We start from the raw sequence: 72,089 nt of genomic DNA on the forward strand, positions 1-72,089 counted from the left end.
TTATCCACTCTGACTAGGACATCCTCAGCTATTCCTCGAGAAATCTTAACGGATCTGTTCGCTGGTGGATAGTCATTCTGGTAGGTCTTAAATCATTAAGTCCTAGCTTTTTGAATAATGAATAGGGCATTAGGTTTACACTGGATCCTAAGTCTGCTAACACATTGGTAAATTTTTACATCGTGCAGGTAGCAAGGTACCGTGAATCTTCCTCTATCCCCTAACTTAGGGGGAATGCCATGTTGTAACACTAATAAACATTCTCACTTAAGGGTAAGCTAGCTATCTCTCTTAATCTCTCTTTGTTTGAAAGCAATTCTTTGAAAAATTTAGCGCAGTTTGGCATTTCTACTAAAGCATATACTAGTCGTGCCTTCAAATGCAGATTTTTAATAATATTCCAATACTTAGAAAATTGCGCTTCCTGTTTTTCCTTTCTAAGCCTACCTGGAAAAGGTATGTGGGCTCGCGGAATGATTTCCGAAGCTTTAGGAGAGATAGGTTCTGGTGGTTTGATAACTGGGTAAATTGGCACAGGTTCCGTACCAGAAAAATCTTGTATGGGTATATTAACAGTTGTTTCCTTCCCACCTCTTGTGACTACTAGGGCATCAAACTCACTACACTCTATCTCAACTTTAGTGGTTAAGCGTTTAAGCATAAGCTGAAAATTGGTTATTAATTCTTCAAAAGTCTTTATCAAAGTATCAAACTTATTTTGGCATTCTATGACTTAAAGGTTTATCATATATGCATTTTCATAAAGTTGACTAAAGTTTCCTTAGAGTGGAGAGTAGGTTGGTGTAATCTGAAGATTATATTAGACTCCTAGCTATTCTGCTATTTATATGCCCATTTAGGGTAAGGATACCTTAGATTGGTTCTAGTAGCGTCGAGACTTTTAGGAATTGATAAACTTTGAAGAGTGAGGGTGAGATATTGTAACCTGGTTTCCAGCATTTTTACCGATTGAGTGAAGATGTCATCCTTCTCAGCAGCTTCATTGCTCCAATCTTCCTGTTGTGCAGCTATTGTTTCTAAGAGATTCCATGCTTCGTCTGTTGTTCGTGACATGAAATTACCTTGCGAGGCTATGTCTAGGAGAGACTTATCATCCTTGGTCAAACCATTGTAAAGCGTGCAGATTATGTCTGCCCGACTTAACGAATGATTCAGACATCTTTTAAGCATCACCTTCACTCTATTCCATGCTAGACACAATGACTAGTTTTCTTTTTAAGAAAAGTTTGTGATGTCATTTCTTAAACAGGTTTGCAGGGTTGGTGGATAAAATTTTTTTAAAAACTTTGTGGCTAATTCCTCCCATTAATGTATTGAATTCGGTTTAAGCTCATCAAACCATGTTGAAGCGCGTGTTGACAAAGAATATTGGAAAATATGAAGTTTCAAAATGTTTTTATCATTTTCTTCCTTCTTAAAAGAGTCAACCAGCCTGATAAATTTATTTAAGTGAAAGTTTGGATCATCAGTCGAAAATCCTTGAAATTTACAGATGATACTGACCAGTTTGATCATATTTGAACCGATTTCAGGTATTCCTTCGGTTCCTAAGGTGATTGGTTCTCCTCTTTTTTCTAAGCATGACTTTTGCATAGAAGCAAGGGTGTTTTTGTTGTTCCATCTTTTTAGATTTTCTGTCTTAAAGGACTTAAAAAGTGAATTTAGAAAATATTAATTGACTAAAAGGATCGATAATTTAACTAAAACAATTATTCTTGGAATTCAGTCGCTAAACTTATCAGATATTTCAACTGATAGGATTTCTTACAAATTACTTGTACCTAAGTGGCTAGATCGACTATAGAGAGGCAGGATCCTTTTGGTTCTAATATAATTGGAGACTGGACGAAAAATCCAATAACCAAGTCCGTGTATAATTGTCTTTCTTAAACACCACCAAACAATACTTTTGTCTATTTAATATCTTTCTCAATAAATTTATTGGATCCCCCGGCAGCGGCGCCAAAAACTCGCTATTACCCTGATATGACCGAAACGGACAGTTTTATTTATAAGGTGTCGTTAGGCCGCAAGTGTCAAAATCAGCTAATCGGTGAGGGAAAATCAGCTAATCGAAAGGGAAAACAGTGGTTTATTATTTATATTTTGTAGGGCCTAAATTTACTTTTAACTTTCTAAGATAGAAGGTGTAAGTTAACCTAGGGTCGTACATTTGAATGGTTTAACTAATTGAAGATCAAGTTGATAATTGTCTTTGGATTAAATTACCTAGATAAAGGATAATAGTTGATTTTAAGCTAATAGTCCTAAGTGCGGAAAAGTAAAGGAGGTGAAAGGATATCCGGAGTATGCAGATCAGGGAAATGTTGACCAAGATATCAGTTTGGGCTAGGTAAAGGTAATTATGTTTATGTTAAAGCTATGATTAGAATGGTGTAGATCTGGCTGGATGAGCCAATTACACATACCTACTTATCTCTGGACTCTCGGAGTTCTTATTGAGTAGTGAAAAGTATGTCACTTGGTTGCATAATTGAAAGGTAACTATACCTCGGAGGTTATCCTCAGTAAAGCACTAGGTTTATTAGTTAATTGAGTTCTAATCCTAACCCTCGTTATCAGTTTGGATAACTGAATAACAATGTGTCGTGTTAATTGAACACTGATCACAAACGAAGGAGTCCGTCGGGTTAAGTTGACAAAACCTTAAATGATAACTAACAACCGTTTCATCATACTAATGAGATCATACCAATCTAAACATTATACATCGTTTCAGTTGATATACTGAAAGTAAAGCAGATAGAAACCTAATAGATACCTAAACAGTTGAGATGACTTAATCCTAGGGCAACAATCAAACAAGAACATGCAATAGGTTTGGGTCACACAGTTAAGGAACTAACTAGATCTTAAAAGCTCCTAATAGGTCTCTTCGGAACAGTCAATAGGCATACTAGGTCATTCATGTCTCAATTCCTAGGTTCAGTGTCCTAAAAGCGCATTAGATGCCTCTCGAGAACTCCGGCCATACCGAGTTCATAGAATCTTCATATACAGTATAACCAGGGGTCTTAATCCTATGAAGTAGCTAAGTTCATATAGGTGGACAAGTCCTGATCACAACCTAGGTTGGTCAATCCTTAAGATACTAGCATACAAATCTATCGGGGTCACTAATTCAACATAACAACAGTAATCGTACAAATTTAACATAACTACACTAACAACCTTCTATCATGGCAACATTTAGATTAATTAAGCTAACATGGTAATATCAGAACGCATTATTAAACATAAATGATAACTATACTTGTTAATTAATAAGATAAGCGTTTCGGATAAAAACCTGAAAAGGCTGAAGAAATCTACCCGAGATCGCAGGGACTCGCCGGGATATCCTCCGGAAAATAAAAGCTAAGCTAGCTACTACTAAAAACTAACTAAAAAGTATGAAAATCTAAATTGAAGTACAAATTGAGTGTGTGTAAAAATGAATGCAAAAAGCCCTTTAAATAGACTTGAGAATTTGCCTGCATACGGCTGGCAGGTCGTATGGGCTGGCAATCCGTTTTTCATGCCCATTTGCTGAGGCCGTATGGTAGGCCATTTTTTACACTGGCAGGCCGTATGGCAAGCCGTATGGCTTGCCCAGGTCAGCTGTATTTCCTGGATCGTAACTTGATTTCCTTGGCCGTAACTTGTCTTTCACCGTTTTCGTTCTAGATTCTTCGTTTTAGCTCCGTTTTACTTGATTCTTTTTGCATCGCCTTTGTAATTACTTAATCTACAAAATCAACTGACAAAGCTATTATTTTGCCGACAAAGTTTAAAACTTTATGGATTTAGGGCTTAATATCAGGGGTAAAAACGTGATTTTTTAGCCGATATCAGATGCCAAAACATTAAATATTTTCGTGTCTTTGGTTGTATATGCTATGTTCTTAACGACTTTGACAACCTCGGAATGTTTGATGCTCATGGCGATCAGGCCATATTTGTCGGATACTCATCGAACAAAGTGGCTTATCATGTTTATCACAAACGCACAAAGACGATAAAGGAAAACATCAATGTTCGATTGTTGAGTTATCGGGAATAACTTTGAACAACTCAATATAAAACCCAATCCAAACTTGGCTTCCACTTCTTTAGCACGTAACTCAATTTTCTCGAAGAAGGGTGTTCCTACGGTGATTACAGAGGAACTTAATATTTTGTTTGATACGATTTTCTCTTCTCAATAGAACTCAACTGTTCATACCGTACCGGAAACACAGACACAATCAATTTCTATTGAGACACAACCTAGTCTCAATGATGAAGATACAACAACAACTAACTCACCGGTTGATTCTTCGTCATCTCTCCCACCTCTAGATGTTTCTCTTGATCCGATTCAAGATGATTTACTTGATTCTACTCCAGATGCTTCTCCTGATAATCTATCAGAATCATTGGAAAATGTTTCTTCAGAACATGAGGATTATGGCTCAACTTTAACAACAGTTGATGTTTCACTTGATTATGCTGCCCATGAACCTCGTTCACACATAAGCAGATGGACTAAGTGTCATCCAACTATTCTAATTATTGGTGATGCTAATGATCCAGTTAGAACTCGAAGGGCTACTCGCAAACTATGTTTGTATGCTCCATTTCTGAGTAAATTGAACCATCTTCGGTTGCTCAAGCTTTGCTTGATCCTAACTGGATAATAGCAATGCAAGAAGAGATTGGTTATTGAAAGTATGGCAATTAGTTCCAAGACCAAGAGGTTAACATCCAATTGGGGTTAAGTGGATTTTCAAAAACATTAAAGATTCTGATGGGGTTGTGGTTCGAAACAAGGCACGACTCATGCCAAAGGATACAGACAACAAGAGGGTATTAATTATAATGAGATATTTGCTCCAGTAGCAAGGATTGAGGCTATTCGTTTTTTTCTTGCCTACGCTTCTTACACGAAGTTTACGATATTCAAATGGACATCAAGACAACTTTTCTCAATGGTAATCTTCAAGAAGAAGCTTGCAATGTGAGCTTTCAAAGTCCTATTTAGCAGAACTTAGTGGATTAGTGCGTTTATAGAACTATTTTACTTCAATTCATGTAGGATTTGAGTAGATATCGTTAGTCAAAACATGACTTTTTACGCGATATCATGATGCAATTGATCTACAAAACCAAATTGTTGTGTGAAAATGATTCACTCAAATTGAACTTCAAATTGAGTTTGGTAATTTGAATCATTCGTAGCAAAATAATAATTTTTTTTTTCCAAATTATTATAGTTCGTGATTTCATTCCTACATGAATTGCCTTAGAAATTATACCACAAAATGAGTTTCAATGTACATGATTTTGCTTGAACCCCAACGTATACGTAAATCATGTTAGTCAACATGACTAAATCAACCTTGTAAGTGGAAAATAATTTCTTAGTGACAGATTATCTCCAAAGATGATGAACCATTATTGGATGAAATGAAGCCATCATATATAGTGAGATATATATTTTTGAGTTTAAATGTAATCGTTTATGATTATAGTTTTTGAACATATGTTGTGGTGTTTGAGATATGGTTATACAAAATTATAAATAGCATAAATGAGTTTTAAACATCTAAAACATGACAAGACCAGTTATACTTGAACCGTAAACCACCATGAAAAATACATTTTTTGTAAAACTACAAAATTATACTCTAGCAAAAAAATTACCCTTTACTAACAACCATCGTCTAATCTCAACCTACCAGCCGTGAGTAGTCATTTTCACTCAATTATTTTATTTGAAAATGTAAATTCTTTTATTCTATTTTATAAATAGAAATTGTTGAACTACACAATTTTCACAAATCAATATATAACGAGAGAATATAACTTAATTATGAGCAAATGCATGCATCTTTTTCGTGGTGGAAAATAGGAGTGTGTGGTTAAGTTTTCTTTACAACCGACACTTAAAGCATAAAAAACAATATGCATTTTTCATTTCATTACCGAAACAAATATCTTAATTAGAACAACATGCACTTAAAGCCTTAATAATCAAAAACAAGCTACATATTGTTTTATTCATGGTTCTTTACTTGTTTATATGAAAAAACAGAACATATATAGTATAGATCCAAAGTAGTATAGATATTCAGACCATCACAAGTCTGGATTTAATAAATCCTACGATCTAATTGAATACCCATTAAATCCGACCTAATTAAATTGACAAACATCACACAAGAACAATTACAATTTTTTTTTTTTTAACGTCGATTTATGGCATTAGTAGATCATTTAGATCATTTACAATTTATACATCATAAATTCGCATCTTCACACAACACATATCGAGAGATTCACCAAAAACGTTAATCCAAGCCTTTCCATTTGATTGTTCTCTACTATCCCACGATGATCTAATACTTTGGATATCATAGCACTTTATGTTTGAACTTCAAACCCAAATTCATACCTTTAAAAAAGTATTTGTATCAAAGAAAACCAAGTCCCCAATACACCAAGAATAACACCCAAAACAATCATCCCCAAATCCCACATAAGTTCCTCCTTACTCAAATCATTCTTAAATGCAATATAATGAAACAAAGCAGGCAACACCAACCCCAAAATACAACAAGTACTACTTCCAACTAGTGACAAAAAATCTGTAAAATTCGGCACGAAAAGTGCCACTAAACTCACCATCATAACCAAAGCCCATCTCATCCATAAACAATACCTTCCTTCCCAATACCTTCTTTCCATAACTTCATAAACAGGATGCATCATTAATGGAAATGTAAAAAATAAATTCACACATAGTCCTAATTGCACTAAACAACTAAGTAAACCTTTACCCATATTTGCAGTAACAATATCCCTTGTATTTTCACCAAAAGCAAAATAGCCTAAAACTCCAAATAAACCATACATTGTTGCAATAAACATCATAGCCCAATACAAAATACTACCAAATTTCTTTTTGTCTTTTGCTTCTGATTCCAAAGGTAATGCCATTCCAACCCCTTCAAAAGAAAACAAAGCAACCCCAAGACCATAACAAAACATCGAAAAACTCCCAAATGCGCGCACATTCATCGTGTTTTTTAACATAACCATGACATCCTCCACCATCACAACGCTCATTGCACCAAGATCAACAATATCCGCAAAAATACTCAAAGGTGCTAACAAAGTTAACGTTGGAATTGCATTTAGTCCTAATTGGAATGGAAAACAACTCCATACGTAAAAAGTTTTCGCTTTCATTCCCATAATGTACCCACTCGCTTTCAAATAGTTTCTTGATTCGTTTCCGGTTGTATGAAACAAATTTGCTAAAGTATTACTAATGAATATAAGATATCCGACACAAAAACCAGCTTGTGATGCAATGATCATTATATCGACTGATAAACGACCAATAGGCCCACAAACTGCGAAACCAAGATCACCAAATGAATTTATTTTGGAATACGAAAGTGGAGATTCAAGTTTTTTTCTTGTTTGAATTAACAACATCATGCCACGATAAACTACACCCGCTACAACGAATATCATGAGGAAACCAGTAATCCAACCGGTTTGCATGAACGTGTACGGAAGCCCAAGAACGCCTGCACCAACAATTGCGATGAAAACGTTAGCGAATGTTTTAGGTGTTGATGATAAATGATCTGAGTGTCCGAGAAGAGGTGAGTCTTCTTTTGGTAAGGTACGATTAGCGTTTGATGATGATGATGGTTTGTCATTATTGTTCATGGTGTGATTAATTAAGTAAGTGATTTAAAATGGATTACAGAGGGAATTGATTGATGTATTTGGTAAAATTGTTTGAGTTTGTTCGAATTTGATGGAATGAGGATTAACAGTGTGACAAATGTGTGGATAGGTATTCGGATTAGTTGAGTATAATAACTTATTGATTGGTGTGATTTTTGTTTTGGTAACGAATTTTATGGAGTGAATTATTTTGATAAAATTTTAAAAGCAAATGATTTATATCACACTAGTAAATAACCCGTAAATTTACGTACGTTTGACTAAGAAGCTTGTCGGTGTTTTTTACATAAATATAGAGACATGTATTTCCGCATACATATGTAACGTAATTAATTTCGTAAAAAGAACACATATTTGAATATTAATAATATAATAATTATAATTATAATTATCATATTAAAAGTAAATAATAATAAAGTTCGCTCAAAGTTGAGTGTATATATATATATATATATATATATATATATATATATATATATATATATATATATATATATATATATATATATTTAATAATAATTATTATTATTAGTAATAATAAATGCCTTTTAAATTTTTTTAGAAAATTAAAATTACAATTTAGAAGATATTAATATTTTCCTTTATTAAAAATTCGTATTATTTTTTAATTAAATTAATATATAATTATGACATCATCATTATGAAAAGTAAAGGGTAATTAGCTTAATGATAACATCATCATTTTAAAGCTTTATATAACTATATAGATATAGATATAGATATAGATATAGATATAGATAGATTGGTTTAAAACTTTTGAGAAAATAATATAAAATGACATATGTAATTATATATTTCATGTAAACATTACACTAAATGCCACACACATACCCACCCCAAATGACCAAATGTTATGTTGGGTGAGTATTAGTGGATATGGATAATAATACAAATGATCCATATCCTCCAACATTATATTGGTTATCTATGAACATTAGAGTGCACGCCTATAATCCCTAACTCTAACGTGGGTTAAGGGTCTGTTAAATTCAACAATGTAAGGGATCATTATAGGAAGAAAAAAAAAAAACCAAGGATTCAACAATGTATTCTTGGTCGTTTGTGTTAAAAGAGTAATATGATAATGAAAAACTGATCTTGTATTCAACAAATATGTTTTTTGATACAATAGAATTGGTTTTACAAGTTGCTAAGTATGTTTATATATACACAATGGTTTCAAACAACTATTTCTACTTAGAGTATGGATCCATTACATCTTTTTGGAACCACTTTAAAGTAAAAGGAAAAAAGGTGCTGTTGTATCCGTTGAACTCTGCAGCTAATGTTGACTTGAGATCTTCCATTAAGGGAAATGATGAAGAGTCTCTTTCTTCTGATCCTAAAGTCACCTTACCATAAAAGGTAAGTTGACTAATGGTTTTCTTGACTGCATTCTAACACTCTCCCTCAAGTTGAATAGTGGGATTTTCAATGTTCAACTTGCCGAGAACTTCGCTGAAGAGTCTTCCATTGACAGATTTGGTGAGAATGTCGGCCAATTGGTCTTCTGATCTTATATATGGTAAAGAAATTATTTCTGCATCCAACTTTTCTCTGATAAAGTGTCTATCCACTTCAACATGTTTTGTTCGATCATGTTGAACTGGATTTTCTGAGATTACGATTGCTGCTTCATTATGGCAGAGGATCTGAATAGCTTCTTTTGGAGAGAATCCTATTTCTGTCAAGAGTTTTCGAATCCATAAAGCTTCCACCACTCCCTTTGCGATTCCTCTAAATTCTGATTCAGCACTCAATAAAGAAATGACCTTTTGTTTCTTACTCTTCCACGCAACTAAGTTTCCTCCAACTATTGTGAAGAAACCTGAAATTAATCGTCTATCTCCTTTTTCTCCAGCCCAACTTGCATCTGTATAAACTTGCGCTTCAAGGTGCCCATTCTTTTTGAACACAACTCTGTTGCCTGCTGTTTTCTTTAAGTATCTGTTGATCCTTATTACAGCTTCCATATGGTGAACTTGTGATTGATGCATAAACTGGATCACAACTCCAACTGCATGTGCTATATCTGGCCGAGTATGAGCAAGATAGATGAGTTTTCCCACCATCCTTTGGTATTGCCCTTTGTCAGCAAGATAAGCTTCGTCTTCCATATATAACTTTTGGTTTGGAATCATTGGAGTATCAGCTGGTTTGCAATCAATCATACCTGTTTCTGCAAGAAAATCAAGAACATACTTCTTTTGACAGATAAATATTCCCTGTTGGGATCGTAATACCTCAATCCCCAAAAAATACTTAAGTCTGCCCAAATCATTCATTTCAAATTCTTTAAATAAGTTCATTTTTTAAGTTAGAAATTTCCTCTTTATCATTTCCTGTTATTATCATATCATCAACATAAATGATTAAGCATGTAATTAAATTTTCTTTTCGTTTAAAAAAGAGAGTATGATCTGAGTTGCTTTGTTTAAAATCATATTTTTTCATAAATAGTGTAAATCTCCCAAACCAAGCATGTGGTGATTGTTTTAACCCATATAAAGATTTCTTAAGTCAACAAACTTCCCCATTTTTGAAGTTTTCGGAGAATCCTGGTGGAGCATCCATATATACTTCTTCTTTTAATTCACCATGGACAAAAGCATTCTTCACATCAAATTGGTGAAGTGGTCAATCTTCATTTGCAGCGATAGAAAAAAGAACTCTGATAGTGTCAATTTTTGCAACCGGGGGAAAAGTCTCGGAATAATCGATCCCATAGGTTTGAGTATATCCCTTGGCGACAAAACGGGCTTTGTATCTTTCAATGGTGCCATCTGATTTTCATTTAATTGTAAACACCCATCGACACCCAACTGGTTTCTTTTCTTGAGGAATAACACATTTTTCCCATGTGTCATTTTTCAAAAGTGCTTCTATCTTCTTCTATAGCCTTTCTCCATTTTTCTGATTTCATTGCTTGATCAACCGTAGTTGGAATTTCTTCAGAATATAGAGTGGAATTGAACTTTTGTGCTTCAGTTGATAGTTTTCCTTTTGCAATGTTAGCAATAGGATACCTAGATCTTTGAGCTTCTTTTTCTGGAGAGTATCGTTTTGGTGGTACACCTCTGTTGGCTCTTTGTGGTAAAACATATCTTGTGGTTTCATCGGGGTTGGAGTTATTGGCAACTGAGGGGTCAGGAGCTGAGTTGTTTTGTTCCTCTTGAGATGAGGGGTTAGGAGCTTCAGTGGGTTCGGAATCTTGTGTCGTAGTATTTGGTGGATCAGGATTTGGTGTTGAAGTTTGGATATTTTAGGGGTTTGGTGTTGGAATTTGGATATCGTCAGGATTTGGTGTTGGGATTTGGATATTGTCGGGATTTGATATCGGTATTTGGATATTGTCGGGTTTGTGTGTCCATTTTATCCAACTTAGAGTGTCATTTTCCTCTTTCTCCCCCTCACTCGTGAGTTGGGTACCATAAAAATATTCGGTTTCGAAAAAGTCACAGTTCATTGTAGTAAAAACATGACGCCTTTTTAGACTATAACATCGATACCCTTTTTGATTTATTCCATAGCCAACCATGACACATTTTTCCGCACATGGATCAAGTTTGGTGCGCTCATGTTTTGGAATGTGAACAAAGAACGAGCACCCAAATATTCGAGGTTCAATGCTAAATGAAGTCGGAAGGGTATGGAATTGGGAAAGAGTATCCTTAGGAGTTTTTGTGCCCAAAATTTTTGTAGGTAAACGGTTGATAAGATAGGTAGCGGAAGCAAGAGCTTCGGGCCAAAAACTCTTCGGAACCTTGGATTCAAGTAATAGAGCTCTTGTCATTTCTAAGAGTAGTCAATTTTTCGTTCGGCTACTCCGTTTTGTTCGGGAGTATGAGCACAAGATGTTTGGTGAATAATCCCTTTATCTTCACAAAATTGTTTCATTGAAGTATTGACAAACTCGTCCCCATTATCGTATCTTAAGATTTGTATATTTTTGTTAAACTGAGTTTGTACCATTTTATAAAAAAGGAAAAAAAATTCAAACACTTCTGATTTGTGAGTTAAAAAATAAATCCAGGTCATGCGTGAATGGTCATCAATAAACAGGACAAAATATCAGAAATTCTTCCCTCCAATGACCGGTGCAGGACCCCAAACATCCGAATGGATTAAGGCAAAAGGAACATCTTTTCTTGTATTACTAGGTTTAAAAGAACTTCAGTGGCTTTTAGCCAAAATACAAATTTCACAATTTAAAGTAACGTTTGATGGAAAAAGACTTGGAAATAAAGCATGTAGATATCCGACAGATGGTTGACCCAACCTCCTATGCCATAACCAAGCTTCCCTCGTAGGTGTTCCGTGAGCAAGCATCACGGTACCTTGTTGGGTTACTTCATTCACATAGTACAACCCACCTCGTTCGGTGCCACGCCCAATAATCACCCCAGTTTGGATATCTTGAAGGATACAAAAAGTGGGGTGTAGTAAAACGGAACAATTTAATTCTTTTGTAACGTGACTAACAGATAAAAGTTTATGTGACAGGGTTAGGATATATAAACAATTCAATAAGTTCATAGTCGGAGTGATTTCAATTTTTCCACCCCCTTCAACTTGTACAACACCACCATTGGCCGTTTGAATTTTACTAACCCGGGGTTTTGATTGAGGATAAAAATCAGATTTTTCAAAATTCATGGTGTGGGTAGCACCACAATCAAAAATCCATTCGTTATTCTTAACGTTATTTGAAATAATATTGGCTTTTCTGATAAAATATAAGTTATTAGTTAAATTTTTATTTTTAAAATTTTGGACCTCAAAGACGTTAGACTTTTGGGCCTGATCTTGTTGGGCCTGTTCAGCATTTTGGGTTTTATCAAAATAATTTAAGTTCAAGACTTTTACCCTTTTAACAAAACATTTTGAATTTGGGGCCTGACTTTTCTTTTTATGTTTTGGCCCAACACTTATTTGGTTTAGCCCAAAACCCTTTTCCTTTAGATTACACGTGACATGTTTTGTTCCTAAAAAAACCTTGGTCTATCTGTGTGTTCTTCTTCCCAAGACAAACTGGTCCCCCAAGTCCATTATCACACACGTCTTTACAGATCACGTGTTTAGGGTTCCAAAAAAGTTTTACCATCCACAAAATTTTTATTATCCCCATCCCTACCCGTGACCTGTTTCTTCCTAAGACAAAAAGGTTTATCACCTTCAATCAATTTCTCAGGTTTATTCTCTTTAATTTTATCATCTTTGATCAAATTTTCAGAGGATAAAATCTGATTATGGTTCATATGTTTTGTTAATCCAAAATTAGGGTTCGTAACCCCTTTTTTCTTTTTGTTCGTGGTTTTAAAATTGAGGCTTAATCCCTCGTTTTCGATTAGAGTTTGCAAACAATGGAACTGATTAGGGTTAATCCATTGTTTTTCTTCATAAATTCGTTTCATATTTGGTCTTGGTTTATAGCAGTTATCTGCTATCTTGGGTTTCGAGGAAGTCACCCTCACCCATTTGGTCGTTATATTAGAATTCAAAGGTTTAGAAAAACCTGTAGTTATGTTTCTAATTGTTGATGGTAGCCTCACGGATCTGGTGACCTCACGGTTGCCATCAGTGACCTTGTTGCCATCAACCGTTTCTGCTACTACCGTCACCACTTTGCAATGTTTCTGTTTTTTCCACCAATTGGGGTAACCAATTAGCTTAAAACACTCAATTATTGTGTGTCCTGGTATTTTACAGTAGACACAACTCAGTTGCTGAGATGGTTGATGGTGGTTTGTAATGACAACTCAGTTGCTGAGATGGTTGATGGTGGTTTGTAATGACCGCTTCAGTTTCTGCAATTGTCGATGGCTGATAGAGAATTTCCAGGTAGCTTCTTCCATTACACGTTGAGCTGCCGTCTAGAATTGACATGGCGGCTTGGTTTATTGAGCTACCGTCAATTTTAGACATGGTAGATTTATTTTCGGTAAATGATTGAGCCATAAAACAAGTATTTTGATTACTAGATCGATACCGTTAGCTCTGATACCATGTTAAAAGAGTAATCTGATAATGAAAAACTGATCTTGTATTCAACAAATATGTTTTTTGATACAATAGAATTGGTTTTACAAGTTGCTAAGTATGTTTATATATGCACAATGGTTTCTAACAGCTATTTCTACTTAGAGTATGGATCCATTACATCTTTTTGGAACCGCTTTAAAGTAAAAGGAAAAAAGGTGTTGTTTTATCCGTTGAACTCTGTAGCTAATGTTGACTTGAGATCTTCCATTAAGGGAAATGATGAAGAGTCTCTTTCTTCTGATCCTAAAGTCACCTTACCATAAAAGGTAAGTTGACTAATGGTTTTCTTGACTGCATTCTAATGGTTTGTTCGTCATAGAGCGTGAGATAAGCGTCAGAAACTTTAAAATTCATCCAGATCTTACGTTTAAAGAATTTTAAATAAAATTGGGCCAATTATTAGGTATTTCTTATAATATTTTACAACTTAATTTAAAATAAGAACTCCGAGGTTATGACAGATTGACGAAAGATTTTGATCGCCGATAAAGATGATATTGATGTTATAGTTCAAGAAATCCACTGTTACTTTCTTGCCGTGTTAGAACGATCTAAAAGAGATCGTCGGAGAAAGCATTGTACGCCGGTGATATCTTCAGGTGATTTATCACGTCTTCAGAGCTATTATAATTATAAATTATAATTATATTATAGAAATAATTACAAAAATAATGATTATAATTATAATATACATATAGTCCGTACTATTACGACAATCATGATTTTGCGATGATACAGAGAAATAATTAGACGAACATGATACTATCAAATTCAAACTAGCTTAAGACCTGTGAATTCGCGGGTTTCGTCAATAAAGTTTTTAAAAATAATAAATTATTTAATAGTTCATGCAAAAATGTGCCATAAATTATGTATATAATAAACAAATGAATGCAAAGAGTGTAGTGAAACAAAAGATTAGCTATAAATTAAATAAAATGCAAACATTAAATATAAGTCAAGATAAACTGGATAAAAAATAATAATTTATAACACGAAGTTGGATATATTCGTATACTATTATTTTATGATAGTAGACTATTAATTTATAGCTATGTCTGTGCCGACTTTCTCATAGATTATTCAATGCAATAAACTGCTTGAAGTAGTCATTTAGGGTCAAAGCAACTTGCTATTCTTCTTTCCATATCCTTCGCATATCAACTACTCTTTTGATGCACTTTATCCACCTACATAACAAACATCACAAAATTTAGTATTTGACTATTTCATTGCAATTGATCATATTATCGATATAAAGTCTATTTATTGGTTTACATGTTCCATTATGTCTTACTAAAATTGTAAATTTTCGTGTTAAAGTTGGCAATAGTTTACCTGATAAAGAAGCTGTTATAGTTTGTAAGTTTTCCTATATTCAAGTTTACTGGATAAAGAAGTTGGTATAGTTTTTTTGCAAATTGTATTAAATCTATAGTAGTAGTACTTTCTTTCTTCATCATATCTGCTTTCAAATTTTTTTATTTTTATTTTTTTGGCCAGTTAACATCTCCACATGGTTTCATTATTAACTAAATAAATAAATAAAAATGTTCAGAGTAATTTGTATTAAATCTAATAGTTTCAAAGAGGTTTTACAGCTATACTAAAAAATAACCTACTTGTATGGCAACCAATATGTTATAATGTACTAATATAAACATAACTCCTTGTAGAGTTGACACTTATATGGCTGCCTGTATTTGCATCATTTCCTACTTCAGTATTTAAGCTTCAACGCAACCTATATTATGAATTTCAAAAGATAAATTGAATGAAATTCAGTACTACAACTATTTAAAGGACCATTTAACTATATGTTTCTGAAATTCATTGTGTTATATTCATAACACAATGAAATAAAGAAAGCATACAATTGTAACATACTTCCTATTGTTATTGCTCAGCTATGAATCACAGAAGTCTAGATAATAGTGATTGACAATCACACTTTCTGGCTATAGAACAATCTGATAGACCCAATAGAATGGAGACTTTATAATTCCTGTGGGACATATTACAAAAAAAAAAATAGAAAAATATGTTGACTGTAAGGGAAAGAATAATATAATGATACAGAAGGAAAATGTAATAGTATAATCAAGGCTAATGCTATTGCTTTCATATAATTATATATTTATATACTCTAACTTTATAATCCTTAAGCGTAATAAGGGTTATGAAAAATAGAACCTGTTTTTTTTTTGTTGATGCTGCATTTGTTGTTGTTGTTGCATTTTATTACGATTTAATTTGTTACATATTCTATCGTATTATATGTCGACAAATTACCTTTTGAGGGCTATAAAGGAGTGATCGTAAGCATCAACACCATTTAGTGAACATTGCGCCACATTCATGTACAACTCTGTTGTCTACTTGGTTTTGTATTCTCCAGTTTACCATCTTAGGGCCTTCAATAGAAGTCTAAGTCTTGACCTATAGGTAACTACCAAATGTGAACGTAAAAATCTTTGAGGGTGCAAATCAACTCTGACTTTTTGATTTTCTTTCACCGCATTTCATCTCTTTCATCTTCTCCTTTATTTATTTGACCATCCGTTTAAACTCATGGTTTCTGAAAGCACGTAAATTAACAGTTGATAATCATTACGTCTAACACAATACTTATAATCAACAGAAAGTAAATTCTAAAAGTAACCACTGCTTATATTTCGAAAAGTTTATGTGGTCTACGTGATAAAGAGGTATGATTCAGTGCTCTCAAACATTGTTGATGTCAAACACACAATGGACTTGTTTACTTTATTCCGATTATTGAATATCGATTACTCTACTTTTTGGTGGTAGGGATAATTATCAAATTCTAACATTTATAGTTTCAATATATTGAGAAATAAAGAACATTAAGGTTGTGAGAACCTAAGAATGTATTAACAAAAGGTGATCATAAAAAGTTATTGTGTATATATATTTAGACATATAAGTGTAGGAAAACTACCGTAAAGGGGAAATTAATCGTCTTTTACCTGAACCATACACGCAACAGCTCGTGATTGCCACCTAGGAGTGCTCTGATAGTCACACACCAGGTTCATCCTAATCAGCACATTTAGTGTCCACGTCGCTTACATTGCTCATTGAAAGCTCTCCCGAGTGATCACCCTCGCTTGACGTACAGGCTACTCCTTGTAGAAGCCAGTGATGATGTTTTAGTTTTGGTTCATGAGGGTAAAAATTTCGAAGCAGTCAATCCTTGATAAGTGGCGGTGTAGCTGGTGTTTAACCATCAGACTCGATTTTTACACTGCAAGAACATAAGTAGCAATTTATCATTAAAAAGATGACAACTTCCGTGATGAAGCCTATACAATATTATCTAGAAGCAATAAAATAACAGCTTGTAAAGAACAACTCAATCTTGATTAATGTTACAAATAGTGTACCTTTTTGCTTATGTGTATAATTGTTTCTATTATGTTTCTTGAATGAATCACTTTTGAGGCATGTGGATATTCCTCAACCGAAGGAGTCCCCTGAATTCCAAGTGATATCATCTCATTCACAACCACACAAGATTTATTATTATAACTAAATTCTTTCAATCTCAACTACAAAACAATTATCAGTACCCATAATCCTCCAAACTATAGTTCTAGGTCTACAATTCAGATAAAGCAATCACAACGCTAAAAAATAAAATTATTGAGAATTTGTAGTTTCTAAAATTTGTTCAATATCAACATGGAATATGCAAACAATGTTTGCATTTTTTTTTATAAACACAAAATCAAAGATATACAAATACAAATTCCAAATAAAGCTAAAATAAAAATTACAAAACAGATCTGAACCGGATCTGAATTTAAAATTGAAACTGAAATCTTTCTCATGAACTCTAGGTTCAAAGCCATATAGGTAACTAAAACCCGTATTATATTCTCTAGACTATAGCATCTCTGACTAATATATATATATATATATTTATAAAAACAAAACTTAACTCCATATCCGTATACTATCCCAATCAAAACCCATAATGAACCATATGAAAGAATAGCAACCATAATAGATTGTTATACCAGCAACCTTAAACCCATGATCAGACTAAATTTGTAGAGTGCACTTAAGTCTTTTACGATATGCCTCACTCGAAGTAATTTTTCCTGCGGTTAACATAATAATATTGTAAAAATTCAATATAAATGTCAAGTTCTTGATTTCATGGTAAAGATTGATGGAAAACCGTGTGTACTTTTAAATTTTATAAACGCAGCGGAACATGAAAAATAAACATCTTTTATTAACTTTAAAAATAAACATCATTTATTTTATTATAAACTTTCAAGTAAAACATTCACACGATTAACGATCCCAACAAGATCCAATTACACCACTAATAATTGTCAAATAATAAATTCACAAAGAGAAGTTTAGATGTACCTTTAGCGAGCGATGCAAGAACGGTAGAAAGAACTCTCCTTGTCTTTAGCGAGCGATGTAAGAACGGTAGAAAGAACTCTCCTTGTCTAGGTTGAAACACATATTCAAAGTGTATGAATATCTCTATGGTTGATCCACACAGCACGTCGAACAACACCAATTGGATGCTAGTCCGTATATAACCCAAAGTAATAATTAATCAAACACTTTGATTAATTAATTAAACAAAGTTGAATGCTCAAATTTGACCCTATAATTCTGACGAGTTATATTTGACAATCAAAGACAACTTTTAGATCTTCAAATGTAATGAAGAAAGAATTAAAGATACAAATTCCTTTTCTCCTTTCACTTGGTACAACTGATGGCAGAAGAATAAGGGACCCTTTTTTAATACCTCAAGATATATCAAGTCCACCATGTATTTAAATATGAATTTAGATATTTTATTTTAGTGGACCAATAATTGAAGATAAGTGTTTCAAAAGACGTGAGGTTTTTCAAAGAATTATGGTTACAGAGAATAGGTGGGACAAGTAGTACATACTCAAACATAAAGATCACAATCACTTTTTAATCACGGGGTTTATTTCTTTGTAGAAAACAAAAAGATCACAATCACTTTTTTTTTATTGCTTTCCTTAAATCACGGCTAAAATTGAGAACAATTTTCTTAGCCGACATGTACTATAGGTTATAATTATATATCAACAATATATAATAATGGTGTCTAAATGCTAAAGTGTGTGACCCCATAAGCCTGTATATAATCGGTAGTTTAGATTTGTGTTATGATGTGCACACTAATTCTAACAAACTCCCACTTGTGCATGCCATAACATCTAGAAAACTATACAAACATATATTGGCATCTAGCAACACGTCAATGCCCTCAAAAATATATAAGTGTTTGTTTCAGCTAAACAAACTATCATTATTGTTAAAAAATGATTTAATGATTGAGTGTCTATTGTCCCTTTATTGCCAGATACCAAGTTGACATGAGACATGGATTTAGTCATTCTCATTTGTCAACTAATTCTATTTCTCGATCTAGAAAATTCGAATGTGATCACCAATTTTAAATTGATCATCAATCAATATTGCTTGGACAAGGCCGTGTAAATACCCATTCATTTTCATCGAGGGGCCCAGCGGTATCATACTCTCGCATAGAGGAATAAATTCCATTTTGATTATATGCGTTCGTCATGTACTTCACATCATACCCAATGATGGCCTTTATAACTACCTTGTTCATGATAGCGTTTAACCATATCAAAGTATAATATGTCATACAATCAAAACCAGCATATACATCTCGGGTCTAAGGACACAAAGACATAACCATTATGAGATTGACTATTGACGATGATCCATGTAGTGATATCTCATGATTGGTTCATTTCAATATTCATCATCAATGAATACATATGAATTTTGGCATCAACTAGTTTACTATTCACCATCAGTGAATAAAACCAAACATTCATAATAATCTTAATTCATGTTATTCCCATAACATGACTGATTATGGAGATTTAGAATAATCAACAATTATTCATGGATTAAACATGCTAATATAGAACACAGTAATATAAATGAAAATGACCATACCGAGTATCTCAATTCATTAAAATAAAACTGCTTAATGTTTCAAAAATATCCAAATACTAATTTACAAATGAAAAAGATTAGTAGCTTAACAAAGTCCAATATTACTAGCATGATCATCATGCTAGTTGTGCATCAAGGGCTTTGTGAACGGTTCAGCCACGATATCATCTGTTTGAACCTTAAGAATACTAATAACATTCTTCTCAATGACTTAATGAATGTAGTCAAACTTTTGAAGAATGTGTCAGATGGATTAATGTATATGTGATTCTTTCGCAAGGATAACACGCGGCGAACTATCACAATACATTTTCATAGAAGATTTAATGTTGGGAACTACTTCGAGTTCAACAGTAAACTTCTTAATCCATACAGCTTCCTGAGCAGCTTCTCAAGCAACAATGTATTCTGCTTTTGTTGTAGATTGTTCAACCGTGCTCTTCTTAGAGCTCTTCTAATCAACTGTCTTGTCCATCATTACAAAGACACAACCTGACTGGGATCGAGAATCGTCTCGATCAGTTTGGAAACTAGCATATGTATTATGGTTAATACTTAACTCCCTTTCCAAACCATCGTAAACCTAGAACATGTCTTTAGTACTCTACAAATACTTAAGAATATTCTTAACAACAATCCAATTTTCTTAACCTAGATTTTGTTGATAACGACTCGCCAAACTCAAAAATAACATCATTTTAGTACATAACATGGCATACATAATGGATCCTATAGCCGAAGCATATGGGATACATTTCATTCGTCTTATCGCATCATGTGTGATAAGACTTTGAGACTTGCTCAAGGATATGTCCTTTTGAACATGCAATGCTCCAAGGTTGGAGTAATGCATGCTGAATCTCTACAAGATAAGATATGTACATTAATTCAAAACAATAAGCCATTTGAATTTATTTATATAGATCATGATTCCTAGTTTATAAGTAACTTCTCCAAGATCCTTTACGCAAAAACATTTTTCAAGCCAAGACTTGACATCTTGCAAGTTGAAATGTTATTTCCAATAAGCAGTATGTCATCAATATACAAGATCAAGAAGACTACTTTGCTCCCACTAGATTTAATGTAAACACAGAGCTCATCTTGTTTTTGAGGAAAAACCAACCTCTTTGATATTCTGATCAAACTTAAGATTCTAGCTGCTGAATGCTTACTTTAATCCATAAATGGATTTTAGAAGCTTGCATACTTTTAATAGGATGCTTAGGATAAATAGATCCTTTCAGTTGAACCATATATACGTCCTCGCTTAGGTCACCATTTAGAAAAGTGATTATAATATCCATTTACCATACTTCATAATCATGAAAAGTAGCTATGGCAATAAGTATCCTAATTTATAAAGCTCGTGATCAGTAGAAAAGTTTCATCATAATCTTTTGCTACAAATTGAGCTTTAGAAGTGTTTACATTACCGTCCATGCTAGTCTTCTTTTTGAAGACTCATTTACACCCCATTGTCTTACAATTGGGTAGAAGATCAATCAAGTCACATACTTGATTATCTTTCATGGACTGCATATTTGCATTCATAGTATCTCGCCATTTTTAAGATTCGTGATCTTATATGGCCTCACGGTAGCTAGAGGGTTCATAATCCTCTAGGTGAGGTTCATCTGAATTAAAAATATAATCAAACCTATTATGACGATGAGGAGTTCTACCGGACCTATGAATTTCAGGTGCAACACGTTCTGACTCACCAACAATGCACTCAGATTTAACGTGTGGATTACTAGTGCTTATAGAAGGTATGTTACTTTATGGTTCTTGAATTTCTTCAAGATCTACTTTACTCCCACTAAATTCTTATAAGAGAAGATCTATTTTTTAAGAATTCAGTAGTCCGAGCAGAAAACACTTTGTTTTCAGCTTCGTATTAGAAGTAGTAACCCATTGTTTCCTATGGGTATCCCATAAAGTGAAATTTAATACTTCAGGGTTTTAATTTGTTTGAAGTGTCATGCTTCACATGCACTTCACAGCCCCATAATTTCAAATAAGATAACTTGGGAATCTTCCCATGCCACACTTCATATGGTGTCTTTTCTACCTTCTTGGTTGAAACCATATTGAGTATGCCTGCAGCACACTCTAATGCATAACCCCAAAAAGACGATGATAGAATAGTCAGACCCATTATAAATCAAACCATATCAAGTAAAGTTCGATTCCTCCATTCAGACTCACCTTTGAGTAATGGTGTGTGAGGTGGAGTGAATTGTAAGACAATCCCACAATTCTACAGGTGGTCCAAAAACTCTTGACTCATATACTCACTTCATCTATCAGAGTGAAGTGATTTAATGATATTTCCAAGCTGACTCTTTAATTCATTTTGAAATACTTTTGAACATTTCAAAAACTTCATGTTTATGTTTTAGCAATTAAAACATAACCATATATACTATAACCATCGGATATTGTAACGAAGTAAGACTTACCATTTCTAGACATTGTTCTAAAGGGCCACATACATCAATATATATTAGTCCTAAAAGATATGTAGCTCTTTCACCTAAGTCAGAAAAATGAGCTTTTGTCATCCTTTCACATAAACATTACTCACATACATCAAATGACTCAAAGCCATTTGATTCCAAAAGTCTATAAGAATGGAGTTTTGATATGCGTTGTTTATATGACCAAGATGACAATGTCATAGATAGGTCTTATTCAAGCATTGCTTGAATTGCTTGGATGTACAGGTATACATAGAATTATCATTTGAAATCACACTATGCATATCAATTTCAAAAATACCATCACTTGGATAGGCATTAAGATAAAAAAATATTATCCTTAGAAATTAAAATATAAAAGTGCGTAAATGCAAGTTCAAAACCCGCATCTTTTTTTTAATCATATTGCTCCTAATACTAGGAGCATAATAACATTGTTTCAATAAAACAATAAGACCACTTGGAAGATTAAGCTCATAGTGACCAATGGCTTCAATCGAAGCTTGATTCCCATTGCTCACTCGCAAATCTAGTGTGCCTTTCTTCAGTCTATTACTTCTTCTCATTCCTATCATATTGTTACAGGTGTGAAGGCTACAACCGGTTAACAAAAATCCAAGAATCACTAGAAAAAGTAAATAACTGTATATGAAATATACCTGAGTTTGCTAGTCTTACCAGCATTGCCTTTTCTCATCTCAGATTGGTAGATAGGACAACTTCCTTCTCCAATTGCCAACCTTTCCACAATGGAAACATTCGGCATCTTTTGTTGGGATTTACTTCTTAGAAGGTGAAATATTTTCCTGGCAAATGATTTACCATATCCCTTCCACAAAGTATTTGACTTATTCTTTTTCACCCTTTCATCCTACTTCTCCTACTCATCGAACAACTTCCGATAAGCATTTTGCTTAGCAGCATGAGCTGCGCAAACAGGAGGATCAGATAAGGGTTCTAATTTTGTTCAACTTCCATTCATGCTTGAGAACAATTCTCAGGTTGCAGTGCCAGTCTAGGAAGTTTGAACATTGATTTTATCCTTCTCCAACAAAGAAGGAAGTGTGTTTTGGTTTACGTTTTGATTATTTGACATCTACAATAGATATAAGATTCAATATAGTATTTTCGATATTGAGCTTTAATAAATTAACTACCCAAGTTTTTATAATATTTTTTAAAAATAATTAATTTACGAAACCCTAAGATCCACATAGAGGTTCCATAGCCACATCTGTTGATCAGCTAGCAGTTATGGAGTCTATTGGTAGGTAGCGGGTACCAATTGCATTACAAGTACAACTCTTAGATATTTATGGGACCTAGAGATATATGTAGTCCAACAAACAACTATTATCTAATGGCATGTTCGTCCCATCCTTGCATCGAACTCAGGTCTCATCGTGAATACGATTAAGTCGTCCAATTTGGAAACAGTGGAAATTCACGCTAGTCTCACTAGATCGAAACATCCACCTCGTGGCTATAATTTAGCCTAATCTCACTAGATCAGAAAAATAACGAGGAGTGTTTGCAAGATCATTGGATGGAATGACTTAAATTTGACGGGTATTTTAGAAAACGTTCGTGTCAATGAATAATGCATGCACACAAGATTCGCTGCACTATTAGTTAAAAAACATTTTAACCAATTATATATATGTCAATCGTGTTTATGTGTCTAGTTTGTTATTTTATTTTATAAATAAAAGTAACAAATACACATTGTGTATCGTTTTAAAACAGTTTTAAAAGATGTCGCCCATATATATTATTTGAGTTTCAAAAAATATTTAACTTTAAACTCGTTAGAGTTTAACTTTTTAAAATCATCAATTTTAATCTTGAAACTCGTTACCAGTTTTATTTGATGTTTTCATCAAAAACATTTAGCATATATTATAATCAACAATTAAATATAAATGCATAAAATAAAAACACAACCATGCATCACATACACATAGCCTAGCCCAAAAATCCTATGCTTGATCCCATGAGCCGACATGGGATCAAGAGGTCAAACTAAGGGTAATATCGTAGCTCCACTTTATTCAATAACCAAGTGAAAAACTTGACAAACGCCATCGTTGTTAACTTGACCTGTTCGCCATCTTCTAAGTCAAACTTCACGTTGCATCTATATCTTCAATCTTCATCTTATTACATTTATTTAAAATTGAAAAATACAACTAATCTAATACTTTTACAATTTAGAATAAACATAAATAAATACTATGAAATTGAAAAATAAATAAAATACAACTTTGGCTTCAAAATGGCCTTTCTAATAAAATAGATAATCAACATGACATAATATTGCCGTAATCAACAATCACAACAATCATACATAGGTCGGGGCATTATGGCTATGTGTGCAATGATAATTTTAATAACTACATTATTAAAACCTACATATGACTTGTCCATGGTTACAATGCATGTGTACAACCATGGAATACAGCAATCAACAATTATAATAAATATTCAAGCCATAATAATTAAATCTACAATTTAAATTAGTGATATTCTTTCAATCATATTTGTGCGTCATTAGGTTAAGTCTAAATCAACCGCGTTGACTTTAAAAACCAAAAAGGTTTCGACTTTCACCAATACACCAAAAAGCTAAATCTAAAGAATAGTTACACGACAATTAAAACGGTGTAAAAGCGGCTCGGATACCACTGATGGCAGAAGAATAAGGGACCCTTTATGTGTGCACATCATAACAAAGATGTGAGTACGGAAAACATTGTATCAAGAAAACAATTCCACCTTATCAAATGCAGCACCAATTATGTGAAAGCCAACGGGAAGTTTGGATGTTCCATTTTGAACAAATCTGCATGGCAAAACCAATGCTGGCAATCCAGCTAAGTTCACATTCACCTGCAAATTATATACAAATATATACAGTTATACTATTTAAAAGGAAAGTAACTAAAGTTAACAACTAAGGTTATAAGAAATTACGGTCACGATATGCCCAAGATACATTGCCAGCTGTCCGTTCTTTTCACCTGTACATATTTATTTAACAAAAAGATAAGTAGTCGTTACAAAATATTACTATGATATCAAGAAAGGTTGGGGAAAAAATGTGTTACCAATTTTATGTGTTGCAGATGGAGCTGCGGGTGAATGAGAATATTGTGTTCTGCTAGAATCGATGTTGTTAATCGATTTTGACTGGCTTCAAGAAGCGGTGACGACGACGGAAAATCGTTTAACTACATGGATTCAATTGATAGACTATATGAACATTTTGATTAAATCACTGTAACGATTTGTTGATGATCTCATTTCAACAAAAGAAGTGAAGTTAATTCACACTTACAACTTATGTTTTGTCCAATGGGAAGTCCCTCAGAAATAGGCATGAGAAGCACATGAACTTTCTGCATGTGAAAATGAAAGTTGTGTTTTCTTCACTATCTTAATTTGCTTAAAATTTTCTGCATCGATGCTCCCTACTGGAAACACATGAACTTATAATTCAGTATTTCTTATGCTTGTTAGTTGGCAATATCTAGCAATAACTAAAGGCATTACAAATATTCATAAGCAGTAATCAACAACTCTAATTCCTTGTGATGCAGGAGCTGGTCAAGTTGGGTTTGCGAAAATTGAATTACAAAACTATTTGGCCAAACTTATGAATCATGATAGTGTGCCTTTGGAAATTTGGCTTGATGATTACTTTGGAGAAACAATATGTGGGCCGCCTGTTGGGCTATGTTGTTGGGCTAAGGAAGGTGAGATGGGTTGCTCACAAAAAATTGGAAGCTGATCAACGAGTGAAGTGGGGGACAAGGCACTGTAATTCAAGTTAATTAAAAAAATAAGATGGCAATCTAGAATGTCAAAGAAGAATCATGAGCCACCAACAAACTTTCAGTTTTATTAGGAGTGTATCTTTAAAATTAAATTTTATATCTTATCTAATTGTTTTGTTTCTATTCTTTAAGTATTTATATACCGAACATATCAAGGGTATCATTCAGTTTTTGAGTTTTTGATAAAAAAAAAAAAAAAAAAAGACTTGAAGTCTTATTAGACCATGAAGGTTTTTTTTTTGTTCAACCGAGAAGGTTGTATCCTTTTTAAACCGAGAAGGTTTAATATCTATCTTTTCTATTTAGCCATCGATCCTTCATTCCGCATTACCTTGTCATGAAAAATAGATATTAATTCGCGTGAAACCAATTCATTAAACCCTTCCGAGAAAGCGTTTATTTGAGGGCGTATGGCAGTTGTTAATCAATGTTCAGCAATTAAATCGACATATTCATGTTTGTTTTCCTCCGTCACTTGAACGTTTCTTCCACCCGAGATCAGTTCATAGTCAGTAAATTAGACTATAAAATTCAATATTTATTAATCGAAATAAACATTTGAACCATTTGACTACAATAAGTTACGAAACTAAAAGTTATATAAGGTTTTATTACCTCTGATCGTTCACACAATATCATCTTCTCTTCATCAGCATCAATACTAAATGTTAGATCAAGATTATCACTGATATCATTCTGCATAATAATTCCAAACAGGCAATCAGATTAGAATTAAACAGTACTTAAAGTAACTACATTTTTAAAAGTTATTCAAATTCCACTTCAAGTTCTTAAAGTAACCCAGGTCGATCGCTTCAATATCATGGTAGGTTACTTTTGCACCAAGAATGTGCTTGTAAAACGATCTTGTAAAATGTACATCAAGCAACTGACCATCAAATAGTGCCTTCCCAACTTAAATTACAGTTGAATCTCAGTTAGAAAAAGGAATAAAAAAATAAATTATGGATCTTAAAACACAAAGTGAAAGTGGCAATTTCAACCCATATATTCATAAATAAGTTAATTTGGTTCATGTTTTACCTCAAATGGGTCAAATGGGTAAAATGAACCAGTTACGCAAAACAAAAGGTTGTTTTAAAAAATCATTTTGGCCCAAACCCATTTTACCTCTAAAGGGTTAAACAGGTAAAGTCAACCAGTTAAGCAAAACAAAAAGTAGTTTATAGAACTATTTTGACCCAAACCCAATTTACCTCTAATGGGTCAAACAGGTAAACTGAACCAGTTAAGCAAAACAAAAAGTGGTTTTAAAAAACCATTTTGGCCCAACCCATTTTGCCACGGTTACAAAAAGCAAAGCCACTTACCACTCTTCCAACAAACTTGAAGTACGAAAGGTGTTTCGTTTGGTAATCGGAATTCGGATTTGGCTGAAACGTTGCATCGTTACCAACAGTTGTAAAAAGCATAGCTCCTTTATCAAAAATAACACGCGTTTATAACTGATACCATTCTCTTGTAAGTCCACCCGTATCAATACCTTCTTCCCCTTGAAAATGAACAATTAATCTGCCCTTCAAATCTTGAGTCGGTCTCATTCTCAATTGATTATACGAATCTTCAAGTATATACACCCGTCTTACAGAGATCCTCAATGGAGTATGACGATGATCATGTTGAAGTTTGATTTTAGATCTAAAATGAGACCGTTTGTTGTCAAAATCAATAAAACGTGGGAGCTTAAGCATGAGCGAAAATGACTTTTCGAGTAATCCCGAGTTTTGTCGTATAAACGCGTTGAGTAGATTCTTATGCTTTTCTGAAAACTTCACAAACACTACGTATTTTTCATCGACTTTAGTCTCCGAAGTAGTCACCTCGTCAGCATTACCACCAAAATCTTGATTCCCAGGGTGCAATTTCTCACACATAACGAAGAATGATTCGATGTAAGGTAACACGTTTTGAGTGCCAGCTGGCAGTGGAGATATTGCACCCGAATGTCTTGATGAAGGTTCTACATCGGGTGACATGTCAAAATAGCTCTCGATTTTGCTTATGCACGTGCTTAATTCTGTCCATAAAGGTTCTAAGGAAACATTTATGCCACCGATAAGAGTAAGAGTAGCGGTTTGAATGTTTTCAGGGAGTGTTTGGTCTTTTCTGTATTAAGTAAGGCGACAATTAAGCTTAGGGAGGTGATACTCACACACCAGTTTTTGATCCATACACACTTTTTGCAACAAAACTTACAATTATATCCTTAGATTTATCTTGGGACTTGAACCTCTATTATTGTAAATAAGGACATAATAGTCAATTAGGTGTGTATGGATCAATATTGAGTGTGTGAGTATCATCTCCCGCAAGCTTAGTGCTTGTAAGACCCGCAAGATTGCGGCTCCATCTGAAGCGTTAGTAGTAATAAGTGCCTTTTCGATTTGACTAAATCTATGTAATTCATCCATGGCTGATATTGTGAGGTTCTTCATTGCGCCAGCTAGCTCGGTGATGAATAAATGACAGTGACTGGGTGAGATGGTCACCAATTTCTTTAATACTTTCACCACAAGAGCATATGCATTATCCGACAAACTAAAAAGAGTAGATATTAGAAAAGTATACATCTATTAGGTGCTAATTAATTTTAAAACAACTGAAAATCAATGGATTCTACAACAAACAAACATTTTCCTAGTAAAAAAAATCTTTACGGAAGTAGGTTAGACATGCTAATGTCCCAAATAATTTATATTTCTGATGCAAGAAAATACTAAATTAATTTTTCTATATCACAATAATCAGATTGACACCCAAGTACTATCTAATGAGTTTTGTGATGATATTTGTATGATAGTAAACTCAGGAAAAAAGTCTCAAGTTAACCCAAACTTGTTTTGAGGCATTATACATCCAACCCAATTTACCACCTCTATTTTGAACATTTGATTATCTCATCAGCATGGACATTATAAAGTTTAATCATAGGTTATTAATCCAAACATATAATCTTAAAAAGCAACATATGGTGAATCAGCATGGTGAATCAGTTTGTGTAACGATAAACTATCTAAACATTTAAAGTCGCCCAGATTTCAGAATTGCAGAGAATGACATAATAAGAAGCATTATGTCTTCTGGTAATGCCTGACCCAAGTTGCTTTAATCAATGGAGAAACACAACCACAAAACTCTAATCGATCTCCTATCAAATCCGATTTAAAACAATATCATGATATCAAAACAATTTAAACACACACATACCCTAATCTCCTTGATTGAAATCTTGCAGAATCAAAACCCTAATTGCAACTGTGCAGAATCGTAAAACCCTAATATTGAAACAAAAAATTTGAAAAAACTAACCCATGGACAGAATCGTAAAACTCTAAAATTAAAGAACGACATCAAGAATACTCACCCGCGATTAACAACTGATGAATTCTAGAAAATTGAAGTTTGAAGATCGTTCGCATGCGATTGTATCGATCTCTTGTGATTGTATCATGTCTCTGCTTCTTTAGATCTAATTAAGCCGCTTTTTGTTAAGGTTGATGATAATGGGGGTGAAGGGCGTAAATGGCGTGACCCCTATTCAGATGCAATAATGAATATGATAACTTCCTCCTTCTATGTAATGCTAGAAGAAGAAGAGATTATAAAAAAATAATAAAATATGATAAGATTTTACATCGTGGCGTATTTGACCTCTATATGATACATTTTACAAACATTGCATTCGTTTTTAAAAGACAAACTTTCTTTACATCGAAAGTTGACGGCATGCATACCATTTCATAACACATCCAACTATAATCGACTTAATAATAGTCTTGATAAACTCAACGACTCGAATGTAATATTTTTCGAAATATGCCATGAATGATTCTAAGTAATATCCTTAAAATGAGCTAATGCACAGCGGAAGATTTCTTTAATACCTGAGAATAAACATGCTTTCAAGTGTCAACGAAAAGGTTAGTGAGTTCATTAGTTTATCATAAACATTCATTTCCATCATTTTAATAGACCACAAGATTTAATTTTCATAGTTAACTGCAGGAACACTCATCTGCAAAAATCATAATACAGGAACACTCATCTGTATAAAAATCATTCATATGGTGAACAGCTGGTAACCAACATTAACAAATGCATATAGAATATCCCCAAATATACAGGTACACTCATCTGTATATAAAAATTGAAGTACTAAAGCATCCATAACCTGGATGGGGTTCGTTAGGCCCATAGATCTATCTTCAGGATTCGCGTCAATTAGTGGCGTTCACTAATTCTTAGGTTACCAAGCAAAATGGGTGATATTCAATAAGATAATTCAACCATAGAATGTAGTTTCAATTACTTGTGTCTATTTCGTCAAACATTTATAAAAGCGCATGTATTCTCAGTCCCAAAAATATATATTGCAAAAGCATTTAAAAAGGGAGCAAATGAAACTCACAATACTGTATTTCGTAGTAATTATGCATATGATGGCATTAAACAAGTGCAAGGTTGGCCTCGGATTCACAAACCTATATTAATTATATATATTTATATGTTGTTCAATATTTGTTCATCAATTTAGGTCAAGTCATAGTGTACCACAATCCTAATGCTCGAGACTAATATGCAAAAGTCAACAAAAGTCAACTTGATCCAAAATGACTACCAAAATCTATACATGATTATTATATAACTTAAATATAGTCGTTTTATATATTTAAATATTTTTAACAGATTTTATTAGAGTAAATAATATACTTCGTTTATTAATAAGTAAAATTTTATATTAAAATTTATATAATAAAAAATATACTTTTATATATCTTAAGTAATAAAATTTATAAAGTTCATTTAATATCATAAAAATATAATGATAGGTATTATTAATGTAATTATATTACACGTAGTAAAATATTTTTGTATCACATATTTATTTGATAAAATAATATCGATGATAACAATAGTAAGTAAAAGTTGTATTATTTTGTAATAATAATAATTATTATTCTACTAATAATAATAGCAATATTTATATTTACTAAAAATGATATTATGATAAAATGATAATTTTTATTAATAATAATACTAAAATGATAATAATAATGATATTTTATATTAACATTGATCTTACTATTAAAAATAATAATTTTTGTAAAAATAATAGTTTTAATATTAATAATACTTTTAATAATAATAATAATGATAAAAATAAATAAAAAGATATTTTATCTAAATTAGTAACTTACAATATTTTTATTTCATCATGATATATATACTCATTGTTTTCTAATCAATTTGTTTAATAGTTTTTAATCCTCTTTTATATCGCATTCATAATAATGATAATAATCGCAATCATAATAATTAGATAATATTAATATTAGTTTTAAAGATAATGATACTAATAAGTATTATGGTAATATTAATAATAATACTAATAATTATAATAATAATGATGATAATATTAATAATAATTTTTGATGATAATAATAATAATAATAATAATAATAATAATAATAATAATAATAATAATAATAATAATAATAACAATAACGATTTTTAAATTACGATACATATATTAATATTGATAACATTAATAATAATAATAATAATAATAATAATAATAATTATTATTATTATTATTATTATTATTATTATTATTATTATTATTATTATTATTATTATTATTATTATTATTATTATTATTATTATTATTAGATACTAATAATAACGGCGATAATAACGACGATAGTAATAATAATCATTTTAACAATAATACAAAAATTCAATTGACTATAACTTCTAATCTGTTCATCGAAACCATTCGAGTTCTAAATGAAAAGTTCTTAATTTTTCGCTAGCTTTCCAACGACATGCATATCATATCTCAGTAGCATATGTATCTAATTCAGGATTCAACATAAACTATTTAACGATAATATCAAATGTACAAGCATGCATAATCCTATATACTCGAGCACTAGTCTGAGATACACTAATAATATATAAAAGTTAAGTTATGAGTGGTCACGTATCAATATTGAGATTCAATATTGCAGGAAGTACGTAGACGCAACAGAGATGATAAACACTAGATTGGTCTCACGAACATACCCTCGAACATTACCCATCATCTCCATAGCTATAACCCATATTTTCCTTAGCTCTATCCCACTCACAAAACTCGTTTTGAAATAACTCGGTCATGACCTCGTCGTAATATTTTATGTATAATACTAATATTAATAATACTAATAATAATAATAATAATAATAATAATAATAATAATAATAATAATAATAATAATAAGATTTATAATAATTTTTAATAAATATTACGGAGTACATGTAATATCAGAGAGATAGATCGATAAATGGGTTTGTGAATTGAATCAAAACGCGTTCGAGCTTTATAGCCCTTGACCTGGACCCATAAGCTCCGCAGTCACGGAGCATTTGCTCTCACCAATACCGCAGTCGCGGCACACCACTGTCCAGCACACACTTGAATTCCTCGTGGGCTGCCGACAGTTTTATATATATATTTTATAATATATTTGATTAATATAATTAATTATTAATTATATTATATTTACGTACATAGTTAACCTGTAAATTTAGTTCCAATGACTCGTACGTTGACTCTCGACTTATGTTCTGGTTTCAGTTTCTCGAACGCATTTTCGTATGCTTAGAAAACTAGTACTTTTCGTTACGCGACGTGTACCTTTATTAATAACTAGGCTTAATCATTTATAACCTATATCATTTGAAGTGGAACATAATCATTTAAATTTTTTGGTCATTTGCTTTTATAAAATGAATTCTCGTTGTTTACAAAAATACATTTAATAATATTCTTTCAAATCAAAACGTTTTATGAGTAGATTAATATTATATTCTATCACTTTGTAACTTATCCATATTAGAAATATTTATTTAGTAATATATTAATTAGTCTTTCAAAAGATATTTATATTTTAAGGTATAATTTAAAACCGTTTACATGATAGAATATATTGTACCATATAACGTTTACGTTCTAAAACTTAAATAGATATAGTTCATTTGTGTACTAGCGTTTACTTTAACTTCTTAACGTACTAGTTGACATATCCAAATATTAATCGAATCAATAAGCGAGTGTTACAATCGCTTACTTAATTAATTTAAAATCATATATATCTAATATACATAAACTCGTTTTAATATACGTTGCAAGTTATTCACATATCTAGCAACTCATATTCCAACATACGTTATTTAAACAAAGACATTAATAATCTAGTTCTATTATATCGAAAAATGTTTTCGTACATTTGAAATTAAGTCAATTGATTCTTATGTAATTTAATCTTCCACTAACTTTTGTCTAATTCTTGTTAATGACACTTTTGTTCTTATTTATAAATCACTTTACTAAATATTCCGAATATCGTTAAAAGGAACAGATTTCCTAAATCAAAGTGGACCTCTCAATCAGAGACTCGCAATCATACAATGTATCTGATAAATCAATTATTTGATATCATCTTTTAATTCTATCGATAAACATATTGAAACAAATATGTTCATGTAAGGTATTATATGTTTAACACTTTGTTAATATTCTCAAGTTATAATATATACATATATGTATGTAATCATATCCATTTATATAATAGTTCGTGAATCATTGGAATTTGGTCGAGGTTAAATGAATGTATGAACACAGTTTAAAATTCTTGAGATTTAATTTAACAAACTTTTCTTATCGTGTCAGAAATATATAAAGATTTAAAGTTTAAATTTGGTCGGAAATTTTTTGGTTGTCACAGTACCTACCCGTTAAAAAAATTTCGTCCCCGAAATTTGATCGAGGTCGTCATGGATAATAATAAGAATGTTTTCATGATAAATATGAGTTGATAAATAGAGTTTTATCATCATTGAGTAATATGGATAAAACCATTTGATTTTGTTAAGAGAATGAGTGAAGCTATCACAAGAGAGTGAAATGAGTAGGTGTAGATTCGTCATATCTGTTGACGTAGATAGGATTGATTTCCAAGTTCAAGAGATTTGGAGAAGATCTTCGTAATAAGATTTGATTCTTCGGTAATCAAGGGAATTAGGATCTGCTTTAAATGCGATCATCTGTTTTTATTGTTATGTCTAATATTTTACTATAAATCCACCCCCTTCGTTTCATTGTAATTTACACCATCTATTCTTTCTACCTTAACTCATATTTTAAAGTATTCGTCAATATGCTCCATCCAGTACTGATTCTTGATATACTCCTCACTTTCATATCTATCATTCTTCTCTTTCATCTACCACCGGAGGATTTTATTTATTTCTACTATTACCTTGGGGTTATAGTAATTTTAATTCTCCCGTGCCTCTACATGGCAATACGTATTGATATGCACGGTTTGTAAATTATGTGTTGTTGTCGAGCTTTATATTTTCTTTTATATTCAAGAGTTCCATACGTTTGTCTCCCCTTCCCGATTTCAAGTCAAGCGAATAATGGTCCAGAATTTGTAGGTATGGATTTCGGAATGAACATAATTAATGTTCTAAGAAAGGAATTGTAATGACAAAATCTTGATTTGTTAAATTACTAGAATACCTCGGACAAGACCGAATCATCAAGAAAATATTTTCTTGATATTCTTAGAGGTTAAATAGAGTACCAGAGTTGTGTAACAGGGCACATGATGATGTTATGATCCGTGAATCATCACGTTCCATTTAGAAACTCAGCGTGACTTACTGTAATATAATCACGTTGATCAAGTATCATTATATTATAATAACTCATGCTTCAGTTTCCAACACTACTTCAAAAACATTCTTATTTTAAACTTGAAGGTTTCAGAATTTAGAGACAAAAATAGCTTCTTTTATGATGTAATACAGATAGTGCGAAGAGGTAAATAATTTCGGATAAGAATAATAATGGAAATATCTTCAGAAATATGGAGGATATTTATAATGAAAGATATGATGATATCTTAAAATTTCTAATATCAGAGGATGATGAAGAATATTACCCGTAAGAGTTTAGAGTCAGGAGCAAGGTATTCGCTAATGACTTCAGCAGATACTGAATCATTTGAATTCTTTGAAGGCGATTTAGTCTTTATGATTTGTCCACAGCCTCCTTCATAACTGGCTCAATCCGTTTTCCAGTTCCAAACCTTCTCTTTTTCTGAGCTTTGCCAACACACTATTCTTTATCATCAAACTTTTTACTGTTAAGGTCGTTTACAGTTTTTGCTGCTTCATCGGCATTTTTCAAAATTTCGAGAACTAGTTCGCAGTTTAGGGTGTTTTTCAAAAACTTCAAATTCGAAGTATGTAAGTCCAGGAGATAGATGTTATATGTACACATATAACTATTGGCGTAGATATGCTGCGAGATTTCAAAATACTGATTGCTAATTCCCGATGATTAGTATGGGAATTCCTGTTACAAGATGCAGATGAGTAACTGATGGGGTTTTGATGATTTTTCGGAAAATCCTAGATCATTACAGTTGCTGATAAGTTTACTGCTAATGTGGTGGAATATAAATGGTTCCCCGGTAACGATGGTGAAAGGGCATCGTATATATCAAGGTTATAATAAGGTTAGTCCGACTGAAAAGTCGAAGTCGACTTGCTGGAGCTGTGACAAAACTGGCTACCTTGAAAAGAGATTGAAAAGTTATTTTAGCTAATAAATGCCAAAGGGTCTGGCACGGATACCTGTTAAACTATGACTTTGGTTTCGAGGGTTTTTCAGGTACATAACTGTGGGTAACATGTGGTTGGATCATCATCACGATTGTTCATTATTTGAAGTGTCTTCAGGAATTTCGGAGGGTTTGAACACAGATTGTAATCGTTAATATACATATGATGTTCTAGCACAGTTTTGAAGTCAAAGTATAGCTTTGAAAGATGTAAGGATCTAAGAGTGATGGTACTAGTTATATCTCAAATCGAAATTTCAAAATCAGTAATTGGAGTTGAATGAATACGGTTGTTTTAATTTCTATTAAAAGAATGTATACTGTTGTGAAAGTTGTGAGTATAGTTGATGATTGTGGAATCAGATTCGAATAGTGTAACATATAAATTGTGAATTTATATATCTCTCGGGTATTACCTACCCGTAAAAAAAAAATTCACAATTAATATTTTGTATAAAAGAATTTTATTACAGTCTTTATAAAAATATATATGTGTATATTTTCTTTAGATGTAATATAGATTTAATGAGTTAATATTAAATTGAACTCATTTGATTTACGGTTGAAACTAGAGTTGAATGATTCCTAAAACTTTAGAAATTACATAACTTTTACGGAGTATTTCTTTAATATAATTGAAATTATGAATCAATACTTCGTTATTTGTTGATGCATGATGTTGGTGTTTGTGGAATTCTTGTGAACTTCGCAAGGTACGAATGATGTTGTCTAGAAAGTTCCGAGTACAGTGAAAATGAAAGTGTAATATCAAACATGTATTTGAATAGTACATCTGGTTTATTATGACATGAAATTTATTGAATTGAGATAGAGATTGTAGTTAACGGTGGTTAAATTGCTGACAAAGGATGTACATCATAGCATATTAGTAATATGAATTAACTGAGTAGTTAAGATTCACACATAATAGCTTAGTACGAAAAGATTTATTATGGTTTAAAAATTTATATATATAAGATATACATATAAATCCTTCAGTGGAAATGAGTTAATACTTCATAACTCGTTATTTTGATGTACCTATTGGTGATTGTGTTGTTAATATCATTAGTGGTTATGTAATTGATGGAGCTTATAGTGTTACAGATGTTGCTGGTGTTGGTAATACTGACGGTGATGCTGGCGGTACTGTTGATGCTACTGGTAAACAAGTCTAGCTTGTAATTTGTGCACTATCCTTGTCAGGGTTTCTATTCTTCCCCGTATCACTTCTATCCATCCATTCATCTTGGTTTACGGATATGACTTGAATAAATAATCTCTAAAACTTTAGAGATTACATAATCACCGTAGAATATTTCTCCGATGAAGTTATGAATCAATACTTCATCGTTGGTTATTGTTGGTACTCCTTGGTATCTATGGTGCGTGTGACGTTGATGTTCATGGGACGGATTGTGAAGTTGAGGTTTGCGATGCGGTTGTTGTTGGTGGTGGTAATGGTACTGTTGGTGTTGTTGATGGTGCCTGTGCTGCTGCTGGTGCTTGTATCCTTTGCACCATATTCTCCAAAGCTACTACCCGAGCGCGAAGTTCGTTGACTTCTTCTATTACACCGGGATGATTGGCGGTTCGGACGAGCGGGTGAATAAGATCTAGAATTTGAGATAATATATAATCGTGACGAGACACTCTGGAAATGAGAGAGAAAATGGTGTCTCGAACAGGTTTGTCGAAAAGTGCTTCAGGTTCTTCATTAAGAGGGCAATGTGGTGGACGGAAAGGATCGCCTTCTTCTTGTCTCCAGTGATTAAGGAGGCTACGAACCCATCTCCAATTCATCCAAAATAGATGATGGCTGATTGGTTGATCCATTCCAGTCACACTGCTTTCGGAGCTTGAGTGTGATTCCATTTCAGAATCTGAGGGACTTGAACTAATGACGAATTCCATTTCGCACGATTGAATAAAGGATTTTTCGATATGAAATAATTTTCGGCTATCGGATGATATTCTAATTACACAGAATATCTATATATATACGGCAAAAGATTTCGTAGATTACGAAGGAATTTACGGAATATGTTAGGCAAAGTTTACAGTAACAGATACGCTAAGATATGAATTTTGTCTATACACTATTCATGCAATCAATGCAGTAAGACGTGTCTAGAGTAAGAATGATAAGTAAGTAATTTTCGACAAGAAATGATAAGTAAAACTTTTTTTTTGACATGCAGACATGGTCGAAGTCCAGACTCACTAATGCATCTTAACAACTATCAGTTAGACACAGTAATGCAAGACCTGGTTCGCTAAGACCACCGCTCTGATACCAACTGAAAGGACCCGTTCATATACATTATAAACGATTCACAATAGTTGATTACATCGCGACGTATTTGACCTCTATATGATACATTTTACAAACATTGCATTCGTTTTTAAAAGACAAACTTTCTTTACATCGAAAGTTGATGGCATGCATACCATTTCATAACACATCCAACTATAATTGACATAATAATAGTCTAGATAAACTCAACGACTTGAATGTAACGTTTTTGAAATATGCCATGAATGACTCCAAGTAATATCCTTAAAATGAGCTAATGCACACCAGAAGATTTCTTTAATACCTGAGAATAAACATGCTTTCAAGTGTCAACCAAAAGGTTGGTGAGTTCATTAGTTTATCATAAACATTCATTTCCATCATTTTAATAGACCACAAGATTTAATTTTCATAGTTAACTGCAGGAACACTCATCTGCAAAAATCATAATGCAGGAACACTCATCTGTGTAAAAATCATTCATATGGTGAACACCTGGTAACCGACATTAACAAATGCATATAGAATATCCCCAAATATACAGGTACACTCATCTGTATATAAAAATCAAAGTACTAAATCATCCATAACCTGGATAGGGTTCGTTAGGCCCATAGATCTATCTTCAAGATTCACGTCAATTAGTGGCGTTCACTAATTCTTAGGTTACCAAGCAAAAAGGGGTGATATTCAATAAGATAATTCAACCATAGAATGTAGTTTCAATTACTTGTGTATATTTCGTCAAACATTTATAAAAGCGCATGTATTCTTAGTCCCAAAAATATATATTGCAAAAGTATTTAAAATGGGAGCAAATGAAACTCACAATACTGTATTTCGTAGTAATTATGCATATGATGGCATTGAACAAGTGCAAGGTTGGCCTCGGATTCACGAACCTATATTAATTATATATATTTATATGTTAGTCAATATTTGTTCATCAATTTAGGTCAAGTCATAGTGTACCACAATCCTAATGCTCGAGACTAATATGCAAAAGTCAATAAAAGTCAACTTGATCCAAAATGACTACCAAAATCTATACATGATTATTATATAACTTAAATATAGTCGTTTTATATATTTAAATATTTTTAACAGATTTTCTTAGTGTAAATAATATACTTCGTTTATTAATAAGTAAAATTTTATATTAAAATTTATATAATAAAAAATATACTTTTATATATCTTAAGTAATAAAATTTATAAAGTTCATTTAATATCATAAAAATATAATGATAGGTATTATTAATGTAATTATATTACACGTAGTAAAATATCTTTGTATCACATATTTATTTAATAAAATAATATCGATGATAACAATAGTATAAAAAAGTTGTATTATTTTGTAATAATAATTATTATTATTCTACTAATAATAATAGCAATATTTATATTTACTAAAAATGATATTATGATAAAATGATAATTTTTATTAATAATAATACTAAAATGATAATAATAATGATATTTTATATTAACATTGATCTTCCTATTAAAAATAATAATTTTTATAAAAATGATAGTTTTAATATTAATAATACTTTTAATAATAATAATAATAATAATGATAAAAATAAATAAAATGATATTTTTATCTAAATCAGTGACTTACAATATTTTTATTTCATCATGATATATATACTCATTGTTTCCTAATCAATTTATTTAATAATTTTTAATCCTCTTTTATATCGCATTCATAATAATGATAATAATCACAATCATAATAATTATATAATATTAATATTAGTTTTAAAGATAATGATACTAATAAGTATTATAGTAATATTAATAATAATACTAATAATTATAATAATAATGATGATAATATTAATAATAATTTTTGATGAAAATAACAATAATAATAATAATAACAATAACGATATTTAAATTATGATACATATATTAATAATGATAATAATAATAATAATAATAATAATAATTATAATAATAATAATAATAATAATAATAATAATAATAATAATAATAATAATAATAATAATAATAATAATAATAATAATAATAATAATAATAATTAGATAATAATAATAACGGCGATAATAACGACGATAGTAACAAAAATCATTTTAACAATAATACAAAAATTCAGTTGACTATAACTTCTAATCTGTTCATCGAAACCATTCGAGTTCTAAATGAAAAGTTCTTAATTTTTCGCTATCTTTCCAACGACATGCATATCATATACCCTATCTCAGTAGCATATGTATCTAATTCAGGATTCAACATAAACTATCTAATGATAATATCAAACGTACAAGCATGCATAATCCTATATACTCGAGCACTAGTCAGGGATACACTAATAATATATAAAGTTAAGTTATGAGTGCTCACGTATCAATATTGAGATTCAATATTGCAGGAAGTACGTAGACGCAACGGAGATGATAAACACTAGATTGGTCTCACGAACATACCCTCGAACATTACCCATCATCTCCATAGCTATAACCCATATTTTCCTTAGGTCTATCCCACTCGCAAAACCCGTTTTGAAATAACTCGCTCATGACCTCGTGATAATATTTAATGTATAATACTAATATTAATAATACTAATAATAATAATAATAATAATAATAATAATAATAATAATAATAATAATAATAATAATAATAATAATAATAATAATAATAATAATAATAATAATAATAATAATAAGATTTATAATAATTTTTAATAAATAAAATAAATATTACGGAGTACATGTAATATCAGAGAGATAGATCGATAAATGGGTTTGTGAATTGAATCAAAACGCGTTTGAACTTTATAGCCCTTGACCTGGACCCATAAGCTCCACAGTCGCGGACCATTTGCTCTCACCAATACCGCAGTCGTGACACACCACTGTCCAGCACACACTCGAATTCCTCGTGGGCTGCCGATAGTTTTATATACACATATTTTATAATATATTTAATTTATATAATTAATTAAATATTATATTATATTTACGTACACAATTAACCTGTAAATTTAGTTCCAATGACTCGTACATTGACTCTCGACTTATGTTCTAGTTTCGGTTTCTCGAACGCATTTTCGTATGCTTAGAAAACTAGTACTTTTCGTTACGCGACGTGTACCTTTATTAATAACTAGGCTTAATCATTTATAACCTATATCATTTAAAATGGAACATAATCATTTAAATGTTTTGGTCATTTGGTTTTATAAAATGAATTCACGTTGTTTACAAAAATACATTTAATAATATTATTTCAAATCAAAACGTTTTATGAGTAGATTAATATTATATTCTATCACTTTGTAACTTATCCATATTAGGAATATTTATTTAGTAATATATTAATTAGTCTTTCAAAAGATATTTATATTTTAAGGTATAATTTAAAACCGTTTACATAATAGAAAATATTGTGCCATATAACGTTTACGTTCTAAAACTTAAATAGATATAGTTCATTTGTGTACTGGCGTTTACTTTAAATTCTTAACGTACTAGTTGACATGTCCAAATATTAATCGAATCAATAAGCGAGTGTTACAATCGCTTACTTAATTAATTTAAAATCATATGTATCTAATATACATAAACTCGTTTTAATATACTTTGCAAGTTATTCACATATCTAGCAACTCATATTTCAACATACGTTATTTAAACAAAGACATTAATAATCTAGTTCTATTATATCGAAAAATGTTTTCGTACATTTGAAATTAAGTCAATTGATTCTTATGTAATTTAATCTTTCACTAACTTTTGTCTAATTCTTGTTAATGACACTTTTGTTCTTATTTATAAATCACTTTACTAAATATTTCGAATACCATTAAAAGGAATAGATTTCCTAAATCAAAGTGGACCTCTCAATTAGAGACTCGCAATCATACAATGTATCTGATAAATCAATCATTTGATATCATCTTCTAATTCCATCGATAAACATATTGAAATAAATACGTTCATGTAAGGTATTATACGTTTAATACTTTGTTAATATTCTCAAGTTATAATATATACATATATGTATGTAATCATATCCATTTATATAATGGTTCGTAAATTCTTTGAATTTGGTCGAGGTTAAATGAATGTATGAATACAGTTTAAAATTCTTAAGATTTAACTTAACAAACTTTGCTTATCGTGTCGGAAATATATAAAGATTTAAAGTTTAAATTTGGTCAGAAATTTCCGAGTTGCCACATTCATCAAGTTCATCCTCTTCGTTTTCCTCAAAATTAGATTATTTATATCAAATGTCATATGTAGATGATGATTCAAAAATCCCAGAGTCTAGATACCCAATAGTTAACCCTTATGATGTTTATAAAAAACCTTCTTCTTCAATTTCTAAAGTAGCTTCTCAAGTTTTCCATTCCTCAAAAAACCCAAAAACAAAAGAATTCATCCAAGCCTCTCGCTTTGATCAATATCAAATCCCTTCAGACTCAAAAGAACAGTTAATATCTCTTGAGTTACCAAAACATTTGGTCCCTAATTGGCAAAGAGTTGGTTACACCCATATGCACTTTGGTGCAATCAGATTAGCTCTTACTTTTCATAGAAGAAAAGGATTAGGAGTAGCTTCTCGAATAGCTCTCCTTGATTCAAGATTCACAAGATATCAAGATGCTTGTACTGCAACAGCGCAAACAACACTGAATGCTGGAACAGTCTTTTTGACTTTCTTTCCAAACTTTAATATGCCCCTTACAGATCCCTCACTGTTGACAGCCTTGAAAGTCCAAATCCAGATGACTGGTGCTCCACAAGTTAATACATATGCAGCTACTCTCCATTATCAGATGGTTTACAGAGTACAAAACCATGCTTTTGATATACCAGTTCCATATCATATAAACACTGAAGATGCCATATTTCTTAATATTGATTCTTCAGCGACACCCAGTCTTTCCTACATCCCAAAACAAATAACCAAAGAAGCCCTATGTGAATTACTACTCTCTTCCTCTTGGTTAAAAAATTATGAATCAATCCACTCTCAAACTCAAACAACCCAATCAACAGATCCAGTCTTTCATACTAGACCTGATGGTCTTGTTGAAATTCGTTTTCCCAAACCAAACGTTGTTCAAAGTTACCCAGTGGTACCCTCGGAACTGAATGTTTTAGATTCAGATCCATTGAAAGTTGCATTCTTCATAGACAAAGGGAATCCAGTTTACCATGGTAAAGATCCAGTTACAGGTCATATTTGGTATGATGATTCAATCTGCAAGTGTTACTCTTGTCTAAATCCTAAAGATGAGGATGAAGACGAAGACTTGTATATACCACAACCATTTCGACAAGCAACCAGACCAACAAGAAGAAACCTTAGATCTAATAGATTAAAGGATCTCCAACCAGAATGCAACATGTTAGAACCACAAATTCTATCCTATGAACAAGAATTTCCACCCCTCAAATCCTTCCAAAACCAAGAAAAAATCTTTCATTCCTGGAAAGTTGAAGCTCCTGTAGCTATTGACCATCAAGGAAGGCGTACCCAACAAGCACCGGTGGAAGAAGTACTTAATTGGAAATTAGAAAACCAAGTTGCTCAAAATAAAGTGTTAAAAAAGGTTTCTGATGACAATGAAAAATTGAAATCTAAAGTTTTTTCTATAGAAGCAACCACTGCGGAAATCAAAGCCAAGATTGATATACTTTATAAAGAATTGGTGATGGTAGTTATGACAATGAAAGGTACGGCTAATTATTCTGAATTCCTTTCCCAAAAGGAACAAGAGAAAAAAGCACTTGAAAATCAGTTGTCCTATTTTCAAAACAAGTATAACCAATTCTCATCTTTCCCTTCAAATCCTTTCTCCCCAAAAGTTTCACAACCTAATATCCAAATCCAAACACTACAAGCTAACTCCTCTTTCCACCCATCAGTTAATCCTTTTTCAGTAAAACAAAAAACCACTATGAAATCCAAAACCATAGTCAAAACAAAACCACCCAATCCTATACCTAAACATGAACCAAATGAACCTGAACCTGATGTTTTCATTGGTGCTTCAACCTCAACCTCAAAAGCTAAAGAAACCCTTGAAACCATGGCCCTACAAGAAGAAAACCCAATAAGTGCCTTCTTAAAAACCCTAGCCAAACAACCACCGAATTTTACACCCAAGACCAAACCTACAAAACCAATACCAGAACCATTTGACCCTTTTCAAGCCTTTGAAGAATTGTATATGGCAGACCAAGAAGAACTTCATTTTGAAGATCTTGAAACCCCTTATAAAGAAACCCATCAAACTCCACAAACCACATCATTCAAAAGTTTCACTATAGATGATCTTCCCTTTTCGCAATGGCGAGATCACATGCAACATTTCCTTGCATGGTGCACAGCTGAATTAGAAGAAAATGATATGCATGAAGTTTGTGGAAGATTTGTTGCAAGACTTAAAGGCAGACTTTCTGATTGGTATCATTCCCTTAGAGAATACTGCCAAATAGAAATCCTTTCAGCCAAGACCCCGATTGATCTTATGAATTATATTCATACAGAATTTCTTGGTACTGGAGATTAGATGCTTAATACAGCCCGTGAAGAATTCTTAAAAATGAAATGTTGCTCTTTCAAAGATAAGCACCTGAATAAGCATTATAATCGAATGTCAAAACGATTTTATATGCTTGGTGGAATAGATGATGTTAATCTCAAGCAAGTTTTCCTAAATTCATTCCCTGAATCTTTAGCAATTGAAGCATCCCGAACTATTCAGAAAACTGGCAAGCAATTGAAAGATGTTTCACTTTGTGTTCTATATCAGTTTATTACTGAAGCATTAGAGAAATTTTGCAACCACAAAAAATTTCTCAAGTATGTTGAAGATACTGTTCCAAGCTTGGCAACGCGTGTGATGATAGAAGATTCAAGATAAAATGCAAAGATGAAAAATACAGTTGTACTTCCAAAAGATCTTCAAGTTTCAAAAAATACAGAAACTCAAAGATAAAGCCTTTTAAAAGAGGAAAATGAAAATTTCTAAGGAAAAGAAACAAAAAAATTTCTTCAAAGAAAAATCGATGTTTTATATGCGGCAAAAATGGTCATTTTGCAAAAGAATGCAAAGACAAGAAAAAAAACAAATTCATGAAACAAGTCTCTATGACTACAGAAGACATCTGATCATGATGTTGAATCTTTATTTTCTCTTGATGATGAGCCCAATGATGAGACAATTCTAATGATTCAATTATCTGATTCTGAATCAAGCTATTCAGAAGACACTTCAGAAAATGAATCAATGGTGATAGATATCCAAGAAGTCTACCCTGTTGAAAGAACTGTCCCCTATGCACCTGTCCAAATACTTCTTACTCACTAATCAAAACCTCAAACTATCATAGCCTTTTTTGACACTGGTTCTTCCTCAACCATTATGAACCCAGATCTCCTCCCTTCACACATGTAGCAACCATGTTCCCAAACCTTCCGAACAGCTAATAGTTCTTCCCTTTCTAGAGAACTTATTAGTAAACCTTTGTTAATAAAACTCTTCCCCCATTGTATAATACGTCATAGAGTTTTAGGATCCCATCTTCCCAACAAAGATTTGTTACTTGGTTTTGATGTTTAGAGTCAAGTCAAAAATCTTTCCTGGTCAAGTCAAGGTCTCAAATATAAATCTTTTGTTTTACCCTGGTTATCACTAACACATTTGCAGGTAAATACAATCGACAATGCTTTTAGAGAATTTTCAGCAAAGATAATTAGCACATCCTGTGCTAATTCACATACAGAATTTCTTCAAAAATGTAAAAATCCTTTGTAGCAGAATCCAGAGTTTTTCATCAAACTATCTTTCAAACTCAATGAAGATGTCAATCTAACAAAAGCAAGCCATCAAGGAATGAATCCAGAAGATTTACAACTTGCGGTTCAAGAACTCTCCCAGCTACAACAAGAAGGACTGATTGAACCAACAACCTCCCCATGGGCATGTGAAGCTTTCTACGTCAACAATCATGCAGAACAGGTATGTGGCAAGAAAAGACTTGTAATCAATTACAAGCCTTTAAATGAATTTCTTGCAGATGATAAGTTCCCTCTCCCAAATAGATGGACTCTCTTCCAAAGCCTAACAAATGCAAAAGTTTTTTCCAAGTTTGATCTTAAAGCAGGTTTTTGACAACTTGGCATCCATCCTAAATAAAGATACAAGACAACTTTTTGTATCCCTGATCATCACTACCAGTGGATGGTAATGCCTTTTGGATTAAAAAGTGCTCCTTCAGCCTTTCAAAAAGTGATGATCAAGATCTTTGAACCAATTCTCTCGAGTGCAGTAATTTATATTGATGACATTCTTCTTTTTTCAAAAAATGAAGAAGAACATTTAGTGCTGCTAGATAAATTCCATTCATTGCTTTTGCAATATGGAATTATGCTTTCTGAAAAGAAAATGATGCTTGGAACCTCCCAAATTGATTTCTTGGGAATGACGATCAACAATTGTCAATATCACCTTCAACCCCATGTGGCGAAAAAACTACTAGAATTCCCGGATATGCTTTCCTCTACTAAAGAAATTCAACAATTTCTTGGTATTGTAAATTACATGTCCCCATTTATCAAGAAACTTTCTCATCTAACCAAACCACTGTATCAAATGCTTAAAAAGAATCCTCCATCCTGGAGTTCCCAACAAACTAAAGCGGTGCAGCAACTCAAAAGACTAACTGATAGTCTTCCTCCCCTTCAAATTCCATCCAATGGAAAAAGAATATTGCAGACAGATGCAAGTGATGAACATTGGGGAGCAGTCCTTTTAGAAGAAATTAATGGTATTCGTAATATTTGTGGATACCAAAGTGGCCATTTCAAACCTTCTGAAACCCATTACCATTTCACTTTCAAAGAAATCCTTGCAGTAAAAAATGGCATAAAAAGGTTTGCATTTCACCTTATTGGTCACAAATTTCTTATTGAAATGGATATGTCTTCATTTCCTAAGATGTTGCAATTCAAGAACAAGACAATCCCTCATCCTCAATTACTAAGGTGGGCAGAATGGTTTTCCCAATATGATTTTGAAGTCAAACACATCAAAGGATCAACCAACTTTCTCCCAGATTTTCTCTCAAGAAAAGGTGCAACAAAAAATCCTTCCCTAATCCCTGTAATAGCAATGCTACAGCAAGAAGATGGATCCTCATCTTCTTCATCTTCTTCCTCACCAACAAAATGGCAAAGAATGAATGAACTCCCATATTAAATCACAGAAAAAATTCTAAAAAAGTCCCTTCCTGTTTACTGTCATGAAACATGGACAGCATACTGGAAAATACTTGCTAAAAAGTATGGAAGTTCCCCTTTTCGAGGAATGACTTTTAACTCTATTTATCCTTTCCTCAATCTTTTCCATATTCATGATCCATATCACCTTGTCCCTGAAGCAATTCCCTTCTTTCTCAACCTATCAAGGTGTCATTATATTGCAATGGTGTTTAATGCAAGTGTCATGAATAGATATATGTTTTTAACACAGATAGGACGATCACAAGAAGAACAACCAATGTTTAGGAATACCATAAACTTCCTTTTAAGATATCAAACCATGTCTTTTTGGGAATCAATTTTTGGTAATTTCCTCACTACTTATGTGATAATCATTTTTCACCAGCAACTAGTCAGATGTTCACAGTATCCCAATAGCACAATAATTTACCAAAACTCATCCACTAGAATCCATGGCTGGTATGGATATAATCTTCTAAGTTCCAGAAATGCTCATTCAGAACAATGGTTATTATTCAAAGTAGAAATGAGTCGGCTTAATGGTTTACAACACACATTTTTTGACTCAGCAGCTTTTCAAGAAGCAGATCATCCTATAAGTCAAACACCGGCAACACCCTTGGATGCATTCATCAGGGATAAAATACGAGAACATGCTTTTATGATGAATATTGGAAGAATCCAAATAGATCCAGATAACCACATGGATGAGACATCCCCCCCCCCCCCCCCCCCCCCTTGTAATTTTATTTCATCAAGGGAATTATATGAAGTCTTGTGACAATGCAAATAGTTATAAAGTTATACTTTGATCCAACGGTTATTATGTAAGGGCAATGGTGGTCATTTTTTTATTCTCATGGTTCACAGATTTAAAAATGCTAAAAAAGTGTATTTCAATTTGGCTTTTCTTTTAGTGTATAGTATAGATATAGATAGATATAGATTTTGTAAACGAATTTGATCATGTATCGTAGTTATGAATTTTTCGGCTATTGATGAAATGTATCTTTCATGAAAGGTGGATGTAATTGATCGTTGTATAAAGAATGTACAGTAGCGGAAAAACATGGAAAGAAAGCTAGAGTTTGGAATTTAACCATGTTGTGTTATGACTTATGAGACACTCTTAAAGAATTTAAAGAAAGCTAGAGTTTATTTCTTCAATTTCAAATGATCCCTCTTAAAAGTAATGTAGTTTTTAATAGTTTATTTCTTCAATTTCAAATGACCCCTCTTAAAAGTAATGTAGTTTTTAACGGGTGTTAGAGGTAGGGATCATACACGCGCACTTTTGAATATATCAGGAATGATCAAGATATAGACTCTCGATATAATATCATGTAAAGTATCCGAAAACATGAGTGGTTGCGTTCGTAGCAATTAATATATTTATTTATTTATTTATTTTAGCACCGCATCATACACAATTAACACGAATTTATCTAAAAAAAATCTCTACAATGACGCTTGAACTTCTCAACATTTTGATTGTAGTGGCTCCTCACGTACCACTACGCTATGAGCTCTTAAGTGTTTAATTTATTAGTGGACTTATTATATACTAATACTAGTATTAATTCGCGGAATAATCAATAATAATTAACAACTATAATTAATTATGAATCATTAATGTATAATTATTACTCCATTCATCTCAATTTAATAGTCTCCAAACAAAAGAACATATAATTTAAGAAAATGTGACTGACACATACTTTTTTTCTTCTTCCTATTTTCTAGTTTTGTCTCTTACTTGTTATTTACATTTTTGTCTTGTAAATAGAGTAAATATATAAAAGTATTTTAACCAACTATTATTATCTATTTATAGAATGGAACTATTAAATTATGACAGATAAAAAAGAAATCAGGACTATTTAATTGGGACGGGAATAATATTTATTTATATCTACAATACTTTTCAAGTTGAATCCTAAAAAGTATTTATGATTTTTTTTTATCTCAATATTAACCAATGATAAATGATGGTCAAAATTTGAATCGACACCTCTAATAGATAATACAGAGTGATAAAAAATGTAAACGGATTATAAGAGAGGTCCCAACGGTCCACCCCGCTCCTCCGCCCGCAGCCGTCCAGGCTGGGCGCCGTTGGCACGGAGGCCACCCAACTTCCGCCCAGCACCCCGCCCAGCTCCATCTGCTTCGATTTCGTCCAGTTTGAGCATATTTGAGGACGACAAAAGGGACTGTTTTAGAAAACAAAAATAAATTTATTGAAGATTTAATGGAGAAAAATGGAGAAAGTGAGTGTGAGAGGAGGAGGTGTGAAAAAGATAAGAGTGCGAGAGAAAGAGCACAATTTTGAGCCACAAATTATATTTATAAGCTATAGTTATTATTATTATTATTATTTATTATAATATATTAATAAATTATTGATAATACAAAGTAATAATAATAAAAGTATTTCAATTTAGTGTTGTAAAATAATTAATTTTTAATTCTGATTATTGAAATATTTTAATTTTTAATAAGAGTTAATTTTATTTAAATAATAATAATAATAATAATAATAATAATAATAATAATAATAATAATAATAATAATAATAATAATAATAATAATAATAATAATAATTGTTTGATAATATAAAAAAATAAAGTAAAAATATGGAAGTAGGAGTATCTTTGTTGGGAGTGTTTAGTCCTGGGAAGGAAGTGGGATGGAGATGCTAATGTGGTGCTGAATGGTTGGTTAGTCCTGGAAGACATGTTGTCACCATTGGGAGCACTCTAAATATGTTACCAGTAATAGATCTTACCAATAATTAATCTTTAAGTTTTAATCAGTAACCTTTAAATTTCTTTTTGAAAAGTAACTGGCATTGATTCTATCAATACGGTCACAAACCAAAATGAAGAAATAAATAATTTAAAAGATTAAAAAATTGTAATAATAGAGGAAGAGATCTACTATCATATATTTCCTTTATGTTCCAAATTTGGTCGTCCCCACTCCATGAAACTACAATTTCGCAACAACCATAGTTTCACACTTGCATCCCATCTTTCAGGGTCTAAAATCGTAAATTTTAAGGACCTAAAGTGAAAATTCGCTATATTATTTAAAAACAAATCACACAAACCCACCAATATCTTACACGGGACCTATCTTCCTATTCGTATCGAGTTAGCTTCCTACACCATTAAATTTGAAATAATTTTACGAACAAAACGCAACTAACTACACTCGAAACGACCGCTTTTTAAAAAACTCTATCCACGTCGACATCTTAGAAGGGACTTATCTTTCTATTTGCAGCGATTTATTTGTCACCGACATCACCATTAAACTCGAAATAATTTTACGAACACAACATGACTAACTATACGCGAAACGGAATTTTTTTAAAAACGCTATCCATTTCGGGCTACCTTTCAAAAATATATACACACATATAATAAACAACTCAAACTAACTATATCATGTTGATGGATTGAACAACTGCTAACTTCATTTGTTTATAAAGGAAAAGACCTGAATTTCAGCCATTCCGTCCCCTTTTTTATTAGGATTTTCCACTTCAGTTCTCGCTCGATATTACTTTCATAAGACGTTAAAAACGCGCAAGCCATTAGGTATACTAGGTATGTATATCCAAATACACTCGCAGCAACGCGCAGACGGATTTTTTTTCTAGTTTACCAATATACTAAATGTCTACCAAAGTTTGGTGGTTTCAGTTTAAAGGATTGTCCCTAAAGTTCGGCTTAATTTACAAAACGGCCTCTCAAGTTTACATTTTTTCAGGGGTAAAAAGTATAAATAAAATAAAAAGTAGTATAAAAGTATAAAAAGTATAAATACATAATTTTATTAAAATAAAATAAACTACTTCCACCCGAATTTTTAACGGGTCTTATCTTCTCGCTCGGTGCGAGTTAAATTTTTCCGAGACCACTGTTCAACTCGAAAAAATTAGGTGAACCCAACGGGACTAACTATACGCGAAACGGGCATCGTTAAAAAAACACTAGATAACGGACCCTATATTCTCGCTCGGTGCGAGTTAAATTTTTTTCGAGACCACCGTTTAACTCGAAATAATTTTACGAACACAACGCGACTAACTATACGCGAAACGGACATCGTTAAAAAAACACTAAATATTTCGGCTTATATTACATACATATACATACATGTAAGATCCTGTTTTCCCAGTTGTTTGGGACGCCCTCCAAAATGTTGGGACGCCGTCCCAGTGTGAAGGGCTGGACGTCGTCCAGTAATTTGGACGCCGCCTAGATGAACTGGCGGGCCAGCTGTTTTGTTTTTAGATATTTAAAATGGGTATTTTGGTAATTTCACAAGGAGGACGACTTAAAGGTCCCAAGATCAGTTTGGTGAGCCTCATTACTCCATTTTCAACTACTCTTTCATTTCCACTTCAAGTTTAGAGAGAGATGTAACATCCCGCGTTTTTCCGTTAAATTTATTTTTAACACTATTTTTTTTTTTAAATAATACCTTTCGTTATTTAAATTCGTAGTTTCCGTTGACAAACGTTCATAATATTCTCGTTATTTAATTATAACATCACTTGTTTACTTGAGCGTTTTTAAAATATTCGTTTGGTTAATTCCCGCACCCGCTTTGAAACTTGAGGGACCGAGGTTGCCAAGTGGGCAAACTAGTTGACTAGGTCAACTAGTCAACCCACCTCATCCACCCATTCACTTCCACTCACCTCCTCATCTCTTTCTCTCCTTTCTCATCTTCCATTTTTGAACTCAAATACCCATCCTCACAAATTCATCATCTAAATCCGACTGGAGAAGCAAACATCAAAACAAATTACATGTTCGTGATCCTCTCTTCGTCCTCTTCGATTTGGTACCAATTTCATAGCTTGGGGTAAAGTTTCTAAAAACTCTAGATTTCTCTAAATTCGTGTTTTTGACTTGAAATGGTGTTAGTTAGTGTCTATGGCTCGTGTCTAGCATGAATATATGATTTACTTGCTCGATTTGATGTTTTGAGTAACTAGTAAGAACAATTGAAATGGGTGTGCTTAATCTTTGATTTTGGATGAGTTAATGTTGTTAAATTATTAAAGTTCATGTTTTAATTGTGTTACTAGTATCACTAGCTTCAATTTGGTGTGTAGGTTGATTTGGAAAAACATCACTAACATGATTATTGATTTTGTGATTCTTGGCTAGGGTTTGATAGCTCTTAAAATGGACTTTTGATGATTTGAATGCCATGAAACATTGTTAGTAAGTGTTTAGTTGTATTGTATGTTTCGTTACCTTCAAAACGGCATATCATACATGTAAATTGGTTGCCCGAATCATGAAATGCGTTTTACAAACTTGAAACTTTGATTATGAACGTTCATTGAACATTTGACGAGAATTTGATTATTTTAAATGCATGTTTTGATTGATAATATGTACTTAGTTGCATTCCTCGTCAAAATACCTTTCCAACGATGTATGATAGGCGTTATAAGTGTTTGCGGGTCAAGTGTTGTGTTAGAAAAGGTTTTGGTTCGTGCACACTTGGAAAAACTGACCAGAATTCTCTGCCCAGGTAGTGGCGCGGCGCGCCACATCCCCGCGCGGCGCGCGAACTGGCCTGGCCAGATTCTGCTCATTATGTCCCTTTTCACGTGAAATGTTTGACTAGCTATCGACCTCCGATTCACATGAAACTTGTTCTAATATACTTGTATATGAATAACTAGCATAGAAAAATAGTCCGGGACCCGACCCGAACGTGTTGACTTTTTCGTTGACTTTGACCAAGTTTGACTTTTAGTCAAACTTAACCAAACTTTTATGCAATCGTTCTAACATGCTTTTATACGTGATTCTTGTATGAAACTTGACAAATTGATTCACATGCTATATTTAATCGAGTCGTAACGAGCCATAGGACTAATTGAACACATTTCACCCGACCTTGTATCGTAACCGGTTAATTGACACAACTTACTTGTTTAGGTCAAGGCTAAGCAACTTTCATGCATACGTTACTTTGTGAAGTACTTTTATACTCGTGCACTCGAGGTGAGATCATAGTCCCACCTTTGCAAATACTTTTATACTTTTAAATCGTGGGCTGAGAAACATATACTTTATATACATTTATACGGTTTATACTTTCATACTTTGAACACAAATGCGAATACAAGAGCAAAGATACATACGAGTTAGAACGAAAATCCTCAAGTTCAATTACCATTAGTTACACTTGTAGGGTGTGAGCGAGAATTTATGTTGTGTGGCCATACGGGTTTGACGAACCCTCGTCTGACGGATGAAACGTATTTTCGGTGTATAGTGTAGGTTCTAACACTATTATGCAGAGGTAAGATTCAGTTAAGTTTTGGTAATTGGGTGCTCGTGATACAGACAACATCTTTTGGGATGTATACGCTTGATATTCACTTTATACAAAATCTTATGGTTTACAAATAACATCTTTTGAGATGTATACTTTTTGATACAAACACATCTTTAGAGATGTATACGCTTGATACTAAACCTTGTGATTCAAAAACATACTTTTACAAATACATTTATGATCTCACCAACGTTTTTCGTTGACAGTTTTCTACATGTTTTCTCAGGTTCATACTTGGCTACTTGATACATGCTTCCGCACTCTTTGATTACTTGATTGGAGTCAACCATGCATGCATACGCTAGGGATAGCACTTTTGGATTCAAACTTTTGTTTACATACTTACGCTATTTATAGCAACTGTGTTTTTAAACTAATTATGTCGCAAGTTATTTCATTTATACTTTATGACTTTTGTAAACTTAGACTTGTTATCGAACGGTTTTGTAAACTAAACTTGCAAGTCTTGTACCTTTCAAATGAATGCGACATAATTTTGGTCAAACGAGTCTCATATAGGGACTACGACCACGCAACCGGACCTAAGTTAATGGCGCCGTCAATAATGGTTTTGGTCGGGTCGTTACAAGTGGTATCAGAGCGTTGGTTGTAGGGAACTAGGACGTACATTAGTGTGTCTAACAGAGTCGTTAGGACGCATTAGTGAGTCTAGACTACAACCGGATAGTTAGCATTTGCATTCTGACATACATTTGCTATAGATAGCACTTACTTGACTACTTGTGCATTATACTTGAATCATTCTTAGGCAAACTTTTTAATGGTACCCAACCTTCATCATACGAACTCGTATTCCGCCACTTTTTGGTAACACACGTAAATTCATGATTCATACACGTATGGATGACGACGACTTCATTAGTCACACTTGTTCGGGAACTCTGTCTCCCGGATTGTTATTTGCCACCGTTTCAACTTACTATCGGTTTCCCGTTGGTGTTTCTTACTATCTACTTTTTGGTGTTACTACCATCACTACTCTAGGTGAGTATCGTCATCAACATTTATCACTACGGTTGCGTGCTACTCGTTATCATGACTCGTTACTCTTTTCATACCTGAATACCTTATTGTCTGACTCGAACCACATTGACGTGAACAATCATTTATACACTTCCCTCGGGGAACGCTTCTTTATAGTTGCACTAATTCTTTCGATTCAATACGAGTCACGTTAGAGACGTCGTTACACTTTGTTTATTTTAAACTTCACGATTACACGAACTTGAATCTATAGAGTGATGTGGGAATGGAGGTATGAGTTAGCGTAATATAATGACACTCGATCAACGTGGTTATATTACGGTAAGACATACCAAAGTTCTAGTGACACGTGATGGTGGTTAGACTCGATCAACCTAAACACCACCATGAGCCATGTACATGACTTCATCTATTCATGTTTGGACATCTGAAAACTCCGAAAGTACTGACAACAACCATACCAGGGACACACCTTCGAATATTGTCGAACCATATTTATGCTTCCGAATGAATGACGAATTCTTTCAACTTCAAACATACGTTATACATGAATACTATCTCGTCCTCGCACAGTCTTATTGATTAACTACAATTTACTCGTTATGCTTACATAGGGGCGGAAACTTCTCTTGCATCACCCTCATAATTCCGGTTCAGGAAATCTTTTATTCTAAACTCTCAATGGAGAGAGAGACTCTCCACGTTATACTAGTATTCGCCTCGAGGGTGAATAGTCCCGACGAACATTTTTGGAAAACGATAAATCTTCCGCGGCGCGAATTTCTTAAGAAACTTGTTCTATCTAACGTTTTCAAGTCCTAACAAACTTTTTCAAACATACCTTACAGAAATGTACCTCATTTCAGATCGAGATTCTTGTTTCACTTCTAGATTTTGGAGTGCCTCACAAAAAGTCTCGGGACCACGTTTAGACATGAGTACCGCACATCAACCACAACCCGACGGACCGAGCAAACATGCGATTCAAACCTTGGAAACCGTAATACGAATTTGTGTTATCAACTTCAAATTTACTTGAGAAAAGTTTTTGCCTTTAACCAAATTCTCTTACAACGATGGTTATCATTCAAGTCTTAACGTCACACTTTCGAGGACCCGTATAGCCGTAATTGTCGTTTTCTTAAATTGTTGAACCGAAGTAGGTGACAAGCGAACCACCGGACCCGAAATCATTCATGAAACAACCGGAAAATTTTTCAATTCCAAGAAAGGCTCAAGGCGGATCGTAGTCGCCAAAAGAACTATGCCGATGTTAGACGTGAACCTCTCGAATTCCAAGTGGGTAACCGCGTAACGTTAAAGTCGCACCTTGAAAAGGTGTAATCCATTTCGGGAAACGTAGATAGCTAAATCCGCGATATTTTTAATCCTTTTGAAATCTTGGGGCGTGTTGTGCCCGTTGCTTACCGCTTCAAACTTCCGACTCAAACAAATTCCGTTCATCCTACATTCTGTGTATCAAACTTAAGGGCGTGTCTTGCGAAACAAGAACTTGTTATCCTCTTCGATGAACTTACTATCAACGATAAACTTCACTTCCTAGGAGGACCGGTTGAAACTATAAATCGTGAAGCCAAACTTAAAACCAACGTAAAATCCCGACTGTCAAAGTTCGTTGAAATGCCCAAGGAAGTACCCTCACTTATTCGTAGAATTTGTAACGCAAGGTTTCGAAGAAGAAACAACAACTACTACTTCCAACTAAATTTCGGGACGAAATTTCTTTTAAGGTGTAGGTAATGTAACATCCCGCATTTTTCCGTTAAATTTATTTTTAGCACTATTTTTTTTTTAAATAATACCTTTCGTTATTTAAATTCGTAGTTTCCGTTGACAAACGTTCATAATATTCTCGTTATTTAATTATAACATCACTTGTTTACTTGAGCGTTTTTAAAATATTCGTTTGGTTAATTCCCGCACCCGCTTTGAAACTTGAGGGACCGAGGTTGCCAAGTGGGCAAACTAGTTGACTAGGTCAACTAGTCAACCCACCTCATCCACCCATTCACTTCCACTCACCTCCTCATCTCTTTCTCTCCTTTCTCATCTTTCATTTTTGAACTTAAATACCCATCCTCACAAATTCATCATCTAAATCCGACTGGAGAAGCAAACATCAAAACAAATTACATTTTCGTGATCCTCTCTTCGTCCTCTTCGATTTGGTACCAATTTCATAGCTTGGGGTAAAGTTTCTAAAAACTCTAGATTTCTCTAAATTCGTGTTTTTGACTTGAAATGGTGTTAGTTAGTGTCTATGGCTCGTGTCTAGCATGAATATATGATTTACTTGCTCGATTTGATGTTTTGAGTAACTAGTAAGAACAATTGAAATGGGTGTGCTTAATCTTTGATTTTGGATGAGTTAATGTTGTTAAATTGTTAAAGTTCATGTTTTAATTGTGTTACTAGTATCACTAGCTTCAATTTGGTGTGTAGGTTGATTTGGAAAAACATCACTAACATGATTATTGATTTTGTGATTCTTGGCTAGGGTTTGATAGCTCTTAAAATGGACTTTTGATGATTTGAATGCCATGAAACATTGTTAGTAAGTGTTTAGTTGTATTGTATGTTTCGTTACCTTCAAAACGGCATATCATACATGTAAATTGGTTGCCCGAATCATGAAATGCGTTTTACAAACTTGAAACTTTGATTATGAACGTTCATTGAACATTTGACGAGAATTTGATTATTTTAAATGCATGTTTTGATTGATAATATGTACTTAGTTGCATTCCTCGTCAAAATACCTTTCTAACGATGTATGATAGGCGTTATAAGTGTTTGCGGGTCAAGTGTTGTGTTAGAAAAGGTTTTGGTTCGTGCACACTTGCAAAAACTGACCAGAATTCTCTGCCCAGGTAGTGGCGCGGCGCACCACATCCCCGCGCGAACTGGCCTGGCCAGATTCTGCTCATTATGTCCCTTTTCACGTGAAATGTTTGACTAGCTATCGACCTCCGATTCACATGAAACTTGTTCTAATATACTTGTATATGAATAACTAGCATAGAAAAATAGTCCGGGACCCGACCCGAACGTGTTGACTTTTTCGTTGACTTTGACCAAGTTTGACTTTTAGTCAAACTTAACCAAACTTTTATGCAATCGTTCTAACATGCTTTTATACGTGATTCTTGTATGAAACTTGACAAATTGATTCACATGCTATATTTAATCGAGTCGTAACGAGCCATAGGACTAATTGAACACATTTCACCCGACCTTGTATCGTAACCGGTTAATTGACACAACTTACTTGTTTAGGTCAAGGCTAAGCAACTTTCATGCATACGTTACTTTGTGAAGTACTTTTATACTCGTGCACTCGAGGTGAGATCATAGTCCCACCTTTGCAAATACTTTTATACTTTTAAATCGTGGGCTGAGAAACATATACTTTATATACATTTATACAGTTTATACTTTCATACTTTAAACACAAATGCGAATACAAGAGCAAAGATACATACGAGTTAGAACGAAAATCCTCAAGTTCAATTACCATTAGTTACACTTGTAGGGTGTGAGCGAGAATTTATGTTGTGTGGCCATACGGGTTTGACGAACCCTCGTCTGACGGATGAAACATATTTTCGGTGTATAGTGTAGGTTCTAACACTATTATGCAGAGGTAAGATTCAGTTAAGTTTTGGTAATTGGGTGCTCGTGATACAGACAACATCTTTTGGGATGTATACGCTTGATATTCACTTTATACAAAATCTTATGGTTTACAAATAACATCTTTTGAGATGTATACTTTTTGATACAAACACATCTTTAGAGATGTATACGCTTGATACTAAACCTTGTGATTCAAAAACATACTTTTACAAATACATTTATGATCTCACCAACGTTTTTCGTTGACAGTTTTCTACATGTTTTCTCAGGTTCATACTTGGCTACTTGATACATGCTTCCGCACTCTTTGATTACTTGATTGGAGTCAACCATGCATGCATACGCTAGGGATAGCACTTTTGGATTCAAACTTTTGTTTACATACTTACGCTATTTATAGCAACTGTGTTTTTAAACTAATTATGTCGCAAGTTATTTCATTTATACTTTATGACTTTTGTAAACTTAGACTTGTTGTCGAACGGTTTTGTAAACTAAACTTGCAAGTCTTGTACCTTTCAAATGAATGCGACATAATTTTGGTCAAACGAGTCTCATATAGGGACTACGACCACGCAACGGGACCTAAGTTAACGGCGCCGTCAATAACGGTTTTGGTCGGGTCGTTACAAGAGAGGAGGTTTTTTTAGAGTGAGAAAGCTCAATCTAAGGAGGAAGAAGCTTGTTTTGGGTTAAAGCTCGAGTGTTAATGTTGTTCATCTAGTCTCTAGCTACATTTTGATTGTTGTGGTAAGTATTAACCTTGATTCCATTGTTTTAATTGTTTAAGGGTTTAGGTTTTGGTTAGAGATGAACTTAAAACTTATTTGATAATGATTTGGGGGGTTTTGGGTAAGTTTGGGTCATGAGTACTCAAAGATGACTAACCTAGGGTTTTGAAATGTTAAATTGTGTTTATGGGTCTTAAATGTTAGTAAATCACTAGCACACTTAGTGTTTAAAGGGAATGGGTGTATTTGGGTATGATAGTGACCCAAATGAGTGTGTTAACCTTGAAATAGGTCAAATGAGTCTTTGATGACCTAGGTGGGTTAATGGGTGCGAAAGTGTGATAACCTTGTGTTAAAAGGTGTATTAAGACCATAATCGAATTGTTAGTAAGGGTTTGACGAAATCCCGACCTAGTGTTAGAATGAATGGTGCAAGTGGGTCACGTTTGCACTATGGGCCAAATGGCACTTGTATGGCGAATAAGTTGGTTGACCAACTTGGATGAATGTTTGATAAATGTGCATAATGTAATAGGTACGTTACCTTGAAGTTGCGAGCTTGGTTTATCAATTAATCGAAGACGTAAGGTGAGTGGAATAATTATGTGTGTACGTATATAATGTATTTATTTGTGTAGCGTGGAATGTGGAATTGTCGCGGTGTTCAAGACACCACATTCTACGTAACGAGTGGAATTATCGCGGTTTTCAAGACACCACTCGTTGATTTGATTGACATGTGGAATAGTCGCTGTGTTTAAGACAACACATTGTCATGGGAGTGGAATTGTCACGGTGTTCAAGACACCACTCATTTGGTTTGATTGACATGTGGAATTATCGCGGTGTTCAAGACACCACATTGTCATGGGGGTGAAATTGTCGCGGTGTTCAAGACATCACCCGGGGGATTAGTGATTACGCGTCGTATGTACACTAATGGATGTTATGAACTCCGATGGTCTCTAGCGAGTACCGTTCCCTTGTACGTTTGGTTAACCATGGTTGTGTGAATTTTTGTATTAGCATATTTAATTGTGAACTATAAGCTTTTGGTGTCGCTAGCTTATTATGAATTGCGGTTATTGGTTTATGCATAATGTTTGCATAGTTGTTGAATTGCTAGCTTGTTAGCGGTATTGTGTAAGTGATTGCAAGTAAATAGGTTATATATGTATATGTATAATTATTTCATTCAATAAGCTTTAGCTTACCCTCTCGTTGTGTACCTTTTTAGGCTCCGGCATGGACAAGGGCAAAGGTATTCGTTTGGAATAGTAGTGGCTCTCGGGGGTTTAGCTTTTTGGAAATTCGGCCAAGAATTGGGTAGTTTAACCCCAAACACCATGCTCTAGTGTTGTATGGAAATTAAACTAGAACGGTCGAAACTTGTATTTTTGGAACGAAACTCGTAAAACAGCCGATGTGGGCCCGATGTTGTAAAACTTGATTTTATTGTGGAAATCTCTTAGTTTAACTTATATTGACATGTTGTGAAAAGGTTTTCGTTTAAAAGTGTCGGGAAGCGGGTTTTTCGCTCACGTAAGTGGGATACCCAAATCAGTTAGCTGGCAGTTCATTTGGACTCCGTCCAGACCTTCTGCACGCCGTCTAAGGCTTCTTTGCTGGATGCCGTCCAGAAGTCTGGACGCCGTCCAGATGTATTGAAACCGAATTTTTTTTAGTGTGTTTTTGAGATAACGAAGTCGGGTCGTTACAAGTGGTATCAGATCATGGTCTAAGGGATTTAGGCGACCTGAGATAGGTGCCTAGACTTAGACTTTATTGTGAATGCGCTTTATGCGAGACTTGTAGGAGATGGGTTGGACCGGGGATTCGTTAGTGCCTAGGATTAGGTGAACTAACTATGCACTAATTGTTTTGTGTTGTGTTTTTGCAATCATCAAGCGAGATGGACATTGTACTAGCGAGTTAATGCGACATGCTCGCGTAACAATGATTAGCTACCATTGTTAGGGTTCAAGTCGTGTCAAACAATCGATGTACGATGATTGTTGAGCAAGATGGAGCGGTGAGGTGAATGTGTGTCATGTCTTTTCGTTCGTTGTTTAACCTAATTCTGTTTTATAGAATGAAGATGAGAAATGGACACGACACCATTGAAAGAGGTACGAGTGAGGATTTTGAGTTCACGGCCAAACTTGAGGCCATCTTTAAACGTCAAAAAGCAGAGTTTCTCGAAGACGTTAAGAAGATGTTTCTAGATACGATCGACGAGCAACTAGCCAATGTGGTTAAGGAACAAGTTAAGCTTGTTCTACAAGAAGATAATGTGGGGAGACGGGACTTCTTTTATAAGAATTTCAAGGATTCTCAACCTCCCACCTTCGATGGTGAACGAGACCCTCTTAAGAGTGCCCGTTGGATCTCCGATATGGAGGGGGCTTTCCGTACTTGTGAATGCCCTCTCGATAAGAAGACAAGGTACAGGTGTAGTATGTTGCGGGGCGATGCCAAGTTGTGGTGGGACGCGAAAATCCAACTTTACGGTGAAGAACAATATATGGATTTCACTTGGGACGAGTTCAAGGCGGAGTTTTTCAACGAGTACCGAACTTCGGCCGATCTTACTAGACTTAAGGACGAGTTGCGTGCCTTGAGGCAAGGGTCGATGGATTTGAACACTCTCAAATCCGTTTTCTTGTCAAAGACCCAATTTTGCCCAGAATATGTCGGGAACGATAAAATGTTGAAGGAAGACTTCTATCGAATCTTGAACGACAACTATCAAGATAAGATTAGTGTGAACGTGGTGAAAAGCTTTGATGAGTTGTTTGATATGGCCAAAGGTTTTGAGTCGCTCGCTTTGAGAAACAGTGGCTTTACTTTTGGCAAAAGGAAGTTCGAAGCTACTAGTCATTCGAGCAAGAAGGGTAAAGGTGCAACCGAGAGTGTCGGTAGTGTGAAGAAAGGTGCTTCCGGAGTTTTTCCCTTTTCTTGTCACAATTGTGGGCGAAGGGGATATATGGCTCGTGATTGTACCAAACCATCTACTACAACTAAACTCACTTGTTATAATTGTGGTAAAGAAGGGCACCGAAGGCCGGAGTGTCCCGATTTGAACACCGATCATGTTAAGAAGTTGGAGAAGGCGGCGGGTACTGCTCGGGGACGAAATTACTTAATGACCCATAATGAGGCCAAGCAATCAAATGAAGTTGTCTCAGGTACTTTCATGGTTAACTCTAATCCGGCAAGAATCCTATTTGATAGCGGTGCTAATTTATCGTTTGTTTCTCCAAGATTTGTGTCTAAGCGTGATAAACTGCTAGCTAAGTTAAGTCATCCGGTAGAAGTCGAAATAGCAGATGGTAAGACGGTGCTAGGGGTTGATGTGTGTAATGAATGTGATATTGTGTTTGGTTCCGAAACGTTTAAAATTGATCTTATCCCGATGACCTTGGGTGAATTCGATATTGTTGTTGGTATGGATTGGCTCGATCGCTATAGAGCTGACATTGCATGCCATGAAAAATCTATTCGTGTGAAGACCCCAAGTGAGGGAGAGTTAATAATTCATGGCGAGAGGGGGAGAAGACTTGTGCCATTATGCACTTATGCACGGGCACGTCGTTTTCTTGTTAATGGTGGTATGGTTTCTTGCTCATGTAGTTGATACTCGTGAAGAGCCACCATGCATTCGTGAAATTCCGATGGTTAGTGAATTCAAAGACGATTTTCTGGATGAATTGCTGGGTGTTCCGGCGGAAAGACAAGTTGAAATTCGCATTGAGTTGGTTCCGGGGGCTACTCCCATTGCTAAACTCCTTATTGTTTAGCACCAACGGAGATGCAAGAGTTGTTAAATCAAACCCAAGAGTTGCTTGAAAAGGGTTTTATTCGACCGAGTGCTTCACCATGGGGCACTCCGGTTTTATTCGTGAAGAAGAAGGATGGTAGTATGCGGATGTGCATCGATTATCGGGAGTTGAACAAAGTGACGATAAAGAATCGTTATCCATTGCCTCGGATGGACGATTTGTTTGACCAACTCCAAGGTGCAACGTATTTCTCTAAGATCGACCTACGGTCCGGCTATCACCAAATGCGGGTCCGTGAGGAAGATATTGAGAAAACGACTTTTTGAACGCGTTACGGGCATTATGAGTTTGTGGTTATGCCTTTCGGTCTTACGAATGCACCGGCGGTATTCATGGATCTTATGAACCGAGTTTGCCAACCTATGTTGGACAAGTCGGTGATTGTGTTCATTGACGACATACTTGTCTATTCGAAGAGTATGAAGGAACATGAACATCATTTCCGTGGTGTGTTGAAGACATTGCGGAAGGAGAAGTTGAATGCAAAATTCTCCAAATGTGAATTTTGGCTAAGGGAAGTTCAATTCCTTGGCCATATTGTGAACAAGGATGGTATTCAAGTAGATTCGGGGAAGAGTGAGACGGTGAAGAGTTGGGGACGACCGACTACGCCTATGAAAATCCGAAGTTTTCTCGGATTGGCCAGTTATTATCGTCGGTTTATCCAAGACTTTTCTAAAATCGCTTCTCCTTTGACAAAGTTAACGAGAAAGAACGCGAGATTTAATTGGGAAAACGAGCAAGAAATTGCTTTCCAATTACTAAAAGAGAAGTTATGTCAAGCTCCGGTTTTAGTGTTGCCGGAAGGTGTAGAAGACATGACGGTTTATTGTGATGCTTTTTTAAATGGGATCGGTTGTGTTCTAATGCAACGAGGTAAAGTCATCGCGTATGCCTCTCGACAATTAAAGGAACATGAAACGAGATATCCGACTCATGATCTTGAGTTGGCGGCGGTTGTTCATGCGTTGAAAATTTGGCGCCATTACTTGTATGGTGTCAAGTGTACGATTTATTCGGATCACAAGAGCTTGAAACATCTTTTTGATCAACGAGATTTGAATTATCGTCAATGTAGATGGATGGATGTGGTGAAGGACTATGATTGTGAAATACTTTATCATCCGGGTAAGGCGAATGTGGTCGCGGATGCGTTAAGTCGGAAGAGTCAACATCCGGCGATACGAGTAGGATCGTTACGCATGATTATTACTAACAATTTTCTTGTAAAGTTTGGCGAGACTCAAATTGAAGCTTTTGTTAACAATAAGCATGAGGAACGAATCGTGGGACACACGGAGTCTATTACTTTAGGTCAGCATGGTTTGTTGTCTTTTCAAGGACGAGTGTGGGTGCCTAGAATGGGAGATTTCCGACGAGTGCTACTTGATGAAGCACATAAGTCAAAGTATTCCATTCACCCGGGCGCAATGTATCTTGATTTGAGGAAAGAGTATTGGTGGCCGGGCATGAAACGTGATGTTGTTAAATATGTTGAAAAATACGTCACGTGTTTGCAAGTTAAAGCCGAACACCAAAAGCCGTATGGTACGTTACAACCTTTAGAAATCCCGAAATGGAAATGGGAGCACATTACCATGTATTTCATCACAAAGTTACCAAAGACGGCGAGAACCCAATTTGACTCGATTTGGGTAATAGTTGATCGATTGACGAAAATTGCCTTGTTTCTTCCCATTCGGGAAGTGATATCATCAGAGGCTTTGTCTAAGTTGTTTATCAAGGAGGTGATATCGAGACACGGGGTTCCTATATCTATTATTTCGGATCGAGATACCCGTTTCACATCTCGATTTTGGGAGAAGTTTCATGAAGATATGGGTACACAATTGAAATTGAGCACGGCGTATCATCCTCAAATGGACGGTCAAACCGAACATACGAATCAAACATTGAAGGATATGTTACGGGCGTGTATTATTGATTTCGGCGGTAGTTGGGATGAGCACTTACCATTGGTGGAATTCTCGTACAATAATAGTTATCATACTAGTATCGGGATGCCACCTTACGAGATGCTTTATGGGCGTAGATGTCGAACCCCGATTTGTTGGGGTGAAGTGGGTCAAAGAGAAATCGGGAGTACCGATTTGGTTTTAGAGACGAATAGCAAGATTGATATGATTCGGGCTCATTTGAAAAAGGCTCAAGATAGACAAAAGGCATATGCCAACAAACGAAGATGACCGATTGAGTTTCATGAAGGTGACATGGTGATGCTTAAAGTTTCGCCATGGAAAGGTGTTATTCGGTTTCGAAAATGAGGAAAGTTAGCTCCTCGGTTTATTGGACCATTTAAAATTTTAGCTCGGGTTGGTGAAGTTGCGTATCGTCTGGAGTTACCCGAAGAGCTTGCGGGGATCCATAATACATTTCATGTTTCTCATCTCCGTAAGGGTCTTACAGATGACACGGCGTGGGTACCGTTGGACGAGATTTACTTAAACAACAAATTAGAGTATGTTGAGGAACCAATGGCAATTCTTGATGAAAAAGTTAAAATGTTGCGTAACAAAGAAGTGAGGACTTTTAAAGTCCAATGGCATCGTAGTAAGGGTTTCGAGTTTATGTGGGAATCCGAAGAGTTTGTTTTGGTGTATCTTCCTTCTTGTCATGCGGCTTGGATCGCGAGGTCGCAATCCGGTTCAAGTGGGGGAGAGTTGTAAGATCCTGTTTTCCCAGTTGTTTGGGACGCCGTCCAAAATGTTGGGACGTCATCCCAGTGTGAAGGGCTGGACGCCGTCCAGTAATTTGGACGCCGTCCAGATGAACTGGCGGGCCAGCTGTTTTGTTTTTAGATATTTAAAATGGGTATTTTGGTAATTTCACAAGGGGGACGACTTAAAGGTCCCAAGATCAGTTTGGTGAGCCTCATTACTCCATTTTCAACTACTCTTTCATTTCCACTTCAAGTTTAGAGAGAGAGGAGGTTTTTTTAGAGTGAGAAAGCTCAATCTAAGGAGGAAGAAGCTTGTTTCGGGTTAAAGCTCGAGTGCTAATGTTGTTCATCTAGTCTCTAGCTACATTTTGATTGTTGTGGTAAGTCTTAACCTTGATTCCATTGTTTTAATTGTTTAAGGGTTAGGGTTTGGGTTAGAGATGAACATAAAACTCAAATGATATCGATTTGGGGGTTTTTGGGTATGTTTGGGTCATGAGTACTCAAAGATGACTTACCTAGGATTTTGAAATGTTAAATTTTGTTTATGGGTCTTAAATGTTAGTAAATCACTAGCACACTTAGTGTTTAAAGGGAATGGGTGTATTTGGGTATGATAGTGACCCAAATGAGTGTGTTAACCTTGAAATAGGTCAAATGAGTCTTTGATGTCCTAGGTGGGTTAATGGGTGCGAAAGTGTGATAACCTTGTGTTAAAAGGTGTACTATGAAATGTCCCGTTCATATCGATTTATAAACGTTCCATATTGATTGATTTCGTTGCGAGGTTTTGACCTCTATATGAGACGTTTTTCAAAGACTGCATTCGATTTTAAAACAAACCATAACCTTTATTTTATCGATAAAGGTTTAAAAATATTATGACGATTATCAAATAATGATAATCTAAAATATAGCGTTTTCACACGATTATTACATAATGGTTTACAATAATATTACACATCAATTTAAGTCTTCGAATGCAGTTTTTAAACAATATTATACAAGTATGCTGACTCAAACTCTTGTCCATAAATTAGCATGCAACAGCGGAAGCTCTTAATAATCACCTGAGAATAAACATGCTTTAAACGTCAACAAAAATGTTGGTGAGTTATAGGTTTAACCTATATATTTATCAAATCGTAATAATAGACCACAAGATTTCATATTTCCATTTCTCATAAACAACATGCAATCTGCATAAAAATCATTGATATGATGAACACCTGGTAACCGACCTTAACAGGATGCATATAGAATATTCCCATCATTCCGGGACTCTCATCGGACATGATAAATCGAAGTACTAAAGCATACGTAACTCGGATGAGGCTTGTTGGGCCAAATAGATCTATCTTTAGGATTCACGTCAATTGGTAGGAATTATAATAAACACCAATTCTTAGGCTACCAAGCTAAAAAGGGGCATATTCAGTTCGATAATTCAACATAGAATGTAATTTTGATCACTTGTGTCTATTTTGTAAAACATTTATAAAACTGCATGTATTCTCATCCCAAAAATAATAGATTTTAAAAGTGGGACTATAACTCACTTTCACAGATTTTTCCTTCGTTGAAAATAAGACTTGGCCACTGGTCGATTCACGAACCTATAAAAAATATGTACATATATATTAAAGTATGATTTAAATATATTCACAACATTTTTTATTACGTTTTTATGATTTAAGTTTGTTAAGTTAGAAGTCCGTGTTAGTAACCTACAATTAGTTGTCCACAGTTAGTTGTGCTGAAATAAATCAATATATATTATCTCGAATCAATCCATGACCCAGTGTATACAAGTCTCAGGCTAGATTACAACTCAAAGTATATATATTATTTTGGAATCAACCTCAACCCTGTATAGCTAACTCAAACATTACTGCATATAGAGTGTCTATGGTTGTTCCAAAATATATATATTGATGGGTCGATATGATATGTCAAAACATTGCATACGTGTCTATGGTATCCCAAGATTACATAATATGTATAATACAATATAAATTAGTTAGGATATGTTTAGTCTAGATTTGTTACAAAATTTTCGTAGCTAAAACTAGCAAATTTATCCAATTTTGTTTTACCCGTCATTTCTTCGTTTCAAATCCGTTTTGAGTGATTCAAGTTGCTATGGTTTCATAATGAACTGAAATTTATGAAACTAAACAGAAAAAGTATAAGTTTATTTGTAACATCCCGCATTTTTCCGTTAAATTTATTTTTAACACTGTCTTTTTTTTAAATAAATATCTTTCGTTATTTAAATTCGTAGTTTCCGTTGACTAACGTTCATAATATTCCCGCTATTTAATTATAACATCTCTCGGTTACTCTAGCAGTTTTAAAATAATTCGTTTGGTTAATTCCCGCACCCGCTTTGAAACTTGAGGGACCGAAGTTGTCAAGTGGGCAAACTAGTTGACTAGGTCAACTAGTCAACCCACCATTCTCATCCATTCATTTCCATCCATCTTCACCTCCTTTTTCTCTCTAGCTCAAGAACTCCATTTATCCCAACTTCACTAAATCATCATCTAAATTCGATCTAGGAGGCTTACATCAAAACAAATTACGTATTTGGAATCCTCTCTTCATCCTCTACAATTTGATACCAACTTCATCTCGTTTGGGTAACAATTCTAAAACTCTAGATTTCTCTAAATTCGTGTTTTTGATTTGAAATGGTGTTAGTTAGTGTCTATGGCTCGTGTCTAGCATGAATATATGATTTACTTGCTCGATTTGTTGTTTTGAGTAACTAGTTTGAACATTTGAAATGGGTTTGCTTAATCTTGCATTTTGGAAGATTAAATGTTGTTTGATTGTTAAAGTTCATGTTTTAATTGTGTTACTAGTATCACTAGCTTCGTTTTGATGCGTAGGTTGATTAAGAAAACTTCAAACACATGATTATTGGTTTTTGTGAATTTTGGTTAGGGTTTGATAGACTTTGAAATGAACTTTTGATGCGTTGAATGCTTGTTAATGTTGTTAGTAAGTGTTTAGATGCAATGTATGCTTAATTACCTTCGAAACGGAATATCGTATGTGTAAATTGGATTCCCGAATCATAAAATACGTTTTACGAACTTGAAACTTTGAAAATAAACCTTTCTTGATCAATTGATGAGTTTTCGGTTATTGTAATTGATGTTTTTGCTTGTGAAAGGTAGTTAATTGTATTCCTTGTCAAAAGAGCTTTCCAATGATATAAGATGCGTATTCTAAGTATTTACGGTTTGCGTTTTGTGCTAAATTGAATATTGGATCAAGACTTGAACTTTTGAAACTGACCAGGCACCAGGCCACGCCCATTGTCGCGGCGCGGCCACCATATGTCGCGGCGCGACATTTGCCTTGTTTAGGGGCTGACCAACTTTGCACTTTTTCGTTTAATTCTAACTATGCTACGCACCTCCGATTAACATGAAACTTGACCAACATGCTCATATATGATTAAAAACCTCAGAAAAATAGTTCGGGACCCGACCCGAACGTGTTGACTTTTCGTTGACTTTGACCAAGTTTGACTTTTAGTTAAACTTAACCAAACGTTTATGCACTCGTTCTAATCTTCTTTTATACATGATTCCTGCATGAAACTTGACAACGTGATTCACATGCTATACTATTCGAGTCGTAACGAGCCATAGGACTAATTGAACACATTTCACCCGACCTTGTGTCGTAACCGGTTAATTGATACAACTTATTTGTTTAGGTCAAGGCTAAGCAACATTCATGCACACGTTTACTTTGTGAAGTACATTTATACTCGTGCAATCAAAGGTGAGATCATAGTCCCACTTTTACTCTTTTTGAACTTATATTGGGATGAGAAAACATAAACGATTCTTTTGAACTAAGTGAACACAAGAACGGGAAAACAAACATTCTACATACGAGTTTAGAACAAAATCCTCAATTCGATTATCATTAGTTACACTTGCCGGGTGTAAGCGAGAACTTATGTTATATGGCCATATGGGTTGACAACCCTCATCCTTGACGGTTCGCTACCGTCTACGGATGAAATATATTTTCGAGAATCAGTGTTTGTTCTAGCACTAAGTGATGGGGTATACAATGGAAGGAATGTTAAGCTTTGATAATTGGGTGCTCGTGAAACAAACTTTTGGAATGTATTACTATTATTTCATTGATGCAAATCTTGTGGTTCACTTGTACTTACTTACTTAAACCTATGATTTCACCAACGTTTTCGTTGACAGATTTCTATGTTTTTCTCAGGTCTTGCACGATATGTGAAACATGCTTCCGCTTACTATTTGATACTTGCATCCGATGTCGAGTATACATGCATTTCATGGAGCGTCTTTTGACTTTACTTTAAACCGTGTCGCCTAGATTTCAATCGTATCTATAACGTGGTAACTTAACTTTTGGTTGAACAATTCTTGTAAACTTTGAAACAATCTTTATTTTGAAATGAAGGCGACATATTTTTGGTCAAACGTTATCTTAAAGACTTATAATCAGGTAATGGGACCCACGTAGCCGACGCCGTCACTTGACGATTTGTCGGGGTCGCTACAGGTGGTATCAGAGCCTTGGTTGTAGGGATTTAGAGTTCATTTGTGTTCACCCCGAGTCATAGGGTACATAGGTGAATCTAGACTACAACCGGCATATAGACTGAAGTAGGAATTATTTGACTATTTGTGCATTTATACTCGAACTCTTCTATCATATCTGACTCGTATTCGATCTTGATCTTACGTTGATAAATTTTGTTGATGCGCCACCTTGACTTTATGAAGTAATGTTAAATGCACATGAGAATCAGGGTAATATAATTTCCGGGATTATATTACGGTGATTCACATGGACGTTCCGACATTATGACATAAAAGAATTTAAGGCGAGTCAAGGAAAATTTTCTCTCTATCCTTATTCCATGCCACGGTTAGTATTGTTGAAAATACTAACCAACGATATTCTTGTCTCATGAAGGAACAATGGCTCACCAAGGTCAACACAATACTCCTCTCGAAACTCTAGAACAAGCTCTTCAACGAATGATAACCACCGCCGTGGGTACGGCCGTGGCCGATCACTTTTCTAACAACAACAATCATGGAGCCGGTAATTCAATCGAAGGTTGCTCCTACAAGAACTTCATGAAGTACAATCCTCCCACTTTCGATGGAACCGGGGGACCGGTTACTCTCACCCGATGGTTTGAACAAATGGAGACCGTTTTTAACACAAGCGGTTGTCGAGACCAAGATAAGGTCAAGTTTTCCACCCTCACTCTTACCGGTATCGCTCTCTCATGGTGGAACACGTATGTACAATCAGTGGGTATCGATGAAGCCCTTACACTCTCTTGGACCGAATTAAGAGAAAGAATGATCACCGAATACTTCCCGCGCGATGAGACTCGATGGCTCGAGCAAGGGCTAAGGAATTTAAGAACGGTCGGGAATGACCTCGGAGCTTATAATCAACGGTTTACCGAACTAGTCTCAATGTGTCCAAATCTCATGACTCCCGAATTCCTAAGAGTCGAACTTTACATGGATGGCCTCCCTAAGAGCATTCAACACGGGGTAATGACATCTCAACCCACTAACCTACAAGAGGCTTTAACAATGGCCCGCCAAGCCTTAGAAACGGTGAATGAAATGGAAGCACCGGCACCAATGGTCGAGAACCACCCGAGTAACAACAAAAGAACATGGGAAGCCTCTCAATCAAGCAACCACAACAATAACAACAACCCCGCCAAGAAGCCTTTTACCTAAAACGACAAGAAAGGCTATGCCGGAAAACTGCCTTTTTGTGACGAATGCCACAAGCATCACTTTGAAGGATGTGGCAGGTTTCGCCACCGGCGCCAAGGACCCGTCGCTCGAAAGATGCCCAACGCACACAGAACGGGTGCTTGCTTCGAATGTGGCCAACTGGGTCATTTTAGGAATGTGTGCCCAAATAAGAAAATCAACCCCAACGCACGCCGTTGAACCTTCGACATCGACACCAAGGATGCCCGGAACGACGATGGACTAGTAACGGGTACGTTTCTTCACAACAAACCGTATATTTCATACTTGTTCGATTCGATTACCGCTAGACGTTTTATAACCAAGGATTTGACTCATGCTCTTTATATTCCACCTCTTTCCCCCAGATACTACTTAGACGATTTAAGTGACCGACGGAAAAATATTGTGTGCCTATAAATTTTATTGGAGGAAATACGTTAAGACTTTTGACTTGACACCTATAGAACTAGGGAGCTCGGAACCTATTCGTTAAAAAAAAAAAAAAAAAAAAAAAAAATGTTTCCCCATCATCTTGTATAGATTATTGTGAACTGAGTAA

The 72,089-nt window shown here is 34.1% G+C and overlaps 1 protein-coding gene and 1 pseudogene across 1 annotated transcript; both read right to left on the bottom strand.

Moving 5' to 3' along the window:
* Window positions 1-6,459: 6,459 nt before the first annotated feature.
* LOC139858751 (amino acid transporter AVT3B-like) lies at window positions 6,460-7,746 on the bottom strand. Its single transcript, XM_071847588.1, has one exon. It carries the CDS (start codon window positions 7,744-7,746, stop codon window positions 6,460-6,462), a length of 1,287 nt encoding a protein of 428 aa, XP_071703689.1.
* A 17,345-nt stretch (window positions 7,747-25,091) lies between these two features.
* On the bottom strand, window positions 25,092-28,761 carry LOC139859820 (E3 ubiquitin-protein ligase UPL1-like; annotated as a pseudogene).
* Window positions 28,762-72,089: the final 43,328 nt, after the last annotated feature.

The sequence above is a fragment of the Rutidosis leptorrhynchoides genome, chromosome 7, assembly GCF_046630445.1.
Source record: "Rutidosis leptorrhynchoides isolate AG116_Rl617_1_P2 chromosome 7, CSIRO_AGI_Rlap_v1, whole genome shotgun sequence".
NCBI lineage: Eukaryota > Viridiplantae > Streptophyta > Magnoliopsida > Asterales > Asteraceae > Rutidosis > Rutidosis leptorrhynchoides.

Excerpts from the sequence above, each read along its gene's own strand:
- LOC139858751 (XM_071847588.1), bottom strand. The coding sequence starts at position 7,746 with ATGAACAATAATGACAAACCATCATCATCATCAAACGCTAATCGTACC.